At 36.7% G+C, this 71574-nt stretch overlaps 6 protein-coding genes across 9 annotated transcripts; 3 read left to right on the top strand and 3 right to left on the bottom strand.

Annotated features, from left to right (window-relative positions):
* Positions 1 to 4373: 4373 nt before the first annotated feature.
* Positions 4374 to 9606, bottom strand: LOC121236842 (serine/threonine-protein kinase STY13-like). Of its 2 annotated transcripts, none has more exons than XM_041133317.1 (6): positions 8655 to 9606; positions 7995 to 8169; positions 7723 to 7918; positions 5311 to 5435; positions 5033 to 5191; positions 4374 to 4928 (listed from the first exon to the last, which is right to left on the bottom strand). In XM_041133317.1, the coding sequence occupies exons 1-6, from the start codon at positions 8783 to 8785 to the stop codon at positions 4614 to 4616; spliced, it is 1101 nt and encodes a 366-aa protein (XP_040989251.1). In that variant the 5' UTR covers positions 8786 to 9606; the 3' UTR covers positions 4374 to 4613. The 2 variants fall into 2 exon arrangements, with proteins under 2 accessions (XP_040989251.1, XP_040989252.1); XM_041133318.1 differs by having other exon boundaries at positions 7995 to 8127; positions 8655 to 9605.
* Positions 9607 to 22874: 13268 nt separating this feature from the next.
* Positions 22875 to 25571, top strand: LOC121236841 (BTB/POZ and TAZ domain-containing protein 2-like). Of its 2 annotated transcripts, none has more exons than XM_041133316.1 (3): positions 22875 to 23131; positions 24133 to 24701; positions 24910 to 25301. In XM_041133316.1, the coding sequence occupies exons 1-3, from the start codon at positions 23114 to 23116 to the stop codon at positions 24944 to 24946; spliced, it is 624 nt and encodes a 207-aa protein (XP_040989250.1). In that variant the 5' UTR covers positions 22875 to 23113; the 3' UTR covers positions 24947 to 25301. The 2 variants fall into 2 exon arrangements, with proteins under 2 accessions (XP_040989250.1, XP_040989249.1); XM_041133315.1 differs by lacking the exon at positions 24910 to 25301 and adding an exon at positions 25343 to 25571 and having other exon boundaries at positions 22878 to 23131.
* A 4866-nt stretch (positions 25572 to 30437) lies between these two features.
* On the bottom strand, positions 30438 to 34039 carry LOC121237290 (plant intracellular Ras-group-related LRR protein 9-like). Of its 2 annotated transcripts, XR_005934894.1 has the most exons (4): positions 33121 to 34039; positions 32096 to 32262; positions 31139 to 31995; positions 30438 to 31029 (listed from the first exon to the last, which is right to left on the bottom strand). XR_005934894.1 is itself a non-coding variant. In XM_041133971.1 (3 exons), exons 1-3 carry the CDS (start codon positions 33889 to 33891, stop codon positions 31359 to 31361), a joined length of 1575 nt encoding a protein of 524 aa, XP_040989905.1. In that variant the 5' UTR covers positions 33892 to 34039; the 3' UTR covers positions 30438 to 31358. The 2 variants fall into 2 exon arrangements, 1 of the variants encoding a protein (XP_040989905.1); XM_041133971.1 differs by having other exon boundaries at positions 30438 to 31995.
* A 4204-nt stretch (positions 34040 to 38243) lies between these two features.
* On the top strand, positions 38244 to 39599 carry LOC121236618 (protein FAR1-RELATED SEQUENCE 5-like). The gene has a single exon (XM_041133062.1). The coding sequence runs from the start codon at positions 38244 to 38246 to the stop codon at positions 39597 to 39599; it is 1356 nt and encodes a 451-aa protein (XP_040988996.1).
* A 96-nt stretch (positions 39600 to 39695) lies between these two features.
* On the top strand, positions 39696 to 40899 carry LOC121236617 (protein FAR-RED ELONGATED HYPOCOTYL 3-like). Its single transcript, XM_041133061.1, has 3 exons — positions 39696 to 40553; positions 40655 to 40768; positions 40864 to 40899. Exons 1-3 carry the CDS (start codon positions 39696 to 39698, stop codon positions 40897 to 40899), a joined length of 1008 nt encoding a protein of 335 aa, XP_040988995.1.
* An 8198-nt stretch (positions 40900 to 49097) lies between these two features.
* LOC121236457 lies at positions 49098 to 50151 on the bottom strand. Its single transcript, XM_041132884.1, has 2 exons — positions 49887 to 50151; positions 49098 to 49778 (listed from the first exon to the last, which is right to left on the bottom strand). The coding sequence occupies exons 1-2, from the start codon at positions 50035 to 50037 to the stop codon at positions 49333 to 49335; spliced, it is 597 nt and encodes a 198-aa protein (XP_040988818.1). The 5' UTR covers positions 50038 to 50151; the 3' UTR covers positions 49098 to 49332.
* Positions 50152 to 71574: the final 21423 nt, after the last annotated feature.

Here is a 71574-nt window from a genome sequence, read left to right as displayed (position 1 = left end):
TTCTTGCCTTACTTAAAGTTTTCAGAACCTCTTCAACTTTTTCTATCCCAAGTAGATTAATTAAAACTTTACATCCCATCCATCCTCAACCTTGCACTCCTTAACGTTCCCCACAATTGGGTAAACATCTCCAAGAGGGCCATCATCCGCCCAACTATCCAATCAAAAAGCTTCGCTTCCATCCTTTATTTTCCACTTTGTCAAATTTAGAACATCCGGAATACATGTGTGGACCTCCCTCCAAAACCAAGTGCCCTTACCTTTTTCCAAGAGCAAAATGTGACCCTCCTGTCCATTACACCACTAAAATTGATTCCCCTCAAACCGTAACTCCGACAACCCTGTTGCATCGATAAATCTGTTAAAATCTTCAATTGTTGAAAAAGGTCTTAACCGTCCTCCTCTTCTTTCATAGTCATTCATTATAATATTAAAGTCTCTCACAACTAGCCATGGCCTAGAGTCAATAACTCCAGACGACAAAGAATTTCAAAGTTCCCCACGTTCCATTTGCAGGCATTTTGCATAACAAAAGAAATGCAAATACATTTATTATTGACCGTCATATTAACGATAATAAATTGATTAGTGGACTGTACCTTATAATATCCTCTTACCTTATAATACCCTCCATCACTGTTTTTTTTTTTTTAACAAATTTTGTTGTAGAAAATTTCTCTAAATTGGTATATTAATTAAATAGACTAAAGAGAATCTAGTTTTGCAGGAAGACTGTTTGGGGAGATGGGATCAAAGAGATGTTAGGGCATTGAATGTTCCGATTTCTGGTTACATAGCAAAGCAAATTGATGTAGAGAGGTTCTTGATCATCTATTTTAATGAAAAATAATAATATGCTTACTACTTCCTATCACTCATTTATTTTTTATTTTTATTTAATAGTTAAGAAAGTGATTATTAATAAAATTTTATATTTTTTTAATTCTTTTTTAATGATTAAGGATATTAAAAAAATACTTAAAAAATAAAAATAAATAAAAATTTTAAATACACTACAAAGTAATAAAAATATGATAAAGAGGGTGGTACGCCAAATACAAAAGGCCTATGTGGAGGAGCGGGAGCCCAATGAGGTCGTCACCATGGCCAGTGTACTTTATGTACGTCCTGTCATCAGAGCTTTGGAAACTGATAAATGGAGATTATTTCTGTATCAAAGTATTAGAGTGTGTTTGAATATTAAACTGAGTTGAATTGATATGATAAAATATTTTTAAAATATTAATTATTATTATTATTATTATTATTTTAGAATTTAAAAAAGTTGAATTGTTTATTATATTTTGTATTGAAATTTGAAAAAGTTATAATGATGAGTTGAGATGAGTTGAGATGGGTTTACATTCCAAACAAAGCCTTTAAGCTTCGTTTGGATCCATAACTCCTCTCAACTCATCTCAACTCATCATTACAACTTTTTCAAATTTCAACATAAAATATAATAAACAATTCAACTTTTTCAAATCTTAAAACAATAATAATAATAATAAATAATATTCTAATAATATTTTATCAATTCAACTCAACTCAACTCAACTCAACTCACTTTCACATTCAAACGCACTCTTAGTATTGGCCTATTATTCTTTAATCAATTTATTTTTTTTATTTAATTAGTTATTTTTTAACAATATCAAATAGTAAATTTTTTAAATCTATTATTATTTCATTAAAATATCTATTTTGACTTTTTAATTTATTTTAATTCTATTGGTAATTTGAATATTTATTTTTTATTAAAAAAATTACACATTAATTTTTTAACGTTTATATTATTTTAACGGATATAATTTTCTAACCGTAATATTATTATTCCAACGGTCATATTATTCTAATAAAAATATTTTTTAACGGTTATATTTCTCTTACGATTTTACTCTTTCACTATAGTATATTTGGCAAGCTAAGAATATAGAAAAATCTATATTCAGCCTTTCAGTCATTTACAAAAACACTTGGCAGGCAACAATGAAAAAAAGAAAACAAAAGGAATAATACGGTATTTGTGATTTCAGGTACAACTCAAACAAAAAATAAACATGAACAGTAACAACTGATTTTTTTTTTTTTTTAAATGTTATCTAAGAAAACCAATTGAATAAAAGCTGATGGTTTGCAAGTAATTAATGAGAAAATGCAGTATGATGAAGCAGGTGGTTATCGATCAGAAGAACAAGGTTGTATTATTTCTAAGCAAGTGGGGTACAATTTCTCCAGGAAAGTCAACTCCCATTTCTCCGCAATACATGCCCAAATTCAAGTCAGTGTGCATTTTGGCTAGCTATATTTGACCAGTCAAAAATCCCAATGCTAAATTTACTGTAAATTCAGAGAGTTTCATCATGTGGATGTATTTTGAGCTAACTAGCCAAACTTCGACTAAATTTTAGCTAAATTTTAAATATGCCTAATTCATTACTAGTGCTCTAAAAGAAAAAAATTAGATTGCGTTTGGATATTGAGCTAAGTTCAATTGAATTCAATTCTTTATGAATAATAATGAGTTGAGTAATAGAGGAAATTATGTGAGATCTATCTAAACTGAGTTTAAAATGTGTTTGAATGCTAAGATGAGTTTAATACTTTTTATGAGAAATTAAAAAAAGTTATAGGCCACACGTATAAAGATGTGTTAAGTGTTCTACTTAAATAAAAAAAAACTAATAATGTTAATAGTTTGTGTATTATCAATACTAATAGTTAGTACCCTATCTTAAAATTCTTAACCTTTATATTTTTGTATAATCTAAGCATAACTAATTAGGTAAAGAAAATTACATAATTGCTTATAACTAGTTAGAAGAAACTTACTTAATTATTTGTTTTCAATTTATATAATTACTTTAAAAAATTATAAAATATCATTTAAAAACTTATTTAAAATTTTAAATAAATAATCTGGTCAGTTTAGTTTAGTCTGAAATGAAAAAACTCCACTTGACCAAAAAATAAATTTTCCTGCTTTCTTGTACCGAGACCGATCGATTCTTTAATCGGTCCAATCCAAACGGACCAACAAACTGGTCGGTCCAGTCGGTTTTTTTGGTTCAGACTGAATTCCTACACCTAATACTCTATAGACAGTATTTGATGCTGGAGCATAATCTAGAATGATGTGACACCTTTGTGATGTGGCAATTTGATGACATGGCGTGCTAATGTGGCGTTTGGTCGGCTTGCATTAGATGGCTTAAACAAAAGTTTTTGTAAAAAAGTAAACCCCACTTTGAAAAATTATAAGGAAAAAAAATTATTCTTTATTAGCGGGACCAACTTTTTATAAATGATTAGTATGAGACTTATCTATTTGAAAATTGTATCTAGCATTACTCGTTTGTAAAATGGCTTAAACAAAATATCTATACTTGAAAATAACTTATTCAAAGTCTTACTATTAATGGACGGGGAAATTATCTTGGCTTCTTCTGTTTAATGTGGGGAGATGATCATTGAACCAGGTGATGTGACTTTCATTGCTACTCTTGCTGCTTGTAGCCATGCATGCAGGTCTACTTGGTGAGGGTCGGAGTATTTTGGTCAACCCCAGAAGTGAGCGAAATGGTTTTTATGGATGATGTTCTTGATCCAGTGAATAGGGTCGACAGAAGAGGCGTATCTGTCTACAAAGAACATGCCTATCCAAACGCCGTTGCCTTCATGCGAGGTTCATAAAAAAGTTGAAATTAGGAAAGAATTATTTAGACCGAACCCAGCACATGGGGAGACTGGACACTCAGATTATATCAAAGACATGTTACAGATAACTTCTTGTTGTCAAGGATTGGAATCGCTTTAAAGCAGAATAGACAAAGTTAAATCTTAGTTTTAGTTAATATGAGATGAATTTAGTTTTGATTATTTCATTCACATCAATTCTCCACATTAGATTATTTATTTATTCATTATATAATAATGAAATAATATGAGATGAATTTAACTTTAATTATTTTATTCACATTAAATCTCCTGGGTAGACCTGATCTTGAACAAATCCTTTATTTTTTATTATTTGCATTCAGCATTATACCTTATTTTTCATTACAAAAAAAGTATAGCTTTACGAAAAGAAAATTAAAAGAACACAAAGATGGCTGAATGCGTTTGGAAGTGTAAATTACCATAACCTGGGAATAGCATCTATCCGGTTGGATTGGGGACTAGGACTTGAACATAGAGAAAATAGCATCTAAGGCGAGAAGAAAGGAAATGATGAAGAACTAAACTCCTGGATCTGCATGAACAATGTGCAAGGAAGGAATAGAATTGGAGTTGGATTTCAGTCATCCTATATTATAACCACCCCAACTCCAAGGTCCAAACAGTTATGGTTGCAGCTGGATAATAGAACCATGTACTCGAAGCTAGGACCCTGTATATCTAGTAAGCTCAACAACAGCATCAGATGCATACAAGGTAATCTGACAACAGAATTGATCTTCAAGGAAATGTAAATTGATCAATTTAAACATGTGGCATGTCATAATTGTATTTGTGAGACTAAAACCTAGTATCTACTAGATTACTAAGCTTCCCTAGAGCCACATTTGAGGGGAAGGACACAGTTTCTGATCATCTCAATTACTATTCGGCCGTTAATAACACTGGCTGAAGCAGAAGAAGAAACCCTTTGGCTTGTCTTCCATTTTTCCTTTAGGTGTGTCCCCTGTGTCATCGCACACCGCCATCAAAGAGCTTGTGCCAGGAGACTCAGGTGGCAAAACAGTGTTTTCAGACATGAAAATCCGAGGAGGAATTGAGGGTTCTGGAGGAGAAATGGTGTAAAGATAGTTAAGTAGCATTTGAATTATTTGGCTGAAATTGGGCCGAGCATTTGGGTCCTCCTGCCAGCATGAAGTTAGAATCCTAGCCAGTTCCTCTGGGAGGTCATCAGCACTAGGCCTCGTGTTCTGAAATGGCAAAGTACCCCTTAATATTTTCAGTTAGATTAAGCTGATGTCAATCTAACAACATAATAATATAAAACATAGATGGGGGGAAATATATCTTTTACCTTAAAAGCAGCTGCATATGCGGCCTGGAGATTTGACATTCCCTCGAAAGGCAATTTGTTGTGTAAGAGCTCCCACAAAACAATTGCAAAGCTATAGGCATCCACTTTATGGTTATAATGCTTTTTCTCTCCTTGCCTTAAGGTAACAGTACTGTACAACTGACACCAATAAATGCATTTAAGAAATATTTATGTTGTCAATCATAAAATTAGAACTTGGGAAGGGAGAGGGGAGGGAAGAGGGGAAAACACAAGTATCTTTTTTCTTAATGAACCACCTCTGGAGCCATCCAACGATATGTTCCCGTTTCAGCAGTCATCATCTCTGTTAATGTCTCTTCTCTTGCTAAACCAAAGTCTGCTAGTTTAACTGTTTTATGGTCTGCAGTCAGGAGTAAATTTTCTGCACACAAAAGCAATAGTCCATCTTCAATAAATAAATATACTGTTTACGAAGTCAAATTTTCAGGTGACATGCATAAACAGCTATATCTCGGAAACATAAGAAATTTTGTCCAGCATTCTCCCTACAATACATCAAGCCATATGTGATAGACCAATCTTCTAAGAGAACCTTACGAACAACAAAATCATTTGCAATGCGGGCAATAAAAGAAAACAACTGCATGAATGCACTAATTAGAGCAATTGTGTGTACAATGGTACTTGTTTGTATGTGGGGCCTGTTGAAAACAAATGATTTAGGCCACTGACTTAATGATTTGTGTGGGGGCAAGTGTAATACATATTTTTTATTCGGTAAAGGATGTTCTTAACTAGACCAGAACATCTCTTTCTGTTTTTGTGTTCAGTCTAGGTAAAGTACTTGTAATATTATACTGGTTGATATAACTAAGTTGCATATCAAGAAATTAAGCAAATAAAACTAAAAGAAACTGCTATCATATAAGATACATGAGTCAACTTTAATTTCATTTAATCCAATGCACATTGAACTAGCATCAGAGCTTACATAAGAACGAAATAATCAATTTTCTTATCATGTCCCGTTAATCACACATAATACTGGTCAAAAGTCAAGAAAAGTCTGCTCCCTTAGCTGAAATCCTTCAAAGACTAATTTTGATAAATCTCCTTCTTGAGACAGTTCATTTATGTACAATGAAGGCCTATTGATGCACTGATGAAAAGGAACAGTGGCATGGAAGGGCTGAGGACAGGAGAGAAATGAATATATTACTTGTATTAAAGAAGTTGTATTTTGTTTGTTTTCATTGGTTTAAGTTAGTAATGTAAGTATTCTTTCTGTTTAGGACTGGGTTTGGGTAGGGCCATTCACAGTGTTGTTGGAGCATTCTGTTGACATGTAAAGGTTATGGGAAGAACGTGGCCGCTGAACGATATAATGCACAACCTCCTGTAAAAATAAGATTAAATGGTAAAAAAAAATCATATAGATGACTTCAATAAATTGTATTCAAATGTATTTGAGTTGAGTTTTATTTTTTATTCATATCAGACCTGTGAAAATATATCCCAGGTCTAAAATCTATCTGGGTTTGACAACAGCAAAACATACAACATTTCCCTTCCAAATTCTATATTGAATGCCATAACTACAGCTTTTTTTCCCTTCACAAGCAAGAGACTAATAATTCGAAGGGAAGGGAAAAACTATAAAGAGGAGAAAGAGGCCTTACCAACAAGATAAATAATTCAGGAAACATAAAGAACAAGGTTCATGCACCAAAATATATGAACAAGGCTAAGGGAGCCTATCCGCCCCCCATCACCACAAGAGGTTTCATGCTTAAATCAAACCTCACTTCAAGAATACTGTTCTTCCTTTTGTCTTTTGAAATGCAAAAATTATTCACACACCTGTATGGGACAATATCTATTACCCTATCCTTCACCCTTTGTTTGAGGGAGAACTACTTGGCTTCATAGCATGCAAACCTAATCATCTTAGCAAATTAACTACATTAACTTCAAACTTTCTTCTTAGAAGATTCAAACTCAAGCTTTTTATGCTACATTATCTGTAGAATGAATGCATATGAATGGCATTGACTGAGATCTAAAAGATGTGAGATATTTTTTTCAAGAAGTTTCTTCCACAAAGCCTGCTTTACATCTATAAATTTAGTTGCTAAGGGGGAAGTCTCGTACTTCTACTTTTTCACCCAAGAGTTTTTGCCCTCATCATGTACTTTCCACAACTATTTCTCTAAAAAGGTTACATCTAAAGGTTAGCCACTTAGCCAAACTTGATAGTACTAAAAATAAACAATCATATGACTGTACCAAAACACATTCTTTAACAGTAGAGAAGTACGTTTCAAAATGAAAATTACAATTGAAGCTATTAGCTTGTGTTAAATGAAGTTGAATGATAATAAATTGGCACTAAAAGGCCAACGTAGCATATTAGCTCCAAAAAAGACTTCAATGATATAGTAGTAGTGGCAGGCAAGAATAAAAAGATATTGACTGCTCGAAAGCTAAACTAGGATGTTGCCTTTCGAATAACTTATTTATCTTATCTTGTAAAATAGGTCGACATTGTAGGGGGATCATATTCATGTAGAGATGAATCCACTCTTAAGATTCTTCTATCGCTTCCTGAGTGGATTTATTCTTAGAAGATATATTCAATTGACCTAGATCTAATATAAACCCAATGAGACCGACATCAAAAGAATAAAATGCAGGAATGAAAAGATTACCAGGTTTCAAATCACGGTGTATGATCCCATGAGAGTGCAAGCATTCCATTGCACGAGCAATATCAAGTGCAAATCCAACAGCAACACGTCTGTCCAAGCACCTAGGCCGTATGTTCAGCAAGTATTTACGTAATGTCCCTCCCAATAAAAGCTCGGTAACTATCACCATTACAGGCTCCTTGCAAGCACCAGTAAACTGTTGGCACACGGTTTCAATATCTATTAGCAAATTGATAAAACAAGATACTAAGAACCTCGAAATCAAATCCAACCTTCACTAGGTTTTTATGCTGAACTCTGGACAACATTGCAACTTCTCTTGCAAACCGTACTTCTCTCTTGGAAATCTCTTCTGGAGTCTCTCCTTTGTGAACAATTTTAATGGCAACAGTCTGGTTTTTGTATCTGAAGAGAGCCCAAGGACCAAAAAGTAGAGTGAGATACTTGCTACATAACCAGACATCAACTTGCAATATATTACTTGAGTGACTTATATCAGTTTAGGAGCACAAACTAGAGTTCTGAGTGACTATTAAAACGCAATTCAATGCCAGCGCAACCATTCGCTTTAAAATCAGGAATTACAAATATGAAAATCGATTCAATTGCTGACAGAACCTAAAGAACATAACCTAGACAGTAGGAATCTGTAAAATAATTGCTTGACAAATCCACTGAATATACACAAGATTGGCTAATTACCAGAGAAGCCATGTACAGAAAACATATACTAAAAAACAAAGCAGGGATTACTGACTCTGACAAATACTACGAAAGTATTTTGCAGATCTAAATTATATTCTCTGAAACAAGAAGAAAATTGCCACGCCTGATTAAGGGCTTTGCCCCGAGGTCAAAGCAAAGAAATTTTCATTTCGACAGATCAAATAACTACGGAACAGAATCAAATTCAAGAAAAGCTCGAAACTTACTTTCCCTCGTACACTTTGGCATGAGCTCCCTCTCCAATTCTAGGCCCAACAAATAAATGTTTGGGATCAATAAGCCATTTTGCATCCAATTTGAACTCATCAGCTGTATAGAACCTACTTCCAGATTCCATCTCCTTAGAATAAAAGAAACGAACTTAACACATACATCTACCAGTGAACTCTAGCACCCATCATTTACTTTACAGGAAAGATCACGCATCAGAACCCAACAAGGAAGTGTTGAACTCATTAGAATTTAGAACAGAGTGTGAATGGATAATCTGACACTATTAAGACATGCTCTGTGGTGTTTTCTGCTGGCTCATAACCACATCTCAAGAATTCACAGCCAGAGATCAAAACTCAGCAGTTTGATGCATTACATGTCCTTAAGGAGGCAAAAGCTATGAATATCACGTGTGCAACGGAGAGAGAGAGAGAGAGAAAGCTGAACGATTTCTTGAAAAATCATGGGAGAGAGAGGAATCAGCAGAAAGGGGAACAGGGAAGATAACTAATCAACATACCCTCAGGAAGAGTAAAAACATCGAAATTCTATGACCCACTGTAGAGGTTTATTAAATGGGAAAATTTGATTTTTCAGCCATACGTGGGTTCAGAGTTTCACTCTTGATCTGCAGACAAAATCATGAAAAAGATTGGTCTTGGTCCAGTAAAAGAATTAAGAGAGAGAGAGAGAAGTTGCGACTATTGTAATAAAGACTGTGGGAGCCATAAATTAATCAAAAGCACATGGAAATCGATCTTGTCAACATGGGCCATGGGCAACCCAGTCAATAACAAATCATGCCCGGAGTCCGGACTACCTCTTCTCTTCTCTTCTTCCTTTCTTTATATTTCACTTTACTTCATCGCTTCAATAACAAGATATAAACAGCCAAGACAAAAAACAAGACATAGACTAGGTGTCTACTGAAAATCATGTAGCCTCCACCGAATGATACTGTTTGATGTTAGGAAAATATAAATCAATATTTCATTATTTATTTTCAATCACACTTTTAACTCTAAAAGTAATTATTAAATATTTTTAAAGCATGAATATATAATATTTTATTTTATCTTATCATAAACTATCATCTCAATTAAAATGGATATTTAAATAAATAATTTTTATTATATAATATGTTAGGATAAGATGAAAATATCCCAGTCATAATTTCTACTACTTGGCTAAATTTCTTGCCTAATTTTGGCAAAGGAATTTGATGCAAGATTTTCCTCTTGAAATCAAAGTTTTTTACGTCGGATTTTCTGGTCTTCCAACCATCAAATTGTTCTTGTATCTTCTCAAAGTCTGAAATGGACGAACCCCCCATATAGGCAAAGTCATTTCTTTCTTCTTCTTTTTTTAACTTTTTGATTTCTTGCAGCTTCGGCATGACAGTCAAGTTGAATACACCAGAAACGTAACACGTGAGGGACATCAAAGTTCTGTGTTGCTTGTTTATCTGCCACGTTTGTGGCTTACATTTCACAGCGCCGTGGAGGCCATTCACAAGCATTCAGCATAATAATTGTTTGTCCACATAACAGACAAAAAACGCATAAATCTAAAATATGGGGGGGCCCTCAAAGTGATGTATTAGCTAAGATTACAAAAGTGTCATCTATTTAAAACAACATCTTAGAAAAATTGCAAAAGAATTTCTTGTCTATCATTCAGATGCTAAAAACAGATCATTCCACCCAACATACCATTGGTGTACCTTACTTATGATAACCATAACTCATTCGCCTGTACTAGTATAATAATGTCAACAACTATTGGTATTAGTCTAGAGTAACATTAGATACTGTGAAGGGACAAATCTCAAGGGGCCAGGCCACGATGAGACCTGAGCCCTGGCCCACATGCATGATCTGGAGTGGGTCTGGTCAGCCTAAGAGGCCCAGAAGGAGGGACATAAGACAAAGTGACCTGATAAGAGGACGATCAAGGCACCGCATGGCCCCCTGACACTATAACTGGCCGACCGTCAAAAATATCCTCATCCCTAACACAGTTATCGGGATAGCGTTGGAAGACAAACGAACTTGTACTCCACATTTAATGGAGCAGGGCTGAGCACGCCATGCCAGGTGCCATGGCCACGCCGCATTTAATGCGCCCCGAGGGTCGGCACGTTACGGCATATGTCATCAATAACCCTGGTCAGACCTAGCAGGTCTGCAAGGAGGCAGGGACATCCGATCCCAATACAGAGCCGCACACCAGCCACCATCACCTTAGGGCTAACCCCAACCAAGTATAAATACCCCTCCCTCCACTGGGAAGGGGTTACTAACTCACACTCTCAAATATTTCTATGCTTATTCTCTATAGCTCTCACTTTCTCTCTTCATCTCTAACCTTTATCTAACTTGAGTTTCGGAGGTACCAAGGCCTCCGAACTCCCCCACTCTTCACTTTACAAGAAAGAGACCGAGCCCCAATAGCATGGAGTTGCCCAAGCTCGCGAAAAACGACATCAATATTGGTGCCGTCTGTGGGATCTTTATTTTCCTATAAATAGCGTGCCCTTTGTATACCGGCAACAACACGCTCTCAAGCCTTGTGACGTGGAGAAAAACTACCCGAAGCAATGGAATGAAGAATCAATGAACAAGCTGCAACAATACAAAAGCTCATGAAAGAAATGGTAGCCCTTCGCCAAGAAAATATAGTCTTGCGAATGGCCAGCAGAGAACCAGAGGGAAACCAACAGAGCCACAACTTTGAGACCCGTCGTCCCCCAAGGCGACAGCGGCTGAAGAAGAACGGTGTAGGGTGGATCTCGAGTTCTGAGGACAACTATGAAGAGGTAGTCAAACGAGTAGGCCAGTTGTCCACAGTAAACTAACTGCTTACCAGCGTCAAACTGTCCTATAGCGCTGAGGTCATGGCAATCCTACTCCCACCAAGATTTAAAGTTCCACAGATAGATGTGTATGACGAGTCGAAGAACCCCTGGAACATCTAGAAACCTTCAAAGCCTATATGACCCTGCATGGGTTCCTAAACGAGGTCGCATGTAGGGCATTCCCACTCACATTGAGGGGGCCGATGAGAGCGTGGTTCTGGTCCGTGCTGCCCGGGACCATCACTAGCTTCACCTAGTTGGCCCGGCTCTTTTTGACACGACTCATGGCGAGCTGGAAGAAAAGGCAACTTGCTGCCTACCTCCTAACCATGAAGCAAAGAGACGACGAGAGCCTGAAATCTTACATATCTCACTTCAATAAGGAGCGCATGACGACAAATGACAAAGATGAAAAGATCACCCTAGCAGTACTACTGGGGTAGATCTGGCCTCGCAACCCATTCATGGTAGAGATCGCACTGAGGACCCCAACTTCATTAAGAGAGTTCATGGACCGTGCTGATAGCTTCATTGATGCCGAAGACAAGCTTTAGGAGCTAACGGCCCCACAGCGAAGGGAGTTGGACAGGGCAGATAAGAAAGCAACTGGCCAGAATAGCGAGTCGAGTCAGGAAGGTAGTAAAAAGAAGGCTCACGAAACAAAGTGCAAGTAAGAGTAGCCCACGAGTGGAAGGGCCAGGCAGCGCATCCACACCAACTTGGTCGTAGAAACCAAAAGAGATTTGAGCTCGCAGGGTGAACAACGGTGTGACTCAACCCGCCCCAAGTACTGCACCTACCACAAAACTAGCAGCCACCAGACGGAGGATTGCGTCACTAAGAAGCAGAAGATGGAAGAAATGAAAGCCCTAATAGACCAGCGGGGTGACAAGAGGCACTGTCAGCGACACAATGATTGTGCACAGCCACAAAGAAGTGAAAGCCCCATCCAGGAGAAGGGGCGGCAGGCGTAATGGAGTAGGTCGATGACAGAGAAGCCCGGCCAAAAAGGAAGGCCTGATGGGTGAAATACACAAGATAGCAGGAGGATACGTCAGGGGAAGGACCACCTTGTCCATCCTCGACTCCCTTCAAAGGCTTCACACGAGATATGATTCAACCAGTCGAAACAGTCACCTTGTCCATCCTAGCGGGAACGACCCCGAGAACAGTGGTTACCATGGTGGATTTTCTTGTAGTAGAAGCCCCCTCCTTCGACAGCGCGATCCTGGGGAGTCCGACCTTGAACCACCTAAGGGTGGTAACATTCACATATCGCTTGAAGATGAAGTTCCAAACCCCCATGGGAGTGGGGGAAATACGTGGCAAACAAAACCTGGCAAGAGAGTGCTACGCTTGGGAGTTGAAGCCTGAGGCCATTGAGATTCGAACCCTTAAAAGAGTGTAAGAAGAAGCAGGCCCACCTCCGATTCCGACCTTGACGAAGCTGGACGGGGAGGTAAGAGATAAGGAGGTACTATAGCAAGCAGAGCCCAATGAGCCACTGGAGTTAGTGACGGTGGATCCACAAAGACCTAAGTGCACAGTCCAGGTAGAAACAAAGATGGCTCCAAAACTGAGACAATTCATGAAGCACCTTTTCGCTGAGCACCGAGATGTATTCGCTTGGAGCCACGAAGAGATGCTCGGGATAAACAAATTTGTCATCGAGCATCATCTTAGCGTGGACCCCAAGGCGAAGAATGTCAAACAAAAATGCTAAAGCTTTAGTGCGGAGAAGTATGCAACAATCGCTGAGGAGGTGGACCGGCTCATGGTCGCGGAGTTCATGCGGAAAGTTCACTATCCCGAGTGGCTTTCCTATGTAGTGTTGGTAAAGAAGGCAAGTGAAAGGTAGAGGATGTGCGTTGGCTTCACCGATCTGAACAAGACTTGCCTGAAAGATAGTTTCCTGCTCACACGCATAGATCTAATAGTAGATTCAATGGCTGAACACCCCCTGCTCAGCTTCATGGATGGATATTTCGGGTACAACCAAATCAGGATGAACGCGGAGGACGAGGAGAAGATGACCTTCATCACCAACCGGGGACTTTACTATTACAAGACCATGTCATTCAATCTCAAGAATCCAGATGTAACTTATCAGCGGCTAGTCAACTGAAATTTCAAAGAGCAAATCGGGCAAAAAGTGGAAGTCTAGGTGGACGACCTCTTAGTCAAAAGCAAAAAGGTTGAGCAACATCTCAACGACCTTCGAGAAGCCTTTTCAGTGTTGAGAAAGTACAAGATGAAGCTCAACTAGCTGAAGTGTGTTTGGTGTCAAGTTGGGGAAATTCTTGGGATTTATGGTCTCAAAAAGCGATATCAAGGCCAATCCCGATAAGGTCAAGGCAGTTGTGGATATGCCCCCGCCATGGATGGTCAACAAGGTCCAGAGGTTGGCAGGAAGAGTCGCCGCAATAAGTTGCTTTATCGCAAGGTCAACCGACCGTTATCTCCCTTTCTTCAAAGTCTTCAGGAAGGCACGGGAATGGGATGATGAGTGCAACCAGGTCTTCAACGAACTCAAGAAGTATTTGGCACACCCGCCACTCCTTAGCCAGACCAGCCAGGGGAAGACTTGATGGTGTATTTGGCCACGACCTCGAATGTCGTGTCCTCCGTCCTGGTCCGCACCTCAGGGGAGATCAACGATCCATCTACTACATGAGCTGCACTTTTCGAGGAGCTGAGGCCAGGTATCCCTAGGCAGAAATGTTGGCCTTCGCATTAATCATTGCCGCGAGGCAGCTAAGGCCATATTTCTAGGCTCACCCAATAAAGATACTCACCAATGTCCCCCTTAGGAAGATACTACAGAAGCCCGACGTGTTCGGCCAGCTAATAAACTAGGCAATTGAGTTGAGTTAGTTCGACATCGAGTACCTTTCCCGGATGACTATCAAAGGGCAGGTCCTGACCAATTTTTTGGTCGAGTTCTCAGATTTCCCTAAAGAGATAACTGTGGCACCTCAAGTTAAGTCCTGATAGGTCTATGTCGATGGCTCGTCCTGCAGGGCTGGGGGGAGTAGGGGTGCAAATAATTACTAACTCTGAAGAAGAACTTAACTATGTGATCAAACTTGGTTTCAAAACCACCAATAACGAGGCTAAGCATGAAGCGCTGCTGGCAGGGATAATGGTAGCCAGGTCGTTGGGAGCAACTGAAGTTGAAGTGAGAGTCAACTCCCAGGTGGTGGTTGGTCAGGTCACGAGACAATTTGCCACTAAAGTTGAAAAAAATGAAGAAGTACCTTCAACAGATAGAAGAGGAGCGTGACCTCTTTACATATTTCCACATCCAATAGATCCCAATGGGAGAAAACCACAAGGCAAATAGCTTGGCAAAGGCTGCCACAAGTCAAGAGGAGGCACCCCTCCTGGATCACACCATAGTCAAAACAGTAGTTACACTGGCCATTGGAATCTGTATGTCCACAGTCCAGCTATCGCAGACACCGAAATGGGCCATGGACATCAAAAAATTCCTCGGTGAGGACTAGTCCCGAGCGATCGGGAGGAAGCACGGAAGATCAGGAACACAGTGGCACGCTTCATGTTGGTGGAAGGGTCCTGTACAGGAAGGGGTTTTCCAAGCCCCTTATGAGAAGCATCTCGTCTGAAGAAGCCCAGTATGTGCTAGCCGAGATACATGAAGGAATATGTGGGAACCATTTGGGCGTGAGAGCGCTTGCCGTGCTGGTGAAGCGCGCGAGGTACTTTTGGCCCAATTCCTTTCGGGACATTGGCAACTTCAGGAAGAGATGCTTCAAGTGCCAAGAGCATGCGCCAATCCCTCACTGTTTGCCAAAAGAGTTGACCTCCAGCATCTCTCCCTGGCCCTTTGCACAATAGGGAGTTGACATCATCGGCCCGTTTCCCGGGGGCAAATGAGGGGTGAAGTTTGTAGTGGTGGCGGTCGACTACTTCACAAAATGGGTGAAAGAAGAAGCACTGGCAAAGATCACGGCCCAGACCATCATAAAGTTTCTGTGGAAATCCATGATCTGTCAATTTGGGATCCCTCAAGGCCTCAGATCAGATAACGGCAGGTAGTTTAACTACTCTCATTATCGGGAATGGTGCATAGAGCTCAAAATTAGGACCAAGTACTCACCTCCAGGACATCCGCAAGCAAACGGAAAAGTTGAAGCCACCAACAAAATGCTGCTAAATATTCTAAAGAAAATGCTGGGAGATCAAAAGGGGAGATAGGCCGAAGAGCTCGCCAACGTGCTATTGGCCTATCGAACGTTCGTTAGAACCCCACAGGAGAGACACCTTTCACCCTCATGTACAAGACAGAAGTTGTGATCCCAGCAGAAGTAGGATTGCCCACATATCGGATACAGCACTTCAACCCAAACTGCAACAACGAATGACTAAAAGAGAACCTAGACCTCCTGGAAGAGAGGCAGGAAAGGACAGCAAGTCGGTCAGCGCACAACAAGCGGAAGGTCAAGTGGTACTTCAACAAGCGGGTCTAACCCTGGGGATTCAAGATAGGAGACATGGTTTTAAAGTAGACAGGCGTCACCACCTAGGAAGAAGGAAAGCTCGGGCCCCGGTGGGAAGGGCCTTTTGTGGTAACTGCTAGTGGAGGATCCAGCTCATACAGACTGACGGACCGCGAAGGTAGCGAGCTACCCCATCCATGGAATGCTGAACACTTGAAGAAATATTTTGCTTGAAAACCATGGGCTCGCCCAATTATGTAATCAACAAACTTATGAATAAAAGCATTATTTTGCCTCCATTCACCTTCATCTAAAAAGTACAAGTCACACAAGCCCAGTCTCTTAATTGACCGCAATGCATTAGCTAAGTGCCAGAGCCTCTTGAGCTCTACCCTTTCACACCGGACCCAAGTCACTTGACTTGTCGACCTTCGTACCATACTGGCAGCAACTCATTGGCTAAAGGCCAGAGTCACCCAGCTCTGCCCCTTCACAGTCAGTCGGACACTAGTCCCTTAGCTCCCCGACCTTCAAGCCACAAGCCAAATCCCTTGACTGGCCGCGATGCATTGACTAAGGGGCAGAGCCAGTCAAACACAAGTCACTTAACTTGCCGACCTTTGTGCCATACTGGCTGCAATGCATTGGCTAAAGGCTAGAGCCTCTAGAGCTATGCCCCTTCACAGCCAGTTAGACACGAGTCCCTTGACTTGCTGACCTTAGTGCCACAAGCCCAGTCTCTTGACTGGCCGCAATGCATTGGCTAGCCCCTTCACAACCAGTTGGATAAGAGTCCATTGACTAGCCGATTTTCGTGCCACAAGCCCAGTCCTTTGACTAGGCAGGAGGTCACACCCGCCACGCAAAAACGAAGGTTCCGAGCGAAATGGAAAGGAAAGAAAATAAACAGAACTTACAAACACAAGAACGCAAAGACAAAAAGGAAGCTAGTTTTATATACATGTGTCAGCCCGATTACAAAAGGATCAAATTACAAAAGAAAATGAAGGAATACAAGCAAAAACACAAAGGCCTGAAGCCCGTACAAAAAAAAAAAAGAGAAGCCTAAGAAGATGAAGGAGGGGCACCCAAAGGGAATGGGGGCTTTCCCGGTTTCCCGAGCTCTTTGTAGAAAGCAAAGGCCAAAGTAATGAGGTCCATGTTGAGATTTCCCTGCAGAAGGTCTAGAAACCACTCAAGGCCCTCTTTATAGCCATACCCCCATGCAGCATCCCGGATGGCCCGAGTGTGCTAAATTTGAGTCTTGATTTCCTCGATATTCTCAACACTACTCTAAAGGCTGGATATCGTATTGTTGGCATGCAACAGCTCAGCTTCTAGACTGTGGACTTGGGCTTCTCTCAATTGCATCTCAGCCTTTTAGCATTAAACCTCCTAGACCGGGGAAAAATGCTTGAACATGACTTAGGAGCGTCACCTTACAGCCGAAGCCAACTCCCGGGCCAACTGATCCTTCTCTTCCAGAAGCACTAAGCCACCCTTCTTAAGTTCGTCCTCCCTCCTCCCCAATTCTTTCAGCTCATCCTGAAGGCGTCGGACCTCTAAAGAAGCTCGGGTGAAGTCCAACTTGACAGTAGCCAACTCAACCTTCAGCTCGGACTTCTTCCCCTTCACCTTCTGGACCTTGTCCCACAGCACCGTGTGACACTTCTTCAATTTTTCCAGGTCCTCCATCAATATGTCCCACTCTGCCGAGAGGGCCCCGGTTTCCTGTTGGGCCTTGTGAACCTCATGGCAGGCAAGCACAGTGAGAGATCAGAGCTCTCAAAACTCTTCCTCGAGCTCCCCACACTCCTCAACGATGATATTTGCCAACTGATTTGCAGCCTACAAATGGGGAAGGTGTCAAGAATAACACAAGAACTCCCCGCGGGAGAGGCCAAGTAGGAAAAGAATTATACATGCGCAAAGAGAGGTCTCAGTTTTTTAGCCTCACACTCGATCTCCTTTGCCCGAGCCTGAATGAAGCCCGGACCGAGAGTCTAGCTGAACCCCAAATCAGCGCAGGAAGAGGAGGCACCACCTGCTAGAGGCAGCACAGGCTCCGACACGTCCCCAACGGGCTCTTGCGAAGGGCCAACTCCGAAGGCTTTCGCAAAGATAGGCTTAACTGGCATGGGAACCCTTGGCAACAGGGAAGGTCCTTCAGCGTGGAGGAGCCTCCCATTGGTCGAAGGCCCCTTCGTCTGCCGAGCATGGCCCGACTATTGGGGTGCTAGGTGGAAATGCCTCTTCAGGAAAAGCAAAGTAGGAATCCACCTCCGACTCTAGAAAAGGCAAGGACGGGATTGACGCAAAGTTGTCGCTAAGCTCCACAACAAAGGGTGAGCTCGAGCCCAATTCCTTCTTGTCATCCATATCTGGAATCCTCGAGCAAGAGGGGGCCCCAACATCTGAAAAACTGGTGGGGCAGCACCTTCTGAAATAGGGGCCTCTGGGAGAGAAGGAGAAGTCGGAGACTTGACCAGAGGCAAAGCTAGGGCAGCAGTCTCTTGAGCAACCGATTTTCGAAAAAAAAAAAAAAAAGTACCCATCATGGTGTCCCTGCGAGGGGCCGGTTGGGAGAAGGCATTCAGAAAGAAGGCCCGAAAGACTCTGTCTCTTCGATAAGAAATGCAGGGATGGTGGGCACTGGCGGAGTTGATGTCGAAGCAAACGCAGAAGAGTTGGGCGGCAGGAAGGAAACAGTTCTCCACGTAGAGGAAGCAGGGGCCACTAAGCGTACCAGAGGCACCACTGAGCGTACCAGGGGCTCCCTCTGGACCCCCCAGCCTCAGAAGACCCATGAGCAGGAGGTATCGAAGCTGCTGGGGGGGGGAGAAAGCTGAGGTCCCCAAGTCCCCCTCCTGGGGGATCCCCTGGAAGAAAGAAACGAGGTTTCAAAACGTTCAGGATGAGCATGTTGGGACCCCCTGCTTCGCCCCTGAAGTTTTGTGAGGGAAGGGCGGCCTGGTCTCTCGGGCTCTGCTCCGAGATGAACTTTCTCTGCTTCGGGATTCCCCAGCACCATCTAGGGAGGCCCTGCCCTGTGAGGCTTGTCATTCTTCATCATACGCCACCTTTGAACGCTTGCCTTTACCGCGAGCAGCAGGAGAACTTGAACGCTTCTGACCTCGAGGCGATGGAGGGTCCATCAGGAATTCCCGATCGAGGACGTACGAGTGGTTGGGACAAGTCAGGAAGTTCCTGATGTTGACGTTCGATAGTACGCCATCAGTTTTCGCTTCATAAGAATGGACCGACACCCAAGACAACACAACTACTAACCTGGCCTCTTCCCTCTAGGACAAGTTGTTGATCAAACTCTTGGACAGTGGAACATAAGACCATATGGCTTGGACAGCAAATTCCTGGTGATGTTGTTCTCCCTCGGGGTACTCTCATCCCAAACTCGAGACGAAAAAGAACTTTTAGGACCAGTCATTGATGTGCGAATGACGCGATTCAAGGTTGGTTATGCTCCTCCCGAGTGAGCACATTTGGAAACTACACAGACTCCCATCCAACCGCAGCACCCAATACACCGATAGGAACTCCCAAGCCGTCAAATCAGGATACTCCTCTAGGCCAGCGCTGAGCACCCTCCGGTAGATATACAGTTGGCCACCAAGAGACACCAGGCGTTAGGGTGAGGTTGTGTGAGGGCCAGCCCCTGGAAGTGGAGAACGTCAGGAATGGGGTGGCAGAAAGGGAGTCAGAGCCCATTCGCGAACATAAGGGGATAGAGAGCCACGCAGCCAGCCATCCAGTTAAAGTCGACGAGGACCTCACGGCAGTCAGGGACCTTCAGCTTCACTGTCAAAGGGATGTCGTACTTCACCTGAAACGCGCAAAGGTCGTTGGCAATAACTAACGACAACTAGCTTTTTCTGGCAAACTACAAAGGCTTCAAGGACAAAGAATCTTTCGAGTCCATTGTAATAAAAAGGCACAATAGAGACAGGTGAAGGTGCTGAAGGTCAGGAACAGTGAGTTTGACAAAGGGCAAAGAGGACCTTAGAACAAAGAAGAAGTAGGCAAACGAAACCAATGAGGTAGGAAGGAAGCAAATGACCAAAGTCAAATAAGGAGATGGCCTTATATAGGCTTGCACGCGAATCTAGGCATCATTTGATGTTACGAGTTGGTGTCCTCGGGAAGGCCAAATGGTGCAAGGCAGCAAGGATGTGAGGCGTGACGTCAGCCACGTGGAGGGCACGGACCAATAGGGAGCTCAGGGCATAGGCAAACACGCCCTACACAACGCAACCGTCGGAGACAAACGAGCAGGAATCAAAGCAACGCCAAATTTAAATGGTCTAGATAGGTGGCCTCAGGAAGACCAAACGGCAGGGAACCCGTACTGTATGAAGGAGGGTCACGTTAGACACGTGAAGGATGCAGGCCAACGAAAGGCCTAGCGTGAGGATCGACATGCTCTGGCCTTCTTAACTATTGGAGCATAACGCCATGGGAATTGAGGCGACGCCAGCATTGATTGACGTCGGTAGGTGGCCTCAGGAGGCTTAGGCAACATGGAACATGCGAGCGATAGGAACCAGCCGAGGAGAGCTCCCTCCGGAGCCAATGGTCGGGAGCCGAAAGGGCAACGAACATATCCAATGTACCGATTGCAAGAAGGAGAAGATCTTTTGAAAATTCCCACCATGCATGTGCGCTAGGAATTCATGGGGTCCTGTGAAGGAACAAATCCCCAGGGCTAGGCCCGTGATGAGTTCCAGGCCTCATCCATGATCTAGAGTGGATCGAGTCGGCCTGGGAGGCCCAGAAGAAGGGACACAACATAGAGTGACCTGACAAGAGGACGACCCGAGCACCGCAGGGTGCCCTGACACCATAACTGACCGCAAGCGTTATAATCATTTTAAGAAAGAGTGAAAGTACACTATTAAAAAATTAATTTTTTTTATGTTAGTCTCATATTTACTCACCTCTTTCAAACGAATTATATAGCACTTACACACTCCAAGACTACAAATATCATTTATGCTTAGCCTAATAGTGGGGCTAGTGCAATCCTTTATAATTAGTCTTTTTACTATCAAGGTTGTTGACTTAATGATTTTTAAGTTATTCTTAACTAATTTGGCATATATTTGGTTTTTTTTGAATTAAATATGGATTTACTTTAGATTATTAGTATTAATAACATATAGATTCATTGAATTTCATAATAGGATTTCCTCTCATATCCGATTCTTCGCAAATATGATACTAGTAAGTAACCTCATCCTTAACCTTCTTCACTTAGCAAATAATAATAATAATAATAATAATATCAACTTGTGGCAGAACCTCTAGCTTTAATCGTTTTCTTTCAAAACTAATGAAGATCGACAATAACATGCTTTGATACTTCCACTTTTCTTCATCATCAAGCCCTTGTTCATTTCAGTATGGACTATGGATAGTGATAGGGTTACTAGCTATTTACTAATTATTTACTATTTGTAGTGTATTTTTTTTTTTAGTATTTTTTTTAGCATCCTTAATCATTAAGAAAAAAATTAAAAATATATATAATTTTACTAATAGTTATTTCCATAACTATTAAGTAAAATTAAAAATTAAAAAAATCAAATAAAAAAAAGTAATAAATAGATAGTAGGAGGATAGTAATCCTATCATTTTTCTTTCAGTATTACCAAATTCCTGCCGCCACATTACAAAGTTATTTTAGAAGAAAAATGATTTGTATAAGTCTCAATTAGATATGTTTCACGCAAGCTTTTATAAAAAAGTAGATCTCATCTTAAAAAAAAAAAATTATTTTTTATTTGTGAAATCTATTATTTTATAAAAAATTTATATAAAATTTATCTATTTAAAATTTATACTTAATATTATCTATTTTAAAAAGATGGTAAGGTCGTCCAAGTCGAGAGAGAGAGAGAGAGAGAGAGAGAGGGGTAATAAAAACGAAATGGAAAAAATCACATCGAGAAATTCATCACGATTTGTAAAGGTATAAATCTTGAGAGCAGCTACTGTGCAGCTGCATCCAGTGCACATGCGTCTGTCTGGTGAGTTCACAAAAAAAAAAAAAAGTAAAAATGCATAACTTACATTGTGTGCACCATTATAATAGATGATATATAGTACTACTCTTTGTAAAGATGACATATCATTTTTGAATTGATAAGGGAGATGATTAAACTATCCAATATTATTTTTAATAAAATAATATTGATATAATTTATTTAATTTTTAAAAATATATATCTGCATTTTTTTCACAATTATATGGTTATATCATCTTATAAAAATACTTTTTAATTTAAATCTTTTGAGTTTACTTAATTATCTCAAGTTAGAAAAGATTTTTTGAAAAAATATAAATTGTTCATACATAAATAAATTTTATAAAAATAAATTTATAAAATCTGATACTTTAATTATAAATAAAAATTTTTTATTATAAATCAAATATATGGTACCATATTAAATTACGATCCATTTATTTTCGTGAGATCTTAAATTTTATTATAAAATGAAAAATGATATTAACAGTCGTATAATACGTAAATGATAAACGATTATTTTAAAAAATATAAATAAATACAGAATTTATAAAGAAAAATTAATTTTTTAGTGATGAACTCTATTCTTTTTTAAAGTAATTATACTATACATTTTACGACTATATATAATCTTAGGCTTCATTTGGAAACTAAACTCATTTCAACTCATCATTACAATTTTTTTAAATCTTAATACAAAATATAATAAATAATTTAATTTTTTTAAATTTTAAAATAATAATAAATTAATATTTTAACAATATTTTATCTCAACTCAACTCAACTCAACTCAATTTAACATTCAAACGCACTCTTATTCTTTTGAAAGATACCCCAATCATCCTACGTCGAATTCCCTGCAACTGGTAGTTAACCGAAACAAAAAAATGGGTTCACTGTTGCCGTTAGATGGCCCTAGAATAGTAGATTATTCAGATCTGACAACATCTGACGGTGGAAAGAAGTTTCAGTATTTGGAACCGTTTAAATTTTAAACTTCGCAATCAGATTTTTCGTTCACGATGTGTTCCATTTAGGTTAGGGTCTCGTGGATTGCGATGTATCTGTTGATCACCTGGACTCTGTTTCTGAGCTATGGAGCAGTTTATCAAGGTGCCATTCTTTGCATTCCTTTTTATTTGTTTGTAGTCCGATTTGATGTTTAATTAATGCAAGGAGGTTGGGAGAAGGGGAGGGTTTTTGTTTAGGGGTCGTTCGTTTTATATTTTATGCTATGTTTGATTGCCAAGAAAATGTAGGAAATAAATTGAATTTGAAGGTGCGTCATGAAACAGATACTGTGTTTGACTTCAGGAACATTCAGGTTTTCTGTTGCAAGAAGTAGCAATGTTTTTTTTTTTTTTTTTTTTCTTTTGGTTGCTGACAATTCGAGAAGACTATAAAAAGCTGAATATATAATCAAATATGGATATTATACTCTATGGTAGTGGAAATTGTTTTATAAAGAAAGATTTTGGTTTTCTTCTAAATAGTTGGACTTCCGATTTAGAACTCGGTATATGGTTATACGCACAGGCATGTGTGAGCTCTATATGCATTCTGGCTTTTACGAATGTGTTCTTCAATAGTGTATCTGGCTGTAACACAACTTGTTTGCATGACCCAGTGCTTAATTTAAGAACGTGGATGCTTTTGTAAATATTAATGCTTAATGAGCTGCAGATCTGATTTAGTCGGTTTTGGTGGTGGTACATAATTGGAGTGGTTCATTTCAGTAAAATTTGTAGAATTTATGCCTCATTGAATAGAGGCTCATGCTTCAAACCTAGGTAGTGATTACAGGTTCGATGAAGTTAGAGGTTAAACATAACGAGGGATGAAGGATCTGCCACTTTGGATACCTCTTTAATTTTGTTTGCACTGACCATGGAAATGCCCGTAGAGACTGCTTCTGCAATTTTCTTCAACCATTTTTTAGTTTTCTTGTTATTTTTTTGTCATTAATAGGATCAAAAGTTGTGAATATGTCACTATTCGTGTTCTTTTTAATTGTGTATATTATGGGCTAAACGTACTGAATCTAATATAATGATAGATGAGAATGTATGCTTCATAAAGAAATAGTGATCAGTTGTGTACCTGTGGCTGTACAGGTTAGATTTGGAGATGCTCCTTGCGACTCGTTTAGTGTGGATGTTGATGACAATGGAAAATTGGGGATTGACATATTGGGTTTAAGGACAAAGATCCTCAGTCGCTTAAAATTACCTCCTGATGCTGATCTTGTCCTGACATATTATGATCTAGAAGGTGATGTGGTAGCACTTCATGAAGATGGTGATCTGCATGCAGTGATGGAAAGGCGTCCGGAATTTTTGAGCATCTGTGTACAAATGAGGCTTAAAAAGAAGAAGAGAAGAAGAAGGCAGGAGGAGGACCAGACAACATATTTAAAACTCAGTGAGGCAATGGAGTGTTTAGAACACATATGCACAAGAGGGTGCACAATTGTTAGGCCGTATGACATGGAGCCAACTAAAATGAAGGGACCCTGTAGCAAGTTCTCCACATGTAAAGGTGTCCAGCTCTTGATTCATCATTTTGCCATGTGTAAGAAGAGGGTAAATGACGGGTGCTTAAGATGCAAGCGGTTGTGGCAGCTTCTAAGATTGCACTCATCAATCTGTGACCGGCCTGATTCGTGCAGAGTTCCTCTTTGCAGGTAATTAATCCTTTGCTGTACATAATGCTAATAATTCATTTTATTAATCTGTATAATAATATTAAAAATTTTGAAATATAAAATTTTAAAGAATCTTGATCCATCTGTCTAGAGATCTTAAGATTTCTAAAGAAACCTAATCTCCTATAAATGTTATTAGGTTTTACTAGCCTCTGATCAAAACTGGGGTCCTGTATGGGCTTTGCAGGAAAAAAAGGGACTACATAATCCGAATATTACAATAGACCACAGACAATTCATTGTCAACACGAGTTTGGCACTATCTGGTTTGGATATAGTAGGCTTATTCTCTTTTTCTGCTTGGGAGCTCAAGTGTTTTATAACCTTCATTAGTAGGTACAACTCCATTTTATGAACTAGAGGTGACTTTTGTGGGTTTGGAGAGTCAGACCTGTACATCTAAAGAGTCTCGTCATACATGTAATGCATTGTACCTATGCTTTAAAAAATACATGATTTTGGGTCTCGGAAGTCCGCCTGCAAGTCTTTTTCTAGTGAACTATGTCCCATTGATTGTCGTTGACATGGTGTTCTTTTTATCTGCAATGGCAATCGCATGGAATGCGGCATTATTTGCATCATTGATTGTCATTGATGTTGATGTTCTGGGAATGTGACAGGCAGTTTAAGTTGAGAATGCAGCAGGAGGAAAAGAAGGATGATGCAAGGTGGAAGTTGCTGACCCGGAAAGTTTTGAAGGCCAAAATCATATTATCCCTTATCTCTGCCCCATTGGAAAATTGAGGAGCTTCAAGAAACCCAGAATTATCGGGTATTAGAAGTTTCAGATTATATAATTGATCATTTCAGTAGAACAAGATTTACTGCTAACTAGTAATATTGAATCATCAAGTATTTACTATACTATTTGTCTTAAGAGTTATGTTATATATTAGGCTTACTTTCATATCATTGTATTGATATGCCATTGTCCATTAATTAACCCTTAGATCATTTTTTTTATTTATTTTTAATTTAAAAATAAAAATAAAGTGTTGAGGGGCAATGCCACGTCAAAGCGATATGGGAGTGTAGTATTTAGCATTCTCCCCCCCTGCCCCCAAGAGAATGCATTTGGGTTGTGCTTTCCTGTTTGAAATCTCTGCAGAAAACGTAAATGCCTTACAGCTGGGAGATTGGAGATTTGTGTTGCACGAATAATAAATCACTGGCAAGCTTTGTTCACTAAAATAATTAGTCGTTACATTAATTTGCCTTTGTTTGAGTCCATCATTTAAATGTTTGTATCCCAACCTATTTCGAACCAGTTAAATTTTAAGGAATTTGTCCTAAGCCTGTGTCTCACAGTTTTGGGTTCGTCACAAATCTCTCTATTTTATAATGTTTGAATGGCTAAGGAAATTCTGAGAGTGAGACGATGTTGTAAATGGTTATGTTTTACAAATATGATGCTCACAAAAAGTTTGAGAAAATCTGAAAAATTATGTGCCGGATGATAACTAGTAAAGTTATAGTTTTAGCAGAGTACACTGCAAGGCAGGCAAGCGCTTGATTTCACATCTGATAGCTTGGCCATGCCAACTATGTTGTAGAAATTAGCAAACACGCCATAACATATACTTGTTTATAGGCTTGAGACCCGGCCCCCGATGGGGGCGGGAAGACGGGAAGGTGCCCACCGATGCAAAAAGACCAGGGGTGGGTGTCGAGCTGGGCCTTGGCTCCATCTTGGTTTCACCTGTCCGTGCGGTCCCCCCACACACACATTATATTAAAAAAGTTAGAATGAAATGACATTGTTTTAGAGAGTTATAGACTCAAATTGACGTCGTTTCCTTTTAGGGTAAATTATCCCCTCCCCGCATTTCTCTCTCCCTCACAGGGGTGGATAAGGGAAGAAAAAACCTTAGCTGACTTCCCATCTCTTTCTTTCCTTCTCTCTTCAAACCACCCCCCCCCCCCCCCCCCCCCCCCCCCCCCCCCCCCCCCCCCCCCCCCCCCCCCCCCCAAATCCCATTTCCATATCCTCCTTCGTTGTGGACCCCAACCCTACAGCATGCTTTCTTCTTCCTCTTCTCTTCTCCTCCACTTTTTCTTCTCAGATTCTCCATGAGATACCCATGGGTCATGTCCTGGCCTGTGGGTATCTCAGGTTTGATCTATGTATTTTTTTTGTTTTTATTTTTGTTAGATTTGTGTAGTTGAGGTTTGATGTATAGATTTGGCAGGAGAATCTTTAAGTTTGATTATAGATTTGTGGATTTGGGGCGTTTGGCATATTCCTGACGGGTTGGCAAGGACATTTGTCTGCCCGACAGTTGAGCGGGTGACAGGGCCAGATGCTGGGGTCCATATGCAACCTCCTACCCATGCAAGTGCGAGGGGCAAGGTGGCCGACTGCCCGCTCATGGTAGCAGGCCTACTTGTTTAAATTTCATTCACTCCATGCATTCCCATTTTATGCTAGTTCACAAATTATGTGTACTTGTAAGGTTAAGGTGATGAATGCTAGCAAGAAAATAAAAAAGACTAAAAAAAAAAATCAATGAAAATATTTATTTACAAGGTTAACAAATAAACAACGAATTTGAGCTAGGTCACATACCTTTTTTAGTATTGTAACAGTTAGAAAGAAATTATACAAAAGTAATCCTACAAATTGACGTGGATTCATGTAATCCATTAGATCTACTTTGTAATAAAAATAATTTTACAATCTAACGAATCACATCATACTACATCAGTTTGTGAGATTACTTTTGTGTAATCTATTTGTGGCTAGAGTATTTTTCAAGAGGAAATATAAACCCAATCAAGCATATCACTTAACAAAGAAAAAAAATACTCATTTAAGACTAGCATAAAGATAAACTGTTGCCTTAATTACAGCATTTGCATTGGCTTCATCAAAGCCATCTCCAAAATTTGATGAAAAATACATGTTTTTCATAAATCCAAAACCTCTCTAGTCATAACCTCATATTGGATTAGTCAAAATAATATTATAATAATAATATTTTTAATTTATTTTTTCATATTTTGCAAATATACTAACCATATGTTAATTAATAATTTAATTTGATTCTTAACTTATTTTTTTTCTCAACCTAATTAATCTTAATTAATACTTAAAACTGTGATAACATTAATCTGAAAGTTGGAAGAAGTGATTTTGTAAAAAATATTAGAAATAGACCAAGAACAGTGTGTCTTCAAAGAAATATTATATATAGAAGCCACTGTTTATTGAAGCCAATTTTGCACACATTAGGTGTCAAAATATACACCACATGTTTGAGAGGGAAAACGAGAGAGAGAGCAGAGATGAGAGAGAGAACGAGAGAGAGAGAGTGGAGATGAGAGAGAACGAGCGAGAGATGAGAGAGAGCGAGACGAGAGAGAGAGAAAGACGAGAGAGAGAGCGAGAGCAGAGATGAGAGAGAGCGAGACAAGAGATGAGAGAGAGAGCGAGACAAGAGAGAGAGCATAGATGAGAGAGAGCGAGACGAGAGATAGAGAGCAAAGATGAGAGAGAGAGCGAGATGAGAGATGAGAGAGAGAGCGAGACGAGAGAGAGAGAGAGCAGAGATGAGAGAGAGAGAGAGAGACGAGAGATGAGAGAGAGAGCGAGACGAGAGAGAGAGAGAGCAGAGATGAGAGAGAGAGCAAGACGAGAGAGAGAGAGAGAGAGAGAGAGAGAGAGAGAGAGAGAGAGAGAGAGAGAGAGAGCAGAGATGAGAGAGAGAGCGAAGATGATGAGAGAGAGTTGATGAGAGAGAGAGACGGGAGAGAGGCGCTGGTGAGAGAGAGATGAGAGAGAGAAGCCAAAGGAAGAAAAAAAAAAAAAATTGGATGAGAGGCATCCACGTAGTGTGTGCATTGTGTGCACCACTACAGTGGATGCCGTATAACACTTCTCGTCTTCAAATATAGAGATGAAAGTAAATGCACTATAGCTCAAAGTTGGAGTTTTGATTGTTTTACCGAATCCAATGCAATGTTTTTAATCACAAACCATTCAAATTTTGAAGATTCCTTCATTTTGAAGAGACCGATGTCAATGCTCTTAGTCACCCTAAATCAAGAAGACGAGTTCATCAAACTCCAAAGGGGGTGCCGCAGTGGTCTTTGGGGTGAGCGAATGAACCGGATGTCCTAGATTCAAAATTCTGCATTCACACTCTTAGGAATTTAGGATCATCAAATCGGGAGAATTTCATATTAAATTACTCATTGTGTTATGTGGACTTGCAAGAAATTCTTTGTCAAGGCCTATGCACTTCCAATATTAATCGGGACTCCAAAGTCCAAACACCCAATGCCAATAATAAAATAATAATAATTAACTGAGTTCATCAAGGCAAATAGTTATCGGCCAGTGTCCAACAAAGCAAAATCAAGCTACTCTTGCATAGAGTTAGGCAGAGATGGAGAGCATGGAATTGCCTCTGCTACCTCTTCCCAATCTTAAAAGGTTATATAATCTTTTTCCGAGTAAAATCAACATCATATGAGAGAATATTGGTTAATACACAGAGTGACGGATCAGAATCAACTGGGAGGGCTCCCAGTATTCCTCCCACACCTCTGGTCACATTTCCAGTGTCCACCTCTATGGCACTCCCACTCATCATATCACGACTGTTTGTGGACAAACAATAGTCATAAACTACAGTTTTTTTTTTTTTTTTCAATTTTCTAATATTTTTTCCCATTTATTGTATTTCAATTTATGAATATGAAACTCTTGAAGAATATTCCTAAAGAGAGCTTAAATGAGAAGATGAGTTTTGTTAAGCATTCTGCTTGGAATAAGTTAATTTTTGTGTAATCATTTTGTAGTCAAAGTATTTCTATAAATGATGATTTGTTGGGATAAATAATTTCCGATATTCTTTTTAATAATAATGTGTTTTAAAAAAATCCAAAATTATGCTACTCTCAGAGCATTTGGAGCTCTCATATCAAACTACACTCTGCTGATGTGAAGCTTCTAGTTTACTAATCGAACTCTAACAAAGGACCAATTTGATCAATTTTAAAATATTTAATTAAAAAATGAAGAAATTAATTTATATTTTGTGTGTCTGTGTGTGTGTGTGTGTGTGTATATATATATATATATATATATTTAAAAATTGAGTCACATATATTAAATTTGTATTATTTGTTTTAATAGCTCACACTAGATATTTATCCAATTTAAATTTACTTATATTTTTCTTTCATTCCAATGTACTCACTAACCGTTTAGGGAAGAAGGGACACAGGAATTATATCTGCTCCTGTCAACCGAAATGCTTCGAACTATGAAAAGAAAAAACACACTAGTTTTTCCAGAAATTAATGACGACATTTAGGACTTGTCCAATAAATATATGTATTTTTTTTTTTTTTTTTTTTTTTTTATACATGGAAGATGGGAGATTAGATCCTTGGTTCTCTTAGGGAGAAACCAAAGTTTTGCCAATTGATCCAAAGGATCTTGAAGACATTTAGGACATGATTACCAACACACTTCCAAGAAATTATCGAGGATAACACGCTGCCCGTGCACAAAAAACTCTGCTTAGTTTGGATTGAGTAATGCTAAATTCAGTCCTAGAGTGTGCAAATATCATGCACTCTTTAAAAAAATAGTAAAATCTACCATTAAAAAATAATTTTTTTTATATAGATTCCAAATTTATCTATTTTTTTCAAAAGAAATGTACACGACTTGCCAAATATGATCTCTTTTTTTTTTTTTTTTTAATCGGTAAATAAGATTTTATTGATCAAGAGAATAGACAAAAGCCCAAGTAAACAGGACATATACAAGACCAACGCCTATAGCATCTATTCAATGTAAAACATATGATATTTTGACAAGTGAAATGATAAAAAATATCTCATGTTGTACATTAAAATAGATACCTATCCAACAAACCGAAGCTCCCTAGGCATCACTCAACACCCCCATAAAACTCTCCCCCACCTCCACAGATAATTCCACCCGTATAAAAATGGTAGTGCTTCTAGGTTGGTTTGGAATTGTATAATAAATCTCTGCATATCATCTTCCTATGAGAAGGATGGAATATCCAGAACCGAATGCTTTCATCCATAAATAGAATTGATTGCATGATTTTATTGAAACTGTTACCATGCAGTTCAATCATATATAATATAATATCTTTGGACATCTGTTAGCCAAAATGTGCATAAAAGTAAAATAAATAAAAAATAAAAAGCACTGACAGTTTATCGCCTGCTGTAGCATGATATTGCAGGTCAACATGGCTGCCGTATAGCATGATGTTCCCCAAGGAAAGGAGCTGGACAATTTTGTTTGAAGTGGTGAAAGCTGCAAAAAAATGGGTGCAAAAATTCTGATAATCCAGATTATACTGGATGTCCAACTATAAGCAAAATCAACTACTGTCATAAAAAATAAAAGTCACAGCAGGCCATACCTATTAGATTTCCTACAAAACTCTTATACGCAAACAACTGAACTGGAAAGAGAACAAAATCTGAAGATGCTCAGCCACCCTGAAGGTTGACTGGATGTAGTGAAAAATAGGAAGTGAGAAGATTGCAGCAGATCATGGCCATCTCTTTGACCTTAAGGCGTAACATCAGCTTCACATTTGGGCAAAAGAAAGTGAGACATCAAAATCAAATTTATCAGCATCATAGCTGCTGATCAAGATAAGGGTCCCTAGGAGATCCCCTGGGAGACCCCAAATAATCCGAAACACTTGAAACATAATTTTTCATCCATGAGGTACTGCGAGTCAACCATCCGGTCTGGGCATGTTCTTGCATTTCAAGCACGCTCTTCCTTTCTTCCTCCGCCAGTATCTCAAGCCACCATTTAGCCATAAAAACTTTGACAGCTTCAACTCCTTCACTCACAACCTCAGCTGGAGGAATTACAAGAGGATTTTGTTCCAAGTTGAGTTTGGTCAAATTGTCAAGCCGACCAAATGTATCAGGAAGAGCATGGATTTGATTGTTGCTGAGATCAAGTTCCTTGAGGTTTGTCAAATCACCAAATGTGTCAGGGAGTTCCTTTAGGTCACTAAAATTACTGCCAAGATTGAGAATTTCAAGATTAGTCAATCTTCCAATCGCAAGAGGAAGGCCATGGAGCTCATTGAAGTGAGCATCCAACCAGCGCAAAGACTTCATCTCACACACCGAACTGGGAAGGGAACGAATCTTGTTCAAATGTATTGAAAGCTTCTTTAGATTTACTAATTCATAACCAATATTTGTTGGCAAATATGTCAGGTTGTTGAAGCTCACATCTATCTCCACCAATGACCTGAATATATATTGAAAGACAACTACATATCATAAAAGAAAGGAAAAGGGGAAAAGAATATGGCACTATTTTTTTCTTTAGTTTTTGCTTTGATAATTACCTGCAATGACAGATACTGTCAGGGAGGGAACCCAGCTTGTTTCCTGAGACGTTCAGAATTTTCAGTTTTTGTAACAAGCCAATTGAGTCAGGCAGAGACCCCAAAAAATTAGCTGAGGCGTTAAGCTCCTCAAGATTTTCTAGTCCCGCTATCGAGTCAGGGATGACCTGTTACTTTCACCCAGAATTCAATTGAATGGAAGGGAAAATACGACAATCAGAAGATAAAATTTAATGGAAATTTTAACAACACACCAAAAGGTAGAAATGGACATGAAATAATCAAACTTTGGATATTTGCAAACCAAGACACTGAATTATGCCAGAAACGGAACTTTAAAAATGAGAAATTACACCAGAAAAGCAGCTAAATATAGCAAAACGAATTGCCATTGATTTAAGGGAACAAAACATGAACAGGGCACTTAATTTTATATCTAAGCGCTCATGACGAAAGCCTCACCATATGTAAAGCCTTTGAACAAGTTAAGATTATATGTTTTATTTTTAATGAGTCTGAACAGCTGCGATTTTGTGTTCTTTGTTTAAATAGTTTCTTGTATGGATTTTGTGGAACAAGAGGCTATTTTTGGCTTCCCTTACAAGATTATCATTCTGCAGCTGCTTCTAGAATAATGTTTAAAGCTTAGAAAGGCTTAAAAATATGTTTTGAGCCTAGAAAGGAATTCAATGATGCGGCCACATCCAGCGTGTACCATCTAAATAGTCCCCACATGAGTCAGACGCCTTGACCCAAGAATAATTGTAAGTCCATTTTGTGGACACAACCGCGTTTCACTACTAGGGGCTATCATTTTTCAGAAGGATTAATGCATTTTGATTCACCCATTACATATTCCAGTCAAAAACTTATGTTAAAAATACAACAAAAAATAAAAGTATACATCCTGTCCATCTAATAAAGTCACAGTCCTGCTGAATGAAGCATACAACTACCAGAATTTGCATAGTCCAAGCCCGTACGGTCTACACAAAATTATGCTAACAAGAAAATAGTAAAATTACCTCAAGTTGATTACTCGAAATGTCAAGCGCAACCAGGCTCCGAATCCGACCGAAAGCCTCCGGCAAGAACCTCAACCTACGACCCGACAAATCGACCTGCTCCAATCCTTCACCAGACGCCGCCTGCAAAATCCCAATCACTTCCTCGTTCGGCTCCTCAGTCTGCGGCGGGAACTCATCCTCCGGAGAATACTCCCCCGCCGTGGTCTGTGCCGTCTCGTAAATCTTCTCCAGCCTCTCCTCCGCCTCCTTCAGAAGCTTCTCGTAAGCGTCGTGCATCTCGTCCACCGCGAGCACCGCCTTGAAGGCTAGCTTCTCCTTATCGGCCGACCTCCTATAGTCGTCCTCACGCTCCGCGAGGTGCGATCGCCACTGGAGGCGGTCGACGTCGGCCGGGCGGGGGGAGAGCACAATTTCCTCAAGCTGTTTAGCCAGGTTGGCTTCGATTTCAGCGAGCTTGGACCTGGCATTGTCGACAGCCTCGTGGTCGGGGCGGGGGCCCAGGGTATAAAGCACAGATCGGGTCTGGGCGACGTCGGAGATGGCGCGGGTCATAGAGGCCAGGACCCCCGGGTGGGTCAAGTGAGGCATGTCGTCCTCAATTCGGACCTGACACGAAGAGGAAGAAGGATCTGAGGGTGGCTTGGAGTGCGGCGTCGGTTGCTGTTCAAGGTCAAATTCGGAGGTGGGAGCAGCAGGTCTGGGTCCGAGAGAAGGTAGTCGGGCCATGACGTAGGAGAGGATCGGGAAGCTTTTCGGATTGGGATCCATCGCTCTCTGAGATTAGGGTTTGGAATCTTTGGATAGGGTGATGAAGATCGAAGAAGACGACGATAGGAACTTAAGATGGTTTGTCTGTTTATAGTTTTGAAGAGTTCTAAGCATGAGAGAGAGAGAGGGGGGAGAGAGAGAAGGGGTCCACCATACCTCCACGCGTCGCAACAGAGCGTTGGGGTTTTCTTTCTTTCTTTAGTATATTTCCGGTTTTTTTTTCTTTATCCATCGAATTACGTTTAATTTAAAATTATTATTATTATTATTATTATTATTATTAATCGAAACAGAATCATATATGATTGGATTTTTCTATGCATAAGTTATTATTCATGTTCACATCCTATATCAGACAAGTTTTTCTTTATTTTTTCATATAATATAGTGTATTTAATAAATAGTAATTGATGAAAAGAATTATTCTATATAAATAACTTGATTTCCTCTACAACATGCCCAAACTTAGTGAAATTATATTTACTGCATTAACCACTAACTTAGCATCTCCTTCTAATATCACTTTCTCAAAACCTAGTTCATGACAGAACATACATGCAGTCAATGCTGCTCTAGCTTCTACTAAAGTAGAGTCTGTACAAAAAACAGCAAGTTCTCTAATAATTACCAAGACCTCCCTATGAAAATCCCTTACTATAATTCCAATACCGTTGAGAGTGTTCTTTGTCAACTACTACATCTCAATTTACCTTAACCCATGGCCTCTCAGGTGGTGACCACCCTTGCTGTTCAAACTATCTAAAACTACATTGTTGCACTCTCTCTATCTTGGCAAAAAAAAAAAGACATTAAAAAATAAAGATTTTAGATATAAGCTAACTATGGTATATATGACAAAATTTATTTAAAAAAATAAATTAAAATTTAAATCTTACAAATTAAATATTTTATTTTTAAAAAAAGTTACTATTCGGCCTAACTTTGCTCACTCCGTTTGTCCACTTAACCATGCCACGTCACATAGTTATATAAATAAAAAACAAAAACAAAACCAAAACCAAACGAATGAGTACAGACAACAGTTCAAACAACAGGCGGCAGATATTCTTGAATACCGAATACGGTCCCAGCTGTAAGACGTTGGATTGGAGTATTTGGTTAACAAGAAGATTTTTGTTTTCCAGCCCAAAAAACTCACTTGCAAGTAGCTTATGATGCCCTGAAGTTGGCTTCTGTTTTGGTGCAGAAAGTTGGAGCCATAAAGCAGAGAAGACATTTGATTCCAAGGTGACTGAGATCTTTACATTTTTAAACTTATATCCATCAAAGGCTCCGTTCATCTCATCTTAACATCTAAATACTACAAACACAAATATTTTTCGAGCAATTATAACTCACTTCTAGTATTAACAAAAGGTCGCATGCTTGGAGGTTGTCACCACCGGTCCTCTGGTCTAGGGTTTCATATTTCGAATGGATTCCCTTACTCGATTTTGGTTTCAAATGCCCGCTACTTTTTATTTTTAAAATAAATAAATAAATAAATAAATAAATAAAAAGAGGTCACGTGGCATGCTACGTCAAGCGGACATGCTGAGTGGTAGGACTCAAGTAGCTCGCTAGCAACACTATCATTTAAATTATATGAATCATGTGTTCTACGTATCAATTTAAAAATAAAATAATTTTAAAAAAATTCAAAAAATAAATATATAAACTTGAAAATTAATTTTTAAAAAGTATGAAAGTAAATATTAATTTCATAAAATAAAAAATGACTTTAAAAAATAAAGTACTTTATAGGATTTTTTTTTTTTTTTGAAATTTTTAGAGGTGATTTTATCTTTTGAGCACCTTTTTTTTCTCCACCTGCTAGGCTCTGAGTTTTGTTTTTCTCCCCAAACCCATCTGCACGTAATTCCAACCAACTCCACCCACAAACACCTCAAATCTCCTTTATAATTGAGGTAAAAATATTTTGATAAAAATTATTTTTGAAATTGTGTCGGTTTATATTATATATATATATATGAGAACTGCTACAGACACAAAGAAATTACATAAAAATAAACCTACAAACTGACGTGACTTTACGTGATTCGTTAGATTTACTTTACAATAAAAATAACTTTATAATCTGACATATTACTTTAAGTCACGTCAGTTTATAAATTTACTTTTATACAATCTCTTTACGACTAAAATATATATATATATATATGTTTGGATTGAAAATAACAAATTTTAAGAAAGTTTTCAACAACAGATTGTTATTAAAACATCACCTCATATCACATTGGTGATGATTGTATTTTATTTATTTATTTATTTATTTATTTATTTATTTATTTATTTATTTATCTGTCTATCTAGCGTCTTATTTGACAATCATTTTTCAAAACTATCAACAAAGTTTTTTTAATTTTTTTTTCCAATCATATTCGACAAGTATCAATAGAAAATTATTTTCATTCAAATAAAATCTAAATTTGTTCTAAAGAAATTAAAAATATCGATGATTGTAAAAAGGGGCAGTAAATGGCATACTAAGTATATTTTTAAAATTATAAATTCAAACTAAAGCTCGTTTAGATATAGAAATAGTTTTAGTTTATTATTATAATTTTTTTAAATTTTTATATAAAATATAATAAATAATTTAATCTTATTAAATTTTAAAATAATAATAATTTTTAATTTTTATTTAAAATAATTTCATTCATCGTTTAAATCTGTCTAAATTGATAAAATTAAAAATTCTGAATAGATAAGTGTGTACTAATCCACGTATCTGTCGCTGTAAATTGTTGTCGTTTCTTCCTTGCCGTCTATGGGAGATTTTCTAAAACGACAAGAATTAGTGAAGGAGCTCGTTTGCACACCAAGCGAGGCGAACTCAGGGCCCAGGCAAAGGCAAACAAATAACTAACTGAGCAGTTCTATATACAGTCCTCTTAAGAGGACTGTATTGCAGTCCTGGTCTATGAAATGTCCATCTTATCCCCATTTTAATTTATGAATTGACCAAATTAACCTTCCTTATCTAGAACATAAATCTGCACGAAAATTGGAACCAAATTCAAATCTCGCACCCCCTGCTCTTACGTTTTCCCTCTCCGCTGTGCATGCCCATCGATCCAAACGAATCACTCCTCCACCATCGAGAAGAGGACCTTCAACCCACCATCGACGGACGAAACGCCTTCTCCACCAACGGACGGAATGCCTTCTGCACCATCGACTGCCGATTGCCGATGACCTCCTTGGTAAAAACCTTGATCTGCACTTGTTTATTTACATACATATCATGGGTTGTTTTACCTACTGCTGGGTTTTGGTTGCTTGCTGAATTTTGTTTGCTAAATTAGTCTGTATAAATATAGAATAATCATGTTTTAGGATGGACAATCTGATTTTTAGGGATCTGATTTTTTATTGGTGAATTAGTTTGTATAAATACAGAGTAATCATTCATGAACAAAATCAAGAGGCAAAGCACTTAAGTTCTTGAGAATCTTATGGTCAAGTTTCAACTGCACTCTTATCTCTGTTAATAGCTTCTCCATTTTTTAGCATTCTTATCATTTCCTGAAAATATCATTTGTAGATGTTCGTTCTCTAACATATCATCTTTGACTTTTGGATGGGTCCTGCATTTTTATTGTCTGATAGTTCTGGAATTCTTACGAAAGCTGCTTGTGTTTATGTTGAAGAAAGGATTGTGATGTTATTTGTTATTAGCTATATAGTACTCTATCAATTAATCTCCATTTGTTATACCAAAATACTGTTTACGTTCCTCCCTCTCACTCTTTTTTTTTTTTTTATCAAAGAAAGAAATTGGTAATTTTTACATTTTTTCTTCTCGTCCTATTTGTTAATCTAACTCCATCTATTGTGCTGGATATCATCAAGACTTCTAGATTCCCTTTTGGTGGGCATATGGTTAATTTCGAAAGGATTGGATATGTTTATTTTTTATCAATTGCCATTCTTTACTTTATTGGACTTTAAATCCAAAATGTTGCTTGTGCTGCTGTTCTTGTTGGCATGCATGGAGACCTCATTGCGTTATAATTATCTGGAAGATGAATGAGCATCTGCAATACTAACTTCTTGACATATTTCTACAATTTCGTAGCGTTTCTAGTTTTTTATTTAGGACCTATGTAGCACAATAATTTGCAATGGTCAATATACAGATGGATCTTATAGATCGATTTCTGAACTTATATAGACTATGAACTTGCAGCATGTTTTTTCTTGTGTACCAGCTAAATTTATCATATGCTGTGGTTAGATTTTTATGTAAATGTTGCTAATTTGTTGTGCTTTAATTTTTTTTTTTTTTACTTTCATGTTGTGCTTTAAATATATGAAGATTGTTGCTGATGGAGAAAGGGGAAGAATGCACATCTACTAGGCGATCACTGTTTTTTTCCGAAAGCAGTAATTATATGGATCCCCCAAATGTGAGAGATGATGAGGTAGTGATTGATAATCATGGTGTAATGCTGGAGAATGATGATGATGATGTGGTTTTAGAGCCAACGCTAGGAAATAATGATGATGGAGTTTCAGAGCCAACGTCGGGAAATGATGATGATGGGGTTTCGGAACCAACACCGGGAAATGATGAAGATGGGATTTCAGAGCCAACGCCGGGGATGTTTTTTAAAACTAAGAAAGAACTCATTTACTACTACAAGCAATATGGGAGACAGGCTGGATTTGGCATAATGACCCAAAGAAGTAAAAGTGAAGATGATGAGAGTGTTAGATATATAACACTTGGGTGTGCTCGTGGTGGTAAGGCAAGGAAACGTATTACCAACATTTCTAAACCACGCCCGACAATAAAGACTGATTGTAAGGCGAGAATTAATGCAGTTTTGGCTGATGGTGTCTTACGTATAACTACTGTTTGCAATGCACATAACCATGGGTTAAGTCCACAAAAAGCAAGATTTTTTAGATGTAATCGAGCAATTGATGATTCTGTGAAGAGGCAGTTAGATATTAACGACAAGGCAGGCATAGGTATGGCCAAAAGTTTTAACGCATTGGTTGTCGAGGCTGGTGGTTTTGAGAAACTTCCATTTATTGAAAAAGATGCAAGAAATTATATAGACAAGGCTCGCCACCTTAGACTTGGCAAAGGAGGTGCTGATGCACTTCGTGGTTATTTTGAGAGGATGCAGTATAAGAATGATGGGTTTTACTCATCGATGGATTTGGATGATAATGGTCGATTAAAAAATGTCTTTTGGGCCGATGCACGCAGCAGAGCAGCATATGATTATTTTGGAGATGTTGTGACATTTGATACAACATACCTAACAAATAGATATGGCATGCCATTTGCTCCGTTTGTTGGTGTTAACCACCATGGACAGTCAATACTTTTGGGAGCAGGCTTGATATCAAGTGAAAATACTGAAACATTTGTTTGGTTATTTGACACTTGGTTGAAATGTATGGATGGGAGGGCGCCAAAAGCTATCATCACTGATCAAGACAGGGCCATGAAAAATGCTATTGCAATAGTCTTTCCAAATACCCGGCATAGATACTGTTTGTGGCACATAATGAGAAAACTACCAGAGAAGTTGGGCTCACATACTGAATTTAAGTGTGGGTTGAAAAGTGCATTGCAGAGATGTGTTTATGATTCTCAGACTTCTGACGAGTTTGAGAAGTCTTGGGAGGTTTTTATTAACATTTACAATTTGAAGGAAAATGCATAGCTTCAAAGTCTCTATAGTGAGCGAATGTATTGGGTTCCCGTATATTTGAAAAATACATTTTGGGCTGGGATGAGCACAACTCAGAGGAGTGAGAGCATGAATGCCTTTTTTGATGGATATGTTCATTCAGGGACTATGTTGAAAGAATTCGTTGATCAATTCGACAATGCACTGAGGAAGAAAGTAGAAAATGAGATGGCAGCTGATTTCCACTCATTCAATTGCACAGTCCCTTGTATAACTCATTTACCCGTGGAGAAAAAATTCCAAGCAGTGTACACGAATTCTAAATTTAAGGAAGTGCAGTCAGAAGTAATGGGAATTATCTACTCTCATTGTGTTGTCATAAAAACAGAAGGGGCAATTACCACGTATCAAGTTAATGACCAAAGGGTAGTTGAAGACGGCATCAAGAAGTCAACTTTGCAGGCGTACTTCAATGAAGATGAGTGTGAGGCAAAGTGCATGTGTGGACTATTTGAGATGAGAGGGATTATATGTAGGCACATTCTCTCAATTTTTGCTGCAAGGGATGTCCAAGTGTTGCCAGAAAAATACATTATGGAGAGGTGGAGGAAGGACATTAAACGTAGATATGCTCTCATTCGAAGCAGTTACGATGACTTGAGTGGTAAACCAGCTGCTAGTCGGTACTCTGGTTTGATAAAATTATGTTTCCAAGTAGCTACAAATGCATGTGAAAGCGAAGATAATTCTTTGGACATGACACAAAAGCTAAAGGCGATGAATGAAATTTACACTAAATCGAAGCCTCAAGCCACAGTTGCAAGCACTCATGCTTCCATTGATGCCGAAACTGGAAGTTCGAAGAAAGTGTTGAGCCCTCATGTTGTCAGAGGCAAAGGCAGGCCGCCATCAAAGAGGAGACAACCTACAATAGAGAAGTTACAAACCAAAAATAAAAAGGCTAGTGGCAAGCGACAAAGAAATAATGTATGGAAGATTTAAATAATATGATTTTGATATAGTTTTAACAAATGTATGGAAGATTTAAATAATATGATTTTGTCATTTGTTTATGTATTCAAATGTAGGCCCCATCGCGGACGGAAGATGTATTAAACCCCACAGAATCGGTAATACTGCACGACACACCAGAAGCTATTGTTTCGCAACTACCTGGTACACAACAAAGCGTTATTTCTCAGGTAAATGTTAAATAATATTCTTTTTTCTCTATATTTTGAACAAATAATGCTGAGTTTTGCATGATGTTTTACAAAATATTTTAAATTACTTGCAGGCGAACTTCGCATGTCCTGACCCTCTCGATGATTGATGAAAGACATGGTAGACTGCTGCCCCCATCAAAGAAGTAATGATTTGAAGACGTTGTAGACTGTTATGTTGACAAAAGCTCATAACTTCAGTTGTATAACTCTACTTTGCATTGTTGTAAACTTGGTGTATTGTTATAAGATTGGATATTTATATCATTTTAAGAGTATGAATTATGTTATGGGTATGAGATATGTTATCAAGTTAAAGTGTTGATAAAAGTGTTGGTTCAAAGTTATAATCTCATGGGTTTTATTCAATGTAGAACAAAATACATGAAATATAGTGCAAGAAAAATACTTCTCATAACCATTCATAATGTTCACAAGTCTGATGGGTTTGAATATTACAATATTGATAAAGGTTGTAAACATATCTATTACAATATACTTAACAACATTACACAGTTTGATATACACTGCTACTAATTTGTAACTGTTCTTGATCCTATCCAACAACAAAATATTAGAATTGCAAGTCCCCAATACACGCAGGGTCGTATGCTTGTATGATTAATATCTTTCATTACACCATGAAGCTCATCCTGATCATTTTGGATGTCATCTTTCAATTTTTGCATTTGTACCCTTGCACGTTGGAGTTCTTCCTCCCTCTTTCAGAGTTCTTCCTCCCTCTTTCGGAGTTCTTCCTCCCATTTTTGGAGTTCTTCCTTTCTCTTTTGGAGACGACGCTCTCTTTCGCACACAACTTTTCCTTCATTTTCTATTTCAATATCTGCCCATAAAAAGTACTCGCAGTATGACCTTCCCTGCAGCAAACACCTAATTAGTGTAAGAAAGTACAATTAATACAACAATATCTGATAAATGTAACCTTTGTATTGTTTAAAATTTTTTAGTGTTACCTCTCTATTGTAATTTGGACAAGAATAAAAAGGTCGGCTTGGATTTTTGGTTGTTTTCGATAATTTTAAACGTGTCATCTCTCCGCATAGACATTTTGGAGCATGATTCGAAGAAGATGAAGAACGCAATGAAGACATTGCGTATCAAAAATTTTACACAATTCTTGAAGCTGTGTAATGCTGAAAATGTGTTATGCCTACATAGAAAATAGATAAAAGTTAAGATAAAAGTTAATATCTTTATGTGTTTGGTCTCCCAGTCGATAATTTATGCACTAGGACCATGAGAGAGAAGACACCAAAAGTCCATTGTTGTTGAAGTGTTCAATAATATTGAAGAAATTTTGCATAACATTGGATAAATAATTTAAGGAGAATATGCCAATAATTTAACAGTAGCAGTAAGGACTGCACTCTTAACTATTCACTAATGGAATGTGCCTCAAACAAATGCAAGGCATAAACAAGATAATGATTTGTATTTCAATTTTCACCAGCACATGTACACAAAATGATATTTTACACTGTGAATAGCATAAAACTGTTTCATCATTCTTGATAATGAAGCTATTCTTGATAATCACTCATGTGTGTAGAACTCCATGAATAATTTCTGCTCTGAGATTCATGCTTTCAGATGTGAATTTTTTAAAAGTTAAAGATGAGTTTTCTGTTCTAATTTATGCTGACAATATCTTTTTCACTCGATCAAAGCCACTTAAGTTATTGAAGTGTGGACACACGATGCATATGGACTGCTTTAACCACATGAAAAAATAGAATATGTTAAGTTTCAGCTATTTTTGAAATTATTCATTCATTAATGTGCCATCTCTTAGTATTCAATTAATAAGTTACCAGAAGTATTCAATTAATAATTTATGCCATCTCTTAGCATAAATTACCAAATCGGAACCCATTCACAAATTTCAACAAACACGTAGAGTGCATTTCTAAACCAGAAGTATTTTCTACTAACAAGTAAATATCTTAACACAAATTTACAACCAAGCAAAACCAATCTTACAGATAAAAAACGAGAAGAATTATGAACAGAACCAAGTCAAGATTCACGCTCAGACTAGAAAAATTCACGCTCAAATCGCATTCGGGGAAATCCTCACCAAGATGGAGATGGCCACGCTGCGCGATGTAGACGGAGATGGCGACGGCACTGCACGATGGGCTTGGGCACGGCGACGGCGCTGTTCGTGCGCGATGGGGGGCTTCAGCACGGCGACGGCGCTGTTCGTGTGCGTGCGCGATGGGGGGCTTCGTGCGCGATTGGCTTGGTCTGGGTGATGAAGGGGTCTGAAATGAATGAGAGACAACACTGAAAGGAGCCGAGGCCTGCCTCTGGGGATTGGTTTCTTTGCATTTAATAAAACGTTGTGTTTTGCTCTTTTAATGAAACGTAACGTTTCATTAAAGGACTGCATTGCAGTCCCGCATTCGGGGACTGCAAGAAGAATTATTCTAACTAAAAACAAAAAAAAAAAAAAAATGTTACACCGGCGTTCATGACGCAGTACGCGTGGTCGACGAGGACGATTCCAACGTCGTTTCTGCTTCCCCCTCGATGCCAACCTCACAGAGAGGAGCTTCTCCTCGCGACGGAGGAATCCGATTTTGATGAAAGGTACCTTTAAACCAACCCCTTTCTTTCTTAGATTCTATCTAAAGCTTGATTTTATTGTTGTTTGGAGGTTGTGATAAAGCTAAACCATTTGGGTTTTGTCATATTTACCATATATCGCATAGTCATTTTATTGTCACATAAACGATTATATATCCCATTTTTTGCTCTTTATAGATGATAAATTGTATACATAACATGTATCTGCCGGATTAAAATGGGAACATTATGAACTATCACGTTGAAGATGATGCGTAGAAATCCAGATTAAGACCTCGTTTGTTTTCACAATTCTATTCAATTCATCTCATTTAATCATTACAATTTTTTCAAATTTTTACAAAAAATAAAATAAATAATTTAACTTTTTCGAATCTCAAATACAAAAATAATATTAAACAATATATTCTAATAATATTTTATTCAACTTTTAACTTTATTCTTAACTCATTTCATCTTATCTATAAAAACAAACGAGACCTAAATATTACTGTAGATCGATACCAGAGGAAGAGCTCTCGTTGCTGGGGTTTCTATTTGTTCGAGTTCAAAGTTATCTTACCAAAGTGCATATAAAGAGTTATTTGATTTACCGATCTTGGAATATCTGGGGTTATGTTTTGTCTGCGCTATAGAAGTCTAGGTAGTTCTATGGATTTGTATCTTATGAGTAGGAGTCTGAAGTTGAAAACTGGGGAAAATTACTTTTTGCTACCTGTGATCTTGGGTCGAATTTGAGTTGCCAGCTCGTGGTTTTAAAAGCTTGAATTTACGTGAGTTTGAATTGTTTTTGTTTTTATTTGAGTTTAATGTAATGGGATTTTTATTATGTTTTCTAGGCTTTTTTAGTTCCACTAAAGTATTTGTTTGGAGAAGCAGGGTAGTTCTATTGGTGAAATAGATGGTATTATGGCCTTCCTTGCTGTCAATGGCTGATAATGCTGTAAATTTTGGTGGATTACGATGGTCAATTATTTTGTGATAATTTTTCATTTATGCGTAAAGAAATGTTTGGTCTATAAAAACATAAGGTTATGTTTGGGTATCAAGAGTACCTCAAGTACTCTCACTACTATTCCTTACTTTATTATTACTTTTCACCTATTTTTTTACTATTCATTACTTTTTACCTACTATTCATTATTCTATTATTACTTTTTCACTACTATTTACAAATATTCTCAACACTTCTCAGATATTCTCACTACCCAAACGTAGCCTTAGATAAAAAAAACTTACAAATTGATATGACTTAATATGACATGTTAGATTGTAAAACATTTTTTGTTGTAAATTAGATTTAAGATATTACATTAAACCATCTCAATTTGTAAATTTATTTTTATAAAATCTCTTTATAGAACTCACTTCTCTTGTAGGTAGCGCAATGCATGAATATTGCTAGTTTGAATTTTGAGATGAGATGGTTTTAGATAAAAGATGAAAATTGAATAAAATATTGTTAGAATATTATTTTTTAATATTATTATTGTTTGAGATTTGAAAATTTTGAATTATTTATTATATATTATGTAAAAATTTAGAAAAATTATAATGATGAGATGAAACACTTTATGAATCTAAACGAATGTATTACTCCTTTGAGATAAAGGAATAACATTGTTTGGGTTTTTGCTTTTTCTGTTTCAAATCAAGTAGATAGACCCGTCTCTCTGAAATATTAATTTTTCTTCTCTCATAAGATAACAAGGACGTGGGATCCAAGAGCTAATACAAGTGTGTTGGTTTCTTAGGTGCTTCCAAAGATTCTAGCTCTCGTTGCTGATTATGTCCAAACGAGGACACGAAGGTAATGAAAATGAGAAGTTATAAGGAAACGACCAACTCAAAGTAATTGTTGGGAGTACTTTTTTTACTTGTCGTAATTTTTGAAAGTGTTACAATCACAAAGAGATTTGTGGAGGGATAAAATACTAAATCCAAGGTTGGACCCAGCCCATCAGGTCATCCCTAGGGACAAGAGAAGAAAGGTGTATGAGACAAGAAGGAACATGGGGCATACAGATGTCAAGAAGTAAAAAAAGAAGTGGGAAAATGAGGAGTCCAGACATGCAAAGACACTTAGACGCACAAGAAAGACCAGTTACCTCCCAATAGGTTGGCATGCGTAGTGCAAGGTCAGACAAGCAACTACCAATAATAGCAGGAAGAGGATCATATAAAAGGGGATGCCCTGCATACAACTTCAACACTTTCTTGATCTCTATCTCGACCTTGACTTATACTTCTTCTCCTTCTTCTTCTTCTTCTTCTTCTTAACCATGGAAAGGAGAGCTCCAGAAGGATTTTCTTTTCCAACAAGTGGATCTCTAGTTTTCTTTGTACAGTGAGATATGAGGGACCATGAGTGACTGTAAACAAATACATTATAGTGGAAACTCCCCAACCCAAATTCCCGTGAACGTAAATCTAGTGCCGAACTACGTAAATCTTTATGTCCATCTCTCTTTACTTTTTTTACACTTATGTTCTATCTATTGCCATGGACGTACACAACAACACTGTACATAATGGTGCAAATGGTCCGATCCGGTCCGGCTATTTTCGGTCCATCATTTTTCCAGATCGGACCAGACCAAACACCCATAGAGACCAGTCCAGTCTAGTCCAGTCGGTCCGACCTATTTTTTTTTTAATAATTAATAAAAAAATTATTTAAAATACTAAATTAAATTAAGTTACTTATTAATGTGGATTATGTAACAAATTCAATAAAAAAATATCTTATATGGTCAATGATATAAATTAGATGAAAATTATATTATTAATTTATATAATTACTATATAATTAACTAATTGATATTATATATTAGTTAATTCATAGAATATTAACAAATGTTAATAATATATTTAAAATTTTATATTGTTAATAGTGATACGTTAGATGAAGATATATATAAAATATTATTAATTTATAGAATATTAATTATTAACAAGTATTAATAACATATTTAAAATTTTATATTGCTAATTGTACAATTCTTATATAAATAATATATATATGATATATATTTTTTTCATTCGGTCGGGTCCGGAAAAACCCTGGACCGTGGACCGGACTAAAACTATTCGGTCCTCTAAAACGTGGACCGAGACTGGCCGGTCTCAGTCTCGGTCCGGTCCGGACCGAAACCGGACCGTTTATCACCCCTAATTGTACAGTCGCACCGGAACATTGTCGAGAGCTCCAAATAACACCGCTCGAGGCCCAAGTCGCCCCAGTGGGCCGTAAATGACTCTTTCTCTCCCTCTGGCTTGTTGAGCGATTTTTTTTGCATCAACAAAATCATATAAAAATAAACTTATAAATTAATATGATTTCAATGTACCATATCGAATCATGTTAGTTTATAGATTTACTTTTATAAAATTTGTGTAGATAAAGCATTTCTCCTCAATCTATTGTTGTCAAAAGCATCACTTTTGATGATCTTGTCATTGACATTGTCAAGAAACATAAACTCGGATCTTGTTCAAGACGCTTCATTCTGTCTTTTTATACCTTTGAAATATCTTATATAGTTTCTTTTTTAAAAAAAAAGGAACAAAATCATTTGATTCATGTCTTTGACAACATTTTAATTCCTTGGATGTATGTGAACATGCATGTTAATGAAGTTGGCATCAGTTAATCAACAAATTCTTTGCCTTGATTCGAGAAGTGGGCAGAAAGTTCTGATCTCTATGATCTTTCTTTTGTCTTTTAGTCGATCCAACTATTCGCACTAAAGCATATATCCCATGCAGCCATTATTCTCAAGAATATAAGTCGAAGAAAGCTGAAACTTTGGAGCACTCCACGTGTCACTCGCTCCTCTGTCTCGACCGAAAGGTCTCAAACCTATCATCTCTCCACAATTGGAGTCATGCTACAGGCACCACGGACTCCTTTTCATTACTAGCATTACACATCAACACAGTCATTCATGTTAGCATGGTCAACTTTTATCAATTGGTTGCAATGATGCCACAGTGTGCATTACCATATTTATATTTTATCGATAATTACAAGAAAATTATTTATTTGTGACCAGTTAATTCTAACGAAATGATTATTTACAGTTAAAATAAGTCTATTTTGATCACAAATGATCTTTTCGTCACAATTAAATTACCACAATAATCCGTTTATCTTGTAGTGGATACTCCATCTCTTTCAAACTGTGTACTATTTCTCATTAATTCTTAATTTTCTTCTCACCTAGCTAGGTTTCATATTGTTTCTGTACTCATTATCACTTCATTTAGACCGCATGCATAGCCACGCCACATGCATTATCGTTTTGTGCTTGTGGATCTCGTGCGCTACCAAATTGCCTTTGAAATATTTCTATTTGAGTACGTAGTTTGCATTTTCTATTTCTTTTTTTTTCTTTTTTTTTGTTTTTGTTCCATTCTTGATACATTCAATTTTGTAGAGCAAGTTGGTCATGCTCTCTTTTGTTGAGAAGTGATTTTTATCTACACCTTAAGATCAGCGGTGGTGATAATCTTAGTGGGCAAGAATTAATTCACTAGTTTTTTTTTTAATAAGAATTTCAAAATATTTTATTACATATATGAACAGTATATAAACAGTAAAAAATTTCAACATTCTTATTATAAAACATGTGAATTCCTACTCGTAATTAACGTTTCATTAATTTTCTTTATATCTTAATTTAGTGAAGAATGCAAGTGTATTTAGAGATCAACCACAACCATTATATATATATATATATATATATATATATTGTATAATTTCCCAAATTTGTACTCATTTTTCGTCCTATTATATAAACCTCCAGTACCCCTCCAAATTAGTTTTCTTTCCATTAATAAGGTAATTTATTAGGGAAAAAAAAGCTTAGCAACTAGGTGGAATCCGATGCCTCCTAATTTGCTGACCTGCCAATCTGAAAAAGCAAATCCAACGTTAAAGCATATGCACCACACCAAACCAATTCAAAAAGCTGAGAAAGTTATTCAGACCCCACACAACAAAAGACTTTACAAACGTGTTAGCCACAAAGCCGACTGAAATATTAAAATGGAGGATAATTTTGTAATATTAAAATTTATTTTTAATAGAATTGTATGATTTTATTGATTATTTAAAAATAAGTTATAAAATGATTTTTAAAAAATTGTAGGCGTATCATTATTTTAATTGATATATCAATATAAATTTTTGTGTATAAATATATATATATATATATATATATATATATTCAAAATTAGTGAGATGACTCTAATCACTCATGAGACGGTAGTAGAGGTTTGCATCTATGTCTTGACAAACTGAATAAAATGCAGAATCTAAACAAGTCTCAAATTTCTGAAATAATTCAATATTGCGACTTCGTAATTGAAAAGTAATTTTATAAATTAACTTATAAAAAATAATTATTTTATTAAAACATATATATATATATATATATTTCTCATTTTTTCCATTCAAATATATTATCTCAAGATAATATGTTAATACATAAAAGAAGATAAATTTTGTTTGTAGTCTTGAGTAGAGGACTGTATATGCAGTTTTATTAATGAATGAAAGTAAAAAAAAAAAAATATCATTTTAAAAAAATTTTATTGTAATTTAATTTTTTTAAAACATAATTATTTCTGCTTGTATAAGCATTCTCTATTTGGAGACAATATGCAGACTAGCTCAAACTCCTTACAACTTTCCAAAAATTAAAATATCAATAATATGTACATAACTTTGAACAAAATTCAAATACACAGATTCATTGATCATCGCCACCATGTAAGAACTCATTGAAAAAATCCTTCAAAATCCGATCAAAATCACGAGATTTAATTCAGGTATATACTCACCTCTTCTTCTTTTTTTAATGTATTGTACTAATTTTTCTGACACCCTCAATTTATCTTTGCTTTGTGTGTAATTCCTTGATACGTGTCTATATTTTGGGGCCCCGGCGCAAGTGATTGCAGCTAGGAACACCCCAGGAATACGGAAACAATACTCTAGGGTTTTCCTGGATATGGCAATTATAGCGATAAGCATTTTCGGAGCAATTCCGAGTACGCGGGACGGGGTGATATGCCACCGAGTTCTTCAACAAACCGGCCGATACGAACGGAGATCCGTACGCATAGGAATCGGCGTCGCTGGGAGTAGTCGATGGAGGAGGGGAGATTTTCTTGAGAGATTTCGGCGGCGAAAGAATGGCTCTGATTTTCGGAGGATGGGACATCGACGACGAAGCTCGATCGTATTCTTCAATAATATTGGCCAAATCTTCATCGGAGGTGATTGAAACTAGGGTTTCCAAATCTCCGCTCGGTAACTGACACCTCAGAGTAACGGAATAGCCACAGAACTCACCGACCTTAACCATTAACTCTGTAAAATCCCAAACCAAAAAGTCTCAACAAATAGATTCACGGAAAACAGAACGATTTCCTTGCAATCGAATCGAAACACGAGTTGCAAGAATCCAAAGACACGAACCTGCATGGGAAATAGAGCGATGGACGGAGAGGACACGGGTGAGGCCGCCGACATAGCGAAGGTTGCCGTCGGTAGAACGAGGGAGGATCTTTCCGCCATAGCTACAGAGAAACTTGATAGTCTCAGACTCCGTAGCTCGGGTAGACTCCATGGCAGTTGATCTGTACACAATCTGGCTCAGTTCGAAACGAAGGAGAAAGATAAAGCTCGAGAGAGAGAGAGAGAGAGAGAGAGAGGACTGGTGAGTCTTGATGAAACAAGTGGGAAGAGGGTTTGGCGGGGTATTTATAGAAGAGAAAACGGAGGTTGACGTCGGAGATTGGACCCCACATTAGTAAAACTTGCTCGAAACGAAAAAGAAAATTAAGCAACAACCGAACCCAACTGCAACTCCGAGTGAAATTCCGTTTGGTATTCGGATATTCGAAGTGGTGGGGCTCACACTTGGGTCCGGTCCCATGGACCAAAGGCAAAGGTAGTTTAAACGACGGTTCACTCTGTCAATTCATTCAGCTCCTTACACCTGTGACTTTTTCTTGGTCTGGGTTCCAACAAAGATCTAAGAGCTTATTTTAAATTGTTTTTATTCAATTGATTCTAAAATTGAAATGACAAAAATGATTTTTTTTCCTAACATTTTAATACAAATACTATATACTATATTTTATTTTTGCATGTGAGAGTTAGGGCTCGTTTAGGAACTGAGATGATATAAAAATTTTATAAATAGTAATTAGATAATTTATGAATAATAGTGAGATAGTTTGAGTTTAGTATTTTTTAAGTTTTGAGAAATGAAAGAGAAAAAATTAAATAAAAAATATTATAAAATTAAAATATTGTAAGAATATAATTTTATAATATTATTTTTATTTGAGATTTAAAAAGGTTGGAATTGTTTTATATTTTTTATTTAAAAATTTAAAAAAATTGTAATAATTAATTCGAAAAAGTTATAATGATTAGTTTGAAAATTTTGTATTTGAATTATGTTTCGAAATAAGATGTGATGAGATGAAATGAAATCAAATAAAAATTTTGTGTCTCATCTGAAGCCTCACTCTCTTTCTTATTATAAAAGAAAAACATAAAGACAAATTGCTTTTGATCACCACAAATCCAATATTAATCAAGGTCAGATCTAAGGGTTATTGAGTAAGAGATAGTTTTGAATTATAAAGGATTTCATAAAACTAAACTCACGAATTGATGTTATTTTATATAATTTATTAGATCTATTTTACAATAAAATATAATTTTATAATCTAATATATTATATCAAATTACGTCAATTTATAAATTTATTATAATTCTACAATCTAAAATATTATATCAAATTACGTGAATTTATAAATTTATTTTTATATTAAATAAGTTTTATTTAAGAAAAAATTATCATTCCACGTGGATGCTAAAATGTCCTTTTATCGAAAGGATAAGGAAAGAAAAAATCAAAAAATACAAAATGAAAATAGTAAGAAAGGAGAAAAAAAAGTCCAAAAACTGACTTGTAACTTGTTTCCAAAGCAAAGAGCCAAATTTCGACTAAAAATTTTATGTATAGTTATTTTTATGTATTTTTTATATATTTTATTAATATAATTAATTACGTATTTTTGTGTGTCAAATTAAAAAATATATATATTTTTTCACACTCTATTATATAATTTTTTTAATATAAAATAACTACATAAAAAATATCCAAAAATAATTGTACTCAGCATAACTTAAATTTGACATTAGTCTTATAACTAATACATAACTGTAAGCTGAGTCATTGGGGACACGTGGAAGGCAACGGCTAGTTGTTGTATACGTGGCAGGATATAATGGCATCATGGTTGGCGCCACTGACATTCCCCATAAATTAAGTTAGGGTACAGGTGCATGTGGAGCTATAACGGCATATTAATTCTGGCATTTTCTCGCCGCAAAATGACAGCAAATTAAAATCCCCACTGTCCACAATCTGACGGTGACGAAAAGGTTACTATTTTAATTTTATATTAATTTCAGATTCCAATTTGCCCTTTTTTTTTTCCCTCATCATGCGTTATATAAATTAATAGAAAAAGATATTACATTGTTCAAAGAAGATCATTTCCACTATCTATATATAGAATACAATTAGGAATACTAATAAGGGGTATTCAACTAAAATTCATTTTAGTCACTGCCCATTGCGCCACAGAGTGTACACACTGATTCTGAGATCGATGTATTTTCCTGATCTTCCAATTTATCAAAGGATGGAGATTTTTGCTGACGTTGTCTAAAATCGGTGCTAGTTGCCATTGAGGTGAAGGTGATTCTTTTGTATGGCATCTATTACCGTTTGTGCATCTCCTTCCAAAATTGATTGAATTTTTTGTAAATGGTTTGTCATTTGTGTCGCCAGAAGAGCTTATGAGACCTTTACAAAAGTGGGATTGATGCTTTGGATTTTAGAGGTCCATACCTCTACATATGGCTGAGATGGTTGAAAAAGATTTCTAAATTGCTGCATCAAAAGAGAAGTTCCAATGGTGAGGCGGAGGTTTGATCCAACTTTCTTTGAGAATATTCTTTATCTTTTGTTACCATGCTTGCTAGTAAGCTTGATATGTAGTGTTTAGCTGGAGAGAATCTTTTTCTAATGTTGAGGATGCATAATTGTGAATAATATCATTCCTCTTTCTCCGAATGAAATCCATAGCAATTACTGCAAAAAGCTGAAAATGATGAACTTATGCTTAAGTTAATCCAAGTTTGGGAGCTAGATTTAGTATCAACTTTATCCATTCTCGCATTATTGTGATGGGGAGTGATGCCAGATTTAGAGGCCAGCTACTAAATTTCCACAAGATTCTAACAACAGGGCATTCCACAAAGAGATGAAGCAATGTTTCATTTACTTGATTGCATATTGGGCAGTTTTTCTCTTGTAGATTCGGAATTATTCTGGGAAGTCTTGAGGCACTATAATCTTTGCATCTTTTGCCGCCATGTGATATGCTGTCTTGACTGACAATTTTCCATTGTGATTTGTGATCCATATCAACTTGTCACTTTTTTGGTTGTTTTGGGCAAGAGTAATTTTTTTTATGTGTTCAATACTTTCTTGATCAAGCAATGTAACCATTTTCTCAACATCCCAACCCCGGAGATTATTTGCAATGATATCAGCAACTTTTAATTAGGAATGTACCTCATTCATACTTTGGATTGGCTTTGGCTTGAAATTTTTCATATCTGGTATCCAAGGTTTAGTCCACACATTTATTGATAATCCATCAAAGATTTGGAAGCATGATCCTTTTGCTAATAAATCTCTTGTCTTGAAGAGACCTTTCCATACCCATGAATCCGAATTTTTTGATTCCACATTTATGAAGGAGGTTGAATAGAGATATTTTTTTGATAGAAACTTGTGCCAAAATCCATTGTTATTTTGACTCAATTCCTAGCCTGTTTTTGCTAACAGTGCTAGATTCATTTTCTCCATTAGTCTAAGACCCAAACCTCCTTGAAATTTCGGTTAGCATATTGATTTCCATGATTTTGGAGTCAAGTTGTGACTTTTCTCTTTTGGGAAACCCTACCAGAAGTTTTTGAAACTTCTATTCATAGCCTTGCACACTGATAATGGTAATAGGAATGACTGCATTTGATAAGTTGGAATCGAGCTTGCAACTAATTTGATTAACATTGTTCATCTGGCTTGAGATAGGACTTCAGTTTTCCAACCTTCCAACTTGATATTGATTTTTTCCATGAGTTCTTTGAAACCCTCAATTTTTCCTCTAGAGAAGGAGGTAGGAAAACCCTGATATTTCATGCGTGTTGAGGATGGTCTATATGACAGTATTTGAGTGATCAACGTCTTTGTTGCCAAAGTCGTATTCCTTGTTATGAAGATGGAATATTTATTGAGGTTGATTCGTTGTCCTAACCATGTCATGTACTTGCCAATGTTTTCAGATAATGATTTAGCATTTCACTCATTTGCTTTCCCGAAGACTATGAGATCATCTGTAAATAATAAATGAGAAATCGAGAGGCAACTTTTGCTTATTCGAATACCATCGAAGTTACCTAGTACTTCTGGTTTAGAAATCAATCTAGATAAAACTTCAGTACATAGTGTGAATAAAAAATGTGAAATTGGATCCCATTGTTTGAGTCCTCTTTGTGCTTTAAAGAAACCCCTAGGACTTCCATTTATGATTATAGAGAAGGACGCTGTCGTTATACATTCCTTTATGAGATTAATCCATGTAGCATTGTATCCGAGTACTTCCATTACTTTGAATAAGAAATCTCATTCGACATAATTAAAAGCCTTTTCCATATCAAACTTGATTGGCATTGATCCTTGTCTCCCTACCTTTTTCTTCAAACGGTGAAATAGCTTAGGTGCTATTAGTGTATTTTTTTTAATGTTTCTACCAGGAATAAAAACTGTTTGTAGTGGGGAAATGATGCTTGGAAGAGTAGATTTGAGTTGGAGAACCAGAATTTTTGTAATGATTTTGGCCTATAGTATTGAGGTTGGCTTGGATTTGGGATTTTTGGGATTAATGCAATATTGGTGTGATTCATTTGCTTCAGCAGTTTACCACTTTGAGAGAAATTTTGCACCATTCTAACAACCTCTTCTTTAATAATATCTCAATAGTGCCTGTAAAATAGTGCCTGTAAAAGAGTGCCGTCATTCCATCTGGTCCAGAGGCTTTTTGATATGGTATTTGTTTCAGTGCTATGAGTATTTCTGCTTCATTTGGAATTGCACTAAGAAATTCATTTTATGAGTCTGATATCTATCGTTCAAATAGATTTTCTAGATTTCCCAGACATATTGGATTTGAAGAAGCATTATATTCCAGAAATAATCAAGAAAATTTGATTCAATTAAAGATTGGTCCACTGACCAATTACCTGGACCAAGTTTGATGGAGTCGATTGCATTCCTTCTTCTGCGAATGGTTGTTGAGAGATGGTAGAATTTGGTGTTGAGATATGTTGTTGTCAACCAAGAAATTCGAGATTTTTGCCTCCACAATGATTCTTCATTTTTCAACTACTTTTGTAGATCATATTGAAGTTGTTGTTCTCTTATTTGATTTAGTGGAGATGGAGATAAGCATTGCAGTTCAAGGAGCTCTCTTTCAATGTTATGAATGTGGAATTGAATTTTTCTGAAATAGAATCTATTCTAGTTTTTTATAGCTGCTTTTGTTGCCTTGATCTTTTTGCATAGAATGTAGGCTGGTGTGCCTCTAAACTGTTTGTTCCACGCTTCTTGAATAATTATCCGACTGAGAGGGTTTTGGATCTAGAATTCTTCAAATTTAAAAGAGTGCGATTGACTTTGATGGGAGGTTGTACTAAGTAGAAGAGGACTATGATCTGAGGCCGAGGAAAATAGATTCTGTAAATTTGCATCCGAAAAGAGCATTCTCCATTCTTGGTTGACTATACCCTGAACCAGTCTTTCTCTAATAAGTGCTCTACCATCTCTTTTATTGCTCCAGGTGAATGATGGACCCAAAAATCCAATATCAATTAATCCATGTCCATTCATAAAATTATTAAGACCATTATTTGAGTTTGTCACCACAGGTCGTCCCCCATATTTTTCTGATTGATTGAGTATTAAAGTCTCCAATGCAGCACCGTGGTCCTAGAAAAGAACTTGATATAGATTCCAAATGTTCCCAAAACTTTGCTTTGAATTGTCATTGTGCCGGTGCGTAAACAAAAGTGAGAAGCCATGGATGATAATAAGGATCATAGTAAATTAAAATAGATATTGCATTCATATTTATATTGACCGGTTCAATATCTACAACTAGTCGTCATACAAGCAGAAGACCTACTTTGTTGCCTGAGGCCAGAAAATTCACAAAATTTTGGAAACCCAAGCTATTTACAATAGATAAGGTGCAATCAGACGACACCATAGTTTATGACAAAAAGATAATATCCGGGTTATAATTCCTAATATTAGCCCTTATAATCTAATTGTTTTGGGGTGAGCCAATCCCTTGCAATTCCAAACTAGTGTCTTCAGGTGGTTGGGGAGGCATGTTAAAGCTTGCCTCTTCAGCGTTTTTGGATTTTTTGGAAACTGGGGATTCTGATCTGAGATAAGGGGAGGATCTAGATGCCACTCTTTTTTTCTTAATTTTTCCCAGTTCAACTTTCGGCTTCAGCAGCATACAGGCCAAGTCTGCACCATCAGGGGAATGTTCGGGGATTTCTAAAGTAATATCCCTTTGAGGACTTTTTTGTTTTTTCTTCACTGGCTTGTGATCTTCTGTAATCAGAGGGGGTGGGCCACATCTTTTAACATTACCCGCAATGACTTCTTGAGTGGATTTGTTTGTGAGACTAGACTTTGTTGTGCCTTTTTGGGTATGCAACTCAATAAGTGGGTTTTGCTGAATTAAAAATGATTGAGAAAGTATGGGCTCACATTGAATTGCCTCTGACTGCCTTGCCTGTTGTAGCTGCATATTGAAATGTTTCCCGATGTCAGCTACTTTAATTTTTGATGGACACGTGTTCTTGTGGCTCCCACTTGTAGATATAATTCCTTCCAGAATTGCCGCTTTTGTAAGAGATTTAAGAGAGAAGTTATCTCTTTGTGGAAAAGAAAATTTTGCCTCTTTTGGCGGTGTACCAGTGTTAACAGTATAGAGATTAAAATCTCTACTGATTATTTTTGCAGATGATTGTACCCATGGTTCACTTATCTCTGACTGCATAAATAATGGATTGTCGACTTTCTTTCCTTTCAGCTTTTCCTTCATTTCGGCTTGTACTTCGGTTGGTGAAGGAAATTTAATGGGAACATTGTGATGAGATATTTCAGTGAACAGTGGGATGATGAGAGGGGGCTCGGCTGAAGGTGTTTGTGCAAATTGTTCGGCAGCGTAAAGAGAGGATGAATCCACTGAGGAAAGGGTTGTGCCGATACCTAGTGTTATGTCTAGCTTTTCCTTCAATTCGACTGAGGGGTTGTGTCCATTAGTTGGATTTGCTGAACTTGAAACGCTGTGGAGGGGCTAGTAGTGCGGTGGTGGCCACCCACTGTGAATCGGTTCTTTCATCGGTGCAAAAATAGCTTGTAATGAGTCTGAGTTGTTTGCTTTGGTCATTAACTCCTTATTTGTGAGATTAACATTGGAAATTAAATCTCTTGGGGTTGATACTCTCACTGGCTTTGGATTAAACGGTGGAACTTCAATATGTTTTGCCGAGAGTGTTCCACAATGCACCGACTGGAAATCCCATGCTGCACCAACTGGAAATCCCATGCTGCACCAACTGGAATTTCTGTTGACTTTGCTGAGAACGAACCACTTTTCATCGATTGTATGGTTTCAAATGCATGGGTTTTAACTGAGAAGCTTGACTGGAAAGCTTGAAGAGCTCATTCGGCTTGGGAATTTGATGAAAAATCCATGTAAGATTCCTGTAACTTTTGGCTGCTTTTGAGGCTCGGCTCTTCATTCAAACAGAAAATCTGAGTGTTTCCCTTTAAAGGAGTCTCTTCCCCCCCTCCCCCCCCCCCCCCCCCCCCCCTTCCTTTTTTTTTCCAGATTCATTAGTGCTTGAGTAGAAGCTTGATTTTGATAGGGTGACATGTTTGCTCCAGAGTTGTGCAAATTTGCTCTGAGCCATGAACCGTAAGGTAGTTATGAGAGAAGCTCTCTTAGAAAAGTACAAAAAATCTGTGAATGTCTCAATCTCCCACATGCATAACAAAACTCTGACAGTTGTTCATATTTGAAAGATACCCAAGTGTCGAAACTATAATCTCTAGAGAACCAGAAGGCTTTCTTTAGTGGTTTAGTTATGTCTATTTCCACTTTCATCTTGATGAATTTCTTACAGGCTATTCCAAAATGTGGATCTACCTCCACTTCTACTATCTTCCTTATAGCATTCCCAATCTTAATATTATTTTCAAAAGTCATATGATCTAGAGTGAGCCCATGGACTTGTACATAAAACATAGAAGAATTTAAACAAATTCCATGCCAAGTAGAGCCTGGGGCCACGGTTTTAAAATGAGAAGATGGCCTTTGAAGTTTCAAGGTGCTTGGTTGAGGATCCTTTATTTATCTTGTGGAGTTTGAAAAGTGAACAAGAAAAGATTTACCTCTAAGTCTTCGATGTGGAATTTTTTGATGAAACTCCAGGCAAATTTGAAGCTTGCATGCATGGAAATTTTGTTTAGAGGACGAGTAGCAACAATTCTTCCCACTAATACTAAATTTGTAGTTACCTTTTGCATGATTTGGGGCTGGTTCAAGATTTAACTCTTGCTCGAATAGGACTTCCGTTTGATTAATTAATGATTCCATATCCATGCGGGAAATTGGTATTACTACAAGGTTAGAAAATATTCGTGGAAGGATGAAAGTTTGAGTATGGTGGAAAGATGGTGGAAGTTTTAGGATGGTTCATATTACTCCAGAGTGACAAGTAGAGAAACTACGAGAAAATAGTAGTTTTTGCTACTGATTGCATTAGAATGCGCGATTTGGTAATTTTTATGATTATGTAGATTCCAATTTACCTTGTTTGTATTTTGGTTAATTACTTGAAACACCACTAATGTAAGATCATCGACGTAACAGTTGATGATATGGCAAGTATGTATTGATTGTAGAAAATTTAAGACAATATTTACTTTATAACCTTAAAAATACATGCTATTTGCATCAGTAGTGCTAATGACAGTTGTTGATATTTTTTTTTATGAAAAATTATTCTCATTAGTCACTATTCATTACCCCACATCCAACATTTTATGAAAAACACTCACACACTTTATGAAAAAAAGAAAGTTATAAATATGGAGTGTGAGAGTAAATAATGATTGATGCATAATATTTCTCTTTTTCTATATAGACGATGGTGTTAACGATTGTGATATTCACCTATGTCTTACAAAAACAAAATCTACTTAACATCTAACATTAAATACTAACTTTTTTTTTCCTTTGTTGCATGGGTGAAGGGGTGTAAATCAAGAAGCGGATTTGGGTAATCAGTTATACCCAGGTCAGCATTTAGGTTTATAATGAGGTATCCTCCCTACCAGCTACTCAGAATAATTCCGAATCTAAAAGAGGAAAACTGCCCAATATGCAATCAAGTAAAAGAAACACTGTTTTATCTCTTTGTGGAATGCCCTGTTGTTAGAATATTGTGAAAATTTAGCGGTTGGCCTCTAAGTCTGGCATCACTCTTCATCACAACAATGCAAGAATATTCTCGCATTAAACGGGAAGGCCTTTTCTAGCGATCTTTTGAATAATTACGGTGCATTAAAATTGCTAGGAAAAGTAACTATTTGCAGCGATTTTTTCAATTAGCTGGTTTAAGTTATAAATGAGCAGACAATTGCGACGAACATGCAGCGCAGTAGAAATCGCTGAGAAAGATTATTTGCAACGAATTTAGGGATTATTTGCAGTGATTTTTGATGCCGAAAAAGACCATATTTCGTGTAGTGAATGGATAAAGTTGATACTTGTTATATATAATTTGTGCAGGTATCCGGCCTTAACCGGTTAAAAAAATTTTTGATATTCAATTATTTGGGTTGTAACTGAATATTTGGATGGATACGTTTGCTGGGTCATATGGAACTTATTGCTCAAATGACATCTTGATGCGACACTATCACGTAGTCCCTCATGATTTATTTAAAAAAAATACAAAAATACTATATTCAAGGCATAAATGTATCCGAAAATATAAAAAGAGGAAGACTAATCTCATCTAAAAATAAAAACATGGCCTAATTTTAGGAAGTGAGATGATCTTAAAATATTTCATAGTTTTCTTCCCAAACATCGACACTCAAATATAAAATATTACACTTTTCAATTTCAAGTCTTCAACTTTTTTATCTAATCATTCCTTAATCATTACAATTTTTTTGACTTAAAAAAATATAAAAAACAATACAACATTTTTAAATTTTAAAATAAAAATTATATAAAAATAATTTTTTAACTCTATAATTATTTTATTTATTTTTTTATTTCTCAAAATTCAATAAAACATTTTAACTCAAACTATATCATTATTATTTAAAGATATACTGAAATATTCACCAGTGTGCCAACCCTTTATTGCTTCTTCTTGTATAGTACTTTTTGTGGTTTATTGTTGAGTTTTGTGTCTGTTTTGTCTCAATCATGCTGTTTTTTGCTGGTTTTAATTATTGTTGTGAGCCCTGCAATAAGATTTTATTTTCACCAACAATAATATATATGCATCATGTCGACGTCAATATTACACCGATAGTGTTATGTATGGACATTGCTCTATCTTACTGACTAGTGTTGCTGTTTAATTTGTCTGTCTTTACCTAAGTCGACCTTTTTGTATTTGTGTGTGAAAGGGTGTGGTTTACAAAACAGAAAATGGCCTATCGTCTTCAAAGTTTATGAGGATATGGAGATATGGCTACATCCTGCCAATTCTAATGTACATTTTTCTTTTTCAAAACCAATTCACAAATATAGTAAATTTCTTTAGATTTCGACTAATATATATATATATATATATATATATATATACCCAGTACTTTCACTATAAGAAAATTACTTATTTGCTGCCAGCAATTTTTTATGAAAATGATTATTTCCTACTAAAATGAGTCTGTTGTTATCCCAAATGGTCATTCTCGTCATAAATAATCTGTCTCAAATGTCTTTTTTTTTTTTTTTTTGTAGTGTCTACCATGAGTTTACAAGTACTGTTTGGCTCCACCGAGCATATGTAGCTGTGGGAAAAGATCATGACCTCATGCATGGATGTGCTGAAATGGGCTAGCTCTTGATCATGTCGTTTTCCCCGGTGCTCGGGTTTTTCTTGTTTCCTATGATCACCTGCATACATACATACTCCTGGTAACACCATTACACCAACTTATGTTTTGCTCATTCGATCTTCTTCTTCTCTTCCCCCTATATTGCTCCGTCTCAGGCATTCATGAGCTCATAGTAATGGCCCATGGGACATTTTAGTTTGAATGGTTCAGCTTCAGATTATATCATTCTATTTGTAAGTTGGTGCATGGAGGATACGCTCTCCCCAATATTATTAAATGCTAAAATTTGATCTTGCCATACGTACGACCCTTAACATCGCCTTGCAAATATAACTTTTATAAGAATATCTATCACAAATCTCTTACATCTGAAGAAAGTATTCGTTTAGTGATGCTGTCTACGATATCTATATATATATATATATAGTATCTTGTGCATTGACGGAGAATGTCAAGTACTCATTGAAGTATATGAAGAAGGAATTGTTAATCCCACATTGATCAAATAAAGTGTAGACAAGTAGTTTATATTGAATCATCCTCACTACAATATTATCTTAAAGTGAAGGAGAAGAGAGAGTTACATAAGCCGCGCGTGTCACAGGACACAAGCGAGCAAGGGCAATGGACTTTGGGTGCACTACATTTATTTTGGAAATATTAAGTTTGACTACATCTAATATATAAAATAAAACTAGTTGTATCCTAGTTGTCGGAATGCATTATAATTAACAGACGTTTTATAATTCGAAATTCAAAACCAGAGATTATGATGCAAATTATGATCAATAATAAGTAGGTTATTTGATGACCATTATGAAAGTTTTCAAATTATGTTATACCGGTCACCATTAACTTAGGGTGACCATATAATTGATCTATTTAGTTTGAAACAGGCAATAACTTTTTCTTCTAAAAACTCTATTTGATAACTCTAAAAAAAGGGTGTTTTGAGTTATTCTAAAAAAGTGCTACTTCAGAACAACAAATTAGGGGGCTTTATGGTATCCTGAGAACAATTTTATCAATATTCTATAACACGTTGAAATGAGACAAAATTAAAGAAATCATAGTTACGATCGAGCCTTGGAGTCCAAATTTTTATTTTCTACCTTCATAATTCCCTTATTTTTATTATAATTTCTAACAATAAGTACAAATAAAAAGGTGTAAGACTTATCTATTTAGATGTGAAGCCCCTTGGTTTAACTGATCCTTAAAACTACAACTACTATATTGTCTTTTGGGACTTTTTGCTGATAGTTGGAAGATTATAAAGGAACCAATTGAGCCAAGAACAAGTGAGGGTTTACTCAAATGAAGAGCACAATAGGAGGAGGAATTTCTTGCAGAAATACATCTGATTGTGTAATGAGGCCAAGGTGCAGAATTTTGGTAATACTTCTGCAACCAAATGTAAGTTAAATCACACATACCAAAGAATGGATTCGATCAAAACCCTTTTTTTTCAACCCATTTGACTACGCTCACGGTGGAGACAATGCTCCTCGAGAGCAATGTGACAACCAAAGAAATCCTCGAACTTGTTCCTGTTCTTAAAATTACCAACCTTGTCATGGGAACCAAACCACCGTCACCTTGCTCAAGATAATGATGCATGTTCTCTTCCACAACTTGAGTTTGTAAGATTCGTTGTGGTTGAGCACTTGTCAAGAAGAGTGTTTTTTTCTTTTTTTTTTTTGGTGTTTGATTCAATTCAAATGACCTTAACCAGAATTAGGAGCAATGATATATTTCATACTAGATTTTGTTATGTTCATGCTGAAGATGTATTTCGTACCGTTACAACTAGTCCATACAACCTGTAACCAGAGAATGAGAGTGGCTCGAAGTGCTGACGGACATCTCTGATGTCTAAGTCAGTAAAATTTCACGACGCTCCTATTAGTATATATGCTACTTAGGGGTGAAAACCGACCATATCGGCTCAGTTTTTGACAAAAATTGCCACCGATCGATGGAGGGGATTTTCATGGAAGAATCGACTAGACTGCCGATGGGGAGGAGAAATACCAGCCGTATCAATTTTGGCAGTTCTCGGTTGGTTATCAGTCCCCCTAGTAGTGAGGTTCATCTGAGAGAGTAGAGAGAGAAATGCTTGCAGTGTGTGAGAGAGGAGAGAGAGAATGAGAGAAATTGAAGAAGAAGATGGGAGGGGAAGAAGACGAGCTTAAATTGAAACAACATCGTTTGATTGAGTATAGCTCTTTTATAACCTTTGGCCTTTTATATATAGGGCCATAGGCTACTTTGTATAGCACAATCGATAAACAAAATTAATTAATACAATTTTAACATGGCATTAGAGCGACTCTTATGATCCTTTAAGTTCTAGTAGTTTTCATCATTTTTAGCATTTTTTTGCTACCTCTGTTTTCTCTGGCTAAGCGATCCAAGTGTTACTCACTGCTGTTAGATAGTTGCAATCGTTATAAGGATTACTACAACATTTCAGAATCATTATGCCTAAAACTTTGTTTTGATCATGTGGCATAGCATTGGGAAGATCTCATTGAGACCGACTCAACGCTGTCAAACCAGTCAGATCGAAGCTTGCACTTGCCTCCAAGCGCTGTCTTGAGTTTCCGTCACACCGCCCATGTACCTCATGCGCCTCCTTTGCAAACCTCACACCCACGCGCCACACGCATTCGTTTCATCGCTGATGTCAGCCCTAGTCTTGTCAGTGGCTATGTCACCACACTGCCGTATCATCCTACCATGTCAACAACCAGGTGCCACGTCAACACTGTTGACCTTGCCTATGACCACTACATTGACTTTTTCTATCTAGGTGTTTTCTGCATATTTTTGCGTGTTGATCTCATTTTGGAGTCTTTTTTTTTTCTTGCATATCTAATCTCATAATGGATCAAAACAATGAGATTATTCATCCTATTTATGTGATATTAGATGGTAGAAATTATTTGGTGTGGTTTGAGTCTTTTCGCAGCTTTCTTAAAGGCCATAAACTTCGGTTCTATTGCACGGGAGATTAGACAAAGCTAGTGCAAAAAGGAGATGAACAAGCAGAACAATTTTAATAGCACCTTCTCTAGTGGCGAAACTAGCAATTTTTCTTAAGGGGGCCAACTTTTCTACCGCACGAAATATTTATGTAAATGAAAAAAATATTACAAAATCATAAAGCATAATTGTATAAAAAATTAAATCTCAATAATTTATCAAATAACGTAGAAATGTAATTTTAAAAACAAAACTCAATGTCTATTTCATATTTTTGACGACAAAATTTTATAGAATAATATTCATCCATTATTATTTTTGTAAATATGAAATATTTAGAAATTTTGTTCTTCATAAAAACTATCAAGTGATCCTTTAGAATGTCATATTTTATTCTAAAATTTAAACTAGTTTATCAAATTTCATGCAAAATCTATCTATTTTAGTGTCACATTAAGCATAAAATGCTACAATTGAGACCTTAAATAAACTTTTCCTTACTCAATGAAGTTTAGAGGATAAAACTTCTACATGATTTTTCATATAAATCATCGATCTTAAATAGTTTTTCTTATATTTTCACTTTGAATTTTATATTAAGAAACTTAATATTGTATAATAAAAAAACTTTGGAGTCAGTGTTAATAGTTTATTATTTCTTCTAATCTTAGCTTTAATTTTAGTTGGGTCACATCCTTAAAAATAGATAATATATAGAAATTATACAAAGTCTAGAGGTTATATGATAAAATTGGAGAGAGACAATTCTATGTATATTGAAATTTTACAAAATTTTAGACAGCATATGAAAATAAGGATTTTGTTTTTTGATGGGGGGGGGGTGGAATTTCTATACATGGAATTATAAATACAATCCAATTCCTTACTTGGATGCGCAAAATTTCTATTCTGACTATCTCCAACCTACTTTGTAGCTATGATGATGCTCTATCTGCTTGGATCATGTTAGCCAAGCGTTATGCTACTCCTCATGGGTCCAGAGAGTACCAACTTATGGTTGACGTTTATCAACTCAGACAGGAGTCGGGCCAATCCATCAATGACTTATTTGATCATCTTTTTCACATCTGGAATCTGATTGATCTCTTTGACCCACTTAAGAAGGATGTCACTGATGCTGACATGTATGACATTCGTCGTGATCAGCATCGTCTTTATCAGTTTCTCATGGCCTTACTCCACAACTAACCTGGAGAACCTCCTAAATCAGGTCCTGATCCGTTCTGGTAATGCATCATCCTCCTTTGCTCTTTCCATTTTGCCTGTAAGTCTCTTTCTTGGCTTATGGATTTTACCTATCACAATCATATGGCACCCTCATTGTCCTTGTTCTCTAAAATGCATTCTACATACCCACCACTTGCTATACACACTGCCAATTGATCCATTATACTTGCTCCAAATATAGTCTCTATCTCTACATTCAACATTTCTATTTCTGAAGTGTTTCATGTTCCTAAACTTTCTTATAATTGGTGTATGTGGGGCAATTGGCTCAACTTGGCTAATGTGTTATTTTTTACTACTTTGGCTACTATGTTTCCAATGAGCACTTTGCATCTTCTCTCAATTCCTCCTAGTCCATCCGCTAGTGTTTATGTTGTCACATTTATTTCTCCTTCATTTACCCTCTGGCACTCTTGACTTGGTCATGCATCATCTTCCTGGATACAAAAACTAGTTTCTTGAGGTCTTTTAGGTTATGTGTCCCAAGATACCTTTGATTGTGTTTCTTGTCAATTAGGAAAACTACATGTTTTCCCTTTTCATAGTAGTAAGTCATTGTCTATTAGTACTTTTGATTTGATATACTCTGATGTTTGGGGACCTTTCCCTGTAACTAGTATCGTGGATCTCATTACTTTGTTATATTTATTGATGATTTCACTCATTACAGCTAGATTTATCTTATGCACTCTGGTTCAGAACTATTGCATATTTATTGTAACTTTGCAAAAATGATTGAAACTCAATTTTTTGAACATATCAAAATTTTTCGACCTGATAATGCACTTGAATACAAACAATTTACTTTTCAAAATATCTTGCAAACATATGGCACTATCCATCGAATCTCTTGTTCAGGCACCTCTCAGCAGAATGGACAAGCTAAATGAAAACTTTGTCACATCCTTAACATGGTTTGGACTCTTCTCCTCTCTACTAAAGTCTTTACTCCATTCTGGGGTGAAGTTGCGTTTGCTGCAGTTTATACCATTAAGCACCTTCCAAGTCTAGTAATCTCAAATCAATCTCCATGTGAGCGTCTATTTGGATCTCCCATTGACTATCAACACCTCTGTTCCTTTTCTTTTGCTTGCTTTGTTCTTATTTAGTCTTGTGAATATACAAAGTTGGAGCCACATTCTCGTCTTTGTTGCTTTTCTTGGCTATATCGAGACTTATAAATAGGGGTGTAAAAAAAAATAGAAAAATCGGTTGGACCGAACCGGACCTTACCTAACAGGTGGATTCGGTCCAATTTATAAGCAGTCTGGTGACCCGTTTTTCTATTTTGAAAACCGATTTATACTGAACTGGACCGGTATATATATTTATAATTTTTTTATATTATATATATTATATGCTAAATTGCTACTTAATATAACATGAAGTTCAAATCTTATTACTCAAGTCTATTAATCTTATAACATAAAATTAATATAACATGTTATATAAAATAAAATTAATTTTATAGTTTTTAATATAACATTTGATATAACATATAAATTTTAAACTTATAATATAAAATTAATATATACATAAAATTTCAATTTTAAATATAAGCATTAATATCAAGTTATTAATATAAACTTACTTTTGATATATATATATATATATATATATGAATGATAAATATATTTTTGGCATAATAAATTATAATATATATTCTTTTTGTAAATTACACATTTGATCATATATGCTCATATAAAAAGTCTAGAACTTATATAGACTATAGTTAAATTCAATATTATACCAGTATATGTTAATTATTATAAAATAATGTACTTATACTATAATATAAATAGACTAATAGTTTAGCATATATAAACATCATATTATTACTAACATAGATAATCCGTAAAATTGAAAAAATGGACCGAAATTAGAAAATCAAAAGTTCTGGTTTCAAAAGTGAATTGGTTCTTAAATTTTTAAAACAGGTGTATATCAGTTCAGTTTTAAAAAATGTACAAAATCGGACTGATTTTACCCCTACTCATAAGGTTTGTTAGTGTTATGATCCTCTTCCTATGATCATAAGGTTTGTTACGGTCCGCATTTTTTTTCATATTGTGTTTTGGGAACATCCTCTGTTTACTGAGGTATCCACTTTTAATCCCTCAATTTCTCAATCATCTGCCTTAACTTTTCAGATGAGCAATCCAATCATTTTCGCTTGTGTCCATGTCCGATGTTCCATGCATTCTACCTACTCACTCTTTGGACACTCATAGGCCAGGATCTCTGTTTCTTGAGCTGCCCCTCTCTCTGGTTGCAATCCTTATTCCCACCCCGCTTGCGGATCACACAACCGACCTTTCCCTTCATCGTTCTTCTTGGGTAAGATCTCTACCTACTCATTTGCATGATTTTCATTGTTACACTGTCCTTGCTACTTTGCACGAGCCTCACTCCTATCATAAGGCCTCCACTAATAGCTTTGTGCACATCTGACCCCTCTCGTGTGGGGAATAATTGTTTGACTTCACACTTTATCGACAGTTAGTTGGCAACTTGGTTTACGTCACAATCACTCATCTAGATATTTCTTATGTTGTGCATCAGGTGACCCAGTTCATGTCTGCCCCTCGAACAACACACTATACTATTGTCCTAAGCATTTTTCAGTATCTTAAGGGCACTCTCTTCCATGGTCTGCACTTCTTTGCTAAGTCTCCACTGGTTCTTCAAGCATACTTTGATTTGACTAGGCAGATGATTCCACTTCTAGGCGTGTCACCACAAGTTACTGCTTCTTTTTCGGTTTCTCATTGATCACTTGGTGTAGAAAGAAATAGACTGTTGTCTCTCGATCCAGCACTAAGGTCGAGTATCATGCCTTGGCAAACACCACCGCTGAACTCCTTTGGCTTCGATGGTTACGGGATTTAAGTGTCCCTTTCACCTCTGCCACTTTTCTTTACTGTGATAATCGTAGTGCCATCCAAATTGCTCATAATTATGTTTTCCATGAGAGGAACAAGCACATCAAGATTGATTATTATCTCGTTCTTCATAATTTGCTTCAAGGTTCTCTTCAGTTGCTCTCTGTCTCCTCTTAAGATCAGCTTGCTGCTAACTTTACAAAGTCTCATCCTATAGCTCGATTTCGTTATTTGGTTGACAACCTCAAGGTGGTTTCTTATCCACCTTGAGTTTTAGGGGGGCTATTAGGCCAGTTTGGATTCAGAAAGCCTCTCATCTTATTTCATCATTACAATGTTTTCAAATTTTCACACAAAATATAATAAACAATTCAACTTTTTCAATTTTCAATTCAACTTTTTCAAATTTCAAAATAATAATAATATTAAAAATAATATTCTAATAATATTTTTTTTAACTTTCCTCCTTCGTCTAAAACTATCTCATCTCATCTCATCTCAGAATCCAAATCAGCCCTTAGTGTATATGTTAGTGTTAGTGTATATGGGTTATGTGAGTCCTACATTGGTTGAATAAGGCACTTGTATAACCTTTGACCTTCTATATATAGGTCACATTGTATAGCACAATGATATACATAATTGATTAATACAATTATAACAACTCCAGTAGTCTATTCGCTTAAATTCTTTGGGTGCATACCTTGATCACGAGATGAATTATGGAATCTCAGAATGTATCTTTGGTTATAAGTATCAAACTCTTCTCACTACAACAAATTAGGTTTTTTCCCACTAGTGGTTTTGTCACAATTAGTCCATATTTTTGTCGAAAATGACTTGTTTCTGCCACTTCATGTCGAAGCTGACTCTCCGAAATTACATCCTAAAATATAATACTTAATCTTGCGAACGAAATGTTCCTTGGAAATAATAGTATTTTCGGCGATTCTTTTCCTCGCAAAAGTGCAAACTTTCATCATAAAAAGTATGCCAACCATGGTTAACTAGGATCGGAAAAACTTATCTGTTGCGGTAGAAATTGAGGTATATATGCATTTGCAACCAAAAAAATACTTCCAATTATTTATGATCGCCGGAAATAGTCTTTTATGAAATTAAAAAAATACTAGTAAAATATTATCAGAACCTTATACCTAAAATACAAAAAATGTGAATAATATATTACCAATACCAATAATATTTACAGCTGCAGAAAAGTAAAACTAGAAAAATTTACAACTGCATTTGACCACATTGACTAATTACACATATCTGGACATCTCTAGGCTTACAAATAAGAGATGACAAAAAACTAAAAAAAAAAAAAAACTACTTGGAACACAAATTAGATTAATGAAGTACTTTAATTATCGGGTTGACCCACCTTGATCCCTCTCATATTCTTACTTTGATTATTAGCTACCGACTATAGTAGCCCTCACACACACACACACACACACACAAAAAAAAAAAAGACAATTTTAATTAAAAAAACTTAATCACAATATATGTAAAACTTTCAAACTAGCTTTATTGATATTCAATTGACATTGACTGAGTAGGAGTATAAAAGATGGACTAATATACAAGGTATAAACATGCACAAATTAGCATCTAAAACCAAATAAGAGGAAAAAAAAAAAGCTAGTAACTATTAAATTCAATGATTAAAACTACCTAAGCCACAACTCTAATCAGTAGGATTTATTCTCATCCCAATCTAGATTATTAGAGCACAAGCCATCATTACAAGAAAAACTAGCATAATAAGAAATTAGGCTTAAGAGGACTGCTTTACTGTAAGTGATTAACTTTACTTTAGATTTTTACCCATTTCTTGGCTATGATCAATTCGAGCCTAAAACCTGCATTGCAAAGATCTACTTCCATTACCAGGGACAGAGTAACTAAGATCTTATCACAATAAAAAGCATGCAAGTTTGTTTCTGTGTACACAACATCATGTCATCAGATTCAACTAATCGTTCATAGTATATACATCTTCAACTAGCACAATCAGAGCACACTCTTCACATATGCAATTTACAACATAGCACAACTTATCAAATATGCATGAAATGCATTTGACAACATTAGCAAACTGATAATAATTCATGAAGTCATAAAAGCTTACCTTGTTTTGAAGTAGTAATGGTTCTATATATTTCTTATCTACACTAAAGATTCTATCTGCACAATTCACCACACAATAAAGAATGAATGTGATAGAACTAGAAAAACAAAATGGGTGGTGGTGGGGGAACGATACCCAAAATGGGTGTTGGAGGATGTGATACACGTAGGAGAGGCAGAGAGGGGTATACACAGATATAAGAGGAGAGGGGACTCGGCTGGCCATGGGGGAGCAGGGGGTGTCAGTGGATGGTTGTTAGCCTCGAGGAGGTGTTGTAACAATCGCTAGTGGCGGATTTGGGCCGTGTGACGGCATAGAACCCGTGAGAACCCATGTAGGGAGAGGGAGAGAGGCGTGCGGGAAGGCAGATCAAAGGTAGGGGTGGTTCGACGAGGTGGTGGTGGTGGTCTGCGATGGTGGGAGGCTGCGACAGCGCTGGGTTGAAGAGGAAAGCAGATCGGGTGAGGGAGGGGTTGTTTCGAGATGGAGGGAAGAGGCTAGCGACATGGGGGATGGGGGAGGTTGGCTCCTGTGAGGGGAGGCTGACGCCGATGACTACGTGGTTGCACTGCGGCAGTGTCGCTGAGGCTGAAGGAGAAGAGAGGGAAGAGAGGATGGGGTTGTTGGCAGAGAGAGAGAGAGAGAGAAGAGAAGAAGCTGAGTTTATATTTAAGATTTTAAATTTTTTGTCACCAACCAATTTTGTCACTAATGAATGCATATGTCACTGTAAAAAATTATTATCTACAAACTTTTTTGATGATCTTAATTTTGTGAAAAAAAGTCTTTAATTTTCATAGATTAAAACTCCTGACAAATAAAATTTTGTCCAATATAATTATTTGCGACGAGAATTTTCTAACGACATGAATTTGGTGGCAAAACGTAATTATTTGCTACTAAATAGTATTCGCAGAAATTGTTAATTTTTTGTCACCAACTGATTCCGTCACTAAGGAATGCGTATGTCAGCATAAAAAAATATTTTCTGTAAACTTTTTCTAATGAGCTTAGTTTTGTGGGAAAAGTAAAAAATATCATTTGCAAACTTTTTCCAATGATTGTAATTGGTGGGAAAAAACCTTTAATTTTCACATATTATAACTTGTGACAAATAGGAAATAGTCTAATATAATTATTTGCAGCGAGATTTTTTTGACGACGTGAATTTGGCCGCAAATTGTAATTATTTGCAATGAAATTGTATTTGCGGGAATTATAAATTTTTTGTCACCAACTAGTTCTGTCACTAATAAATGTATATGTCACTGTAAAAAAATATTATCTACAAATTTTTTCTGATGAGCTTAATTTTATGGAAAAAATCTTTAATTTTCATAAATTGTAAGTCGTAACAAATAAAATGGTCCAATGTAGTCATTTGCGGCGAGAATTTTCCGACAACTTGATTTTGGTGGCAAAATATAATTATTTGCTACCAAATAGTATTCGTGGGATAAATTTCTGACCCAAAAACCACTATTTGTTGTAGTGTCTACTAATGATCACGAGAAAAAGGAAACAATTCTCAAGGCTCCGTTTGGATTCAGAAATAAGTTGTGATGGTTTTAGATGAATTGAATAATATATTGT

The sequence above is a fragment of the Juglans microcarpa x Juglans regia genome, chromosome 6S, assembly GCF_004785595.1.
Source record: "Juglans microcarpa x Juglans regia isolate MS1-56 chromosome 6S, Jm3101_v1.0, whole genome shotgun sequence".
NCBI classification, from domain to species: Eukaryota; Viridiplantae; Streptophyta; class Magnoliopsida; order Fagales; family Juglandaceae; genus Juglans; species Juglans microcarpa x Juglans regia.
This window is presented reverse-complemented; position numbering and strand designations above follow the sequence as displayed.

Excerpts from the sequence above, each read along its gene's own strand:
- LOC121236617 (XM_041133061.1), top strand. The coding sequence starts at position 39,696 with ATGAATGCCTTTTTTGATGGATATGTTCATTCAGGGACTATGTTGAAA. Across the intron at positions 40,554-40,654 it reads GCAAGCGACAAAGAAATAAT|GCCCCATCGCGGACGGAAGA; the intron begins GTATGGAAGATT and ends ATTCAAATGTAG. Across the intron at positions 40,769-40,863 it reads AACAAAGCGTTATTTCTCAG|GCGAACTTCGCATGTCCTGA; the intron begins GTAAATGTTAAA and ends AATTACTTGCAG.
- LOC121236618 (XM_041133062.1), top strand. The coding sequence starts at position 38,244 with ATGGAGAAAGGGGAAGAATGCACATCTACTAGGCGATCACTGTTTTTT.
- LOC121236457 (XM_041132884.1), bottom strand. The coding sequence starts at position 50,037 with ATGGAGTCTACCCGAGCTACGGAGTCTGAGACTATCAAGTTTCTCTGT. Across the intron at positions 49,779-49,886 it reads TCGCTCTATTTCCCATGCAG|AGTTAATGGTTAAGGTCGGT; the intron begins GTTCGTGTCTTT and ends GGGATTTTACAG.
- LOC121236842 (XM_041133317.1), bottom strand. The coding sequence starts at position 8,785 with ATGGAATCTGGAAGTAGGTTCTATACAGCTGATGAGTTCAAATTGGAT. Across the intron at positions 8,170-8,654 it reads GCCAAAGTGTACGAGGGAAA|CAAGTATCTCACTCTACTTT; the intron begins GTAAGTTTCGAG and ends CTGGTTATGTAG. Across the intron at positions 5,192-5,310 it reads ATCGTTGGATGGCTCCAGAG|TTGTACAGTACTGTTACCTT; the intron begins GTGGTTCATTAA and ends TATTGGTGTCAG.
- LOC121237290 (XM_041133971.1), bottom strand. The coding sequence starts at position 33,891 with ATGGATCCCAATCCGAAAAGCTTCCCGATCCTCTCCTACGTCATGGCC. Across the intron at positions 32,263-33,120 it reads TTTCGAGTAATCAACTTGAG|GTCATCCCTGACTCGATAGC; the intron begins GTAATTTTACTA and ends TGAAAGTAACAG. Across the intron at positions 31,996-32,095 it reads GACAGTATCTGTCATTGCAG|GTCATTGGTGGAGATAGATG; the intron begins GTAATTATCAAA and ends ATATATATTCAG.
- LOC121236841 (XM_041133315.1), top strand. Across the intron at positions 24,702-25,342 it reads TGCAGAGTTCCTCTTTGCAG|GCAGTTTAAGTTGAGAATGC; the intron begins GTAATTAATCCT and ends GGAATGTGACAG.